Here is a 72089-nt window from a genome sequence, read left to right as displayed (position 1 = left end):
CAATTTAAAAATATCAAGAGGCAAACGAAACATGGCATGCTTGAATAATAACTATTTTGAATATGTCCTTCAAGTACCCCACAAAGGACATCTCCACAAAGTGTTTTAACTATCAGTATTATTTTCAAATTAGCTGTGTTCTTAATACATGTCATGCTTGTACTATAGAATTTAAAACCGTAAGTATGCAAGGTTTATTTATCTTGAAAAATTAAATCATGTGTATTAAGTCTTGATTAGTAGCTTTTTATAATTATATATTCATACAAAATACATACAAATCCAATTTTTTCTAAGAGTTACTTGTGTTGGTGTGTACTATTGCTTCACTTACATATTTAATGCAATCTATACCTCTTGTGAGTGAAGAAGAAAATCTAATACAAACATCCATAGCTGCATGAAACTAGTTTCACCTCATTGCTATATATATATATATATATATATATATTTTTCATGTTTTTCTTTTCTTTTCTTTTTTTTTAAAACTATTTTCTACTCAAGTTTCTACTTTTTAAAGAAATAATCCCTTCAACTTGTAAATAAGCTTATTTCTTTGATGCACAAAATCTCTTCTCAAATTGAATTTTGCATTCTTGGCACTTCATTGGAGGTCACTTCTTAACTTCAACTCTATAATATTAATTTCTAAATGAAACAAGGGAAAAAAAAAATGATTAATCGTAGTAATGTCTTTTTGTTAGTGGAGGAACTCATTCATGTTTGTAAGGAAAGATAATAATTTTTAGGATAAATACAAAGTTAATGGTATTTAGTAATGGTATTATAGCAAAATAAGTGGTAGTAGAATTGTTAATAATAGTTGTGGTGGTAGTAGTGGAAATGGTAAAGGAAGACCAAGAGTCTCATCCCACAACTCTTCTACTACTACTTCTCCACATCAATTAATAGCGGTGACATTGGAGTTAGATGGGTACTTTATTACTTATTTATTAACTCACTTATTTATTTATCTTTGAGGATTGTCATCATAGAAAAACACAAATACATCATCAAAAATGCACATCAATATTATGCAACACATATTACAACAAGTTAAAAATCATTGCAATGTTGTTTGTACTTAACTTGTTAATTATTTTGCAGTAACTTTTGTTTTTTTTTTTTTGGATCCAAATGCATTTTTTTTTCTTTTCATAGAACCGGGAAATCTATTACAAGATTTTTAACAAACTCTAATGTAACTTGAAATTGAATTTTCTTTACAATTTTAATATATCCAATTTTCTAAATCACAATTCTTTTATTTAACTTCTTAATTACTTTCAATCATTATCAAATTCATTTATTTACAACCTTATTTATCTATTCACTAGTTAACGGTCAATTCACAATAATTTGAAAAACAAATTATCACTTCTTGTATGCCACAAAATTGAGTATTCATTAAGAAAATTCAAAATTCAAAAAGGAAAAATGGAGTAAAATAAATGCAGTAACAGGCACCTTACTCTTTAAGGTCCATTACTTTTCAAACATCTTTTAATTATTTTACATCGTGACTTTTAGGCTTTTCATACAAACCTCAGTTAAATAAAAATGTAAATTAATAAAACTTTCTACCAATTACTAATGACTGAATGATATTAAATTTGAAAAATATATGTTTTCCGTCCTTTTATTTCTAATTATTTCTCTCTACCAATGTGCTACAAGGTTTAGATGCCCCTGCTAAATTCACCACATCAGTTAGTTTTTTTTATTTTTTTTATTTTTATTTTTATTTTTAATCCTTCGGTAATTTCGTATCTTTTTACACTTCCTTTAGAAAAGTTGTCTAAATAAAAAGGCTACCAAACATGTTACATGTCTTTATTAATTACTAAAATAGTATCAGCAGCAATAATTAAACAGTTGTATTGTAACGGTACAAAACCTCCATGTCTAAGATAATATCTGATTAATCCTATATATATATATATATATTTATATGTGTGTGTGTGTGTCTGTGTGTGTCTCTCTCTCTATGTGTGTGAATATATATATATATATATATATATATATTTTAAATAAAACTATTCTTAACCTATCAACTTTATAACTTATTAAGATAAATTTTAATCAGACTTTTATGTTAGATTTAACTTCAATATAACATATGTTGATATTGTTATAAAAGCATATATAATTTTAAATTTTAAATTTGATGAATAAAATATAAATATAAAACTATTTTTATTTTTTTTAAAAAATATTTATGATTTTTATAACAAAGATCACGAGTTTAACTTCAAAAAAAAAAAAATCTTAATTTTACTAGTTTTATTATTATATTTCAGTAGTTTCATTAAACCCATGTTTAAAGATTTAGGTCATATAGTCAAATCCATCATGTATAAAATCCTTATTACATATTATTTACATCTTTAGTGTGTACTCTTATTCTGATTCTTTTATTGATTCAGTTTGCATGCCATATCAAAAACCAAACCAAAGAGAAGACAACGTTTTTTAAAATTTGTAAATTTATAATGAAAATAATTAATATGACTATTGTAAAAAACATGTGGAATTTTTTAAACTTAGAATTGAGTATTCAATAAATTTATATTAATATATATATATATATATATATATATATATTAGTATTTATATAAATATTTATATTAATATTATATATCTTAATATTAATTTATTGAATACTCAATTCTAAGTTTAAATATTTCAATAAATTCAATAATATTTTCATTAATCTTAAAATACATAAATAAGTAATTGAAAATGAACTTTAATAAAGATCACATTTTTAAAATTTCAAATAATTTTTAACATACAATATTGATAATCAAACCACTTATTTGTGGTTTATTTATTATAAAATTCAATTAGTGATTTTAGAGATAAAAACTAAAATTTTAAATGCACTTAAATATTAATTAGAAGATCTTTAGTAAATATATTTCCAAACATCTCTTTTACAATTGATAATATTTGTATAAACTTTCAGAAGTTTAGGTGAGAAAATAATTAACACTAAAAAGGTTATACAAAATCAATGCAATTTTAATTCAATGATACTTGCTTTACGGTTTTTATATTTGACTTTATTTTTTATGATTCTTTTAATTTATATGAGGATCTTAAATTGTTTCCAATATATGCTCCTATTTTGCTTTTAATTTATAGGTTCTTCTAATCTTAAAATGAACTCAAGAATTAATTAATTATATGTTTCATATGCATCTAAATATTCTACAGTGAACGAAGAAATCATTTATGTTTATTCAAAACATAAATATATAATTAAGTGATTTGTATTTAATTACTAAAATTCAATTTTGTCAAAGTATCTAAGTCATTGGCGCTTACTTTATAATATATAAAATTTAATAACAAACTATATTTTATTTTTCAAATTTTTATTTTTTATTTTCTTATATATATATATATATATATATATGTGTGTGTGTGTGTGTGTCACCTAAATATTTGGAAGCATTTTATTCTGTTTTATTATAAGTTTTAAAAAGTAAAATTTACAATGATCAAATATACTCATTGCAAATATTTTTAATTATTTTGATTTTTTCCTTTTTTATTTGATATTTGGTTTTGTAGTCTTTAAGATTGTAAAAGCTTTATTTGATATTCTTTTAGTAGCTATATATTATTATTTTATAATTACAGATATATACAATTGATGGCAAAAAATACAAATTTGACTACTAGAGTAATATTTTGTTGGTTGAAATGTTACATATCTTTATGTCAAAAAAATAATATTTTTTTGTTGAATGATAATTGATTTTATGAAAAGGCCAAAAAAATATGTTTTATTTTAAAATTCCTTTCTTTAAATTTAATTTTGTGTGTGTCTAAAATTGTTCGTTTATAATGGAATGGTAAAGATGCAATAGCCCTACATGTTTTTTTAGATCTTTAAATTTTTCTTTTTCCCTTTTGAAAATAGATTTAGAACTATCTTAGAAAATACTAATAAAAAAGGAGTAGTCCTAAAATTTAAAAAAAAATTAAGAGAATTGGCCTGGAATTTTTCGTTTATAAAAGTATAATTCAGAAGTTATGTATTTTTTTTATTTTATTTTATCTTTTAAACCTTTTGGGTTTAATAATAGTAAATATCACAAATATTTATATTACTTAATACGTGTGTGTGTGTGTGTGTATATATATATATATATATATATATATAAACCCAAACCATGTGCCTGTATTATCTTCAGTATTTTTTTTAAAAATAGTAATAAAGCTTTTAAAAATTGTTTCTAGAATCATTGCAAAAATCATTAAAATACAAACACTGATTAGATTCAAATGACCAATTAATTCAATGTAACAGATTAGATGAACCTAAAAGGAATAGAATTTTTTTACAAGCCTTTTCATACAATGAGAACGATTTAATGCAGATAAATGAGAGTATTATAATCTTTAAAGTAATAAAGTTGTGATTGTTGAGAAAGACTACAAATTCCAAGATGTGGAAACACAAATCAATGTCTTATAGGCAATAAGGATTGACCATTATGTACATATACACAATGTATATATATATATATAGACACATCACACATTCAATTTATCTTGTGCAAAAAACAATATATCAAATTCAATGAATACATTAGGAACTATAACTCACACCCAAACCTTAGGATCCATGCATTGTTAAAGATCTGCACAGTGTTGGTGGAAAAGAGAATCGTACTTAATCAGGCAACTTTTAGTTGTATGCATATAAAGTTTGTAGTATTAAAAACAGCTGAATCCTTAGATGTACCAAAATATTCTGAGACAGTATGTGCGAAACTAATATACTGCATTTTAAGACACACTTGAAGTCATCTAAAACGTATAAAATACAACGGGCCATAAGAAAAGCAAGTAGAAAAGCCACCAGAACTACTCTAGCTTTGACGCCCTTCGGTGTCAAAGATGTCTGGACCTGAGCAGTGTGACCCCAACAGTCCACCCGTAAAAACTCGTTTTTAATGATCCCTACATACAATCAGTGAATTGGGCGTATTGTTAAATGTCAGTAAAACAAACAATTGTTTTGTTAAAATATGAAAAAGCTCGGCTTCTGTACAGATGCTAGGATACATGTATGCCGACAGAGTACTGCTTGTCGTGGACAGGAAACTGAAAAATATGTATTGCTGCATCATCAATGCATTCAACATGTTAGTAAAAGTAAAGAAATCCACTTACCTGCGCTGAGGTCCTGAAAGAAGAAGATAGCTGACGCCTTCAGGGACAGTGAAGCATTTTACACTTACTGTGAAGTAGGGACGTATAAAAGACAATTCGAAGTTGTTGAAAGTGGGGACGTCAGAAAGGATGAAGGATATACAATGGAAATTGCTCCAGAGGTGACAAGATGAACCTCAATCATCCTTCCCGGAAGGTGTAGAACCAAGCCAAGGTAACCATTCGGATAAACTCCTATCAAACAACATACACATATACTTCAAATCATAACCTCGAAATTAAGACCAGAAAGTGTTATGTACAGAACACAAAATTGTGAGTATTCCACTCAGCAGTTTACTGTCAGAGGGAGATGCATGTTTAAAACTTGCACTTGCGATTGTCCAATTTTGATGAGTCGTCAAATTATACATGTGACAGGTTGATAGAGGTCATTTTCAGTAATTACAATAACCGGTAGTTTTCCTCAATCCACATTCTTTCGTCTTGTTCTTAACGAAGACGAACATTCAGATAACCTGTAACCTTCACTGTTCCAAAGTTAAACCGAAGAAATTGTCTAGGTAAACGATTACGTCTAGCATGGTGGGGATTTTAATCTTCACTGATGAGCAGACACATCACCAACTTCTCACCGAGAACCTCCAGATCGCAGACGATTTCTCGTGTTATATACTTTTAAGGGCACACCTTCCTCTCCAATCGAAGGATGTGATTGCTGGGACTTTTTCTCCAACTGACTTTCTGGACGACTTTCCGGGCAGTTCTCTGCACTGTGTTCAACAACATCATAATCTGAATCTGAGTTTTCTGAGAGAAGGGCAGCTGACTCTGTTCCTGCTCCACGTCCACGCCGCCGGTGGGCAGAGCCCGTGAAATTGGGTCCAGGAGGAGGAGGGTAAAGGTCTGGACCAGCTTCACCAGCCACAGGAGGATACAGAGTAGTGCCAGCCTGAAGTGCGGCAGGAGGATGAAGTTCTTCAACATTCAACGCAGGATAACCAGCACCTCCTGGGGTATGTCCAGGAAATCTTCCTACTGGAGGTGGATGAACTTGAGTGTCACCCTACATAGACATAGAGCAAAATGCGTTCCGAGGTTTGGACATCACAGAAAACCATGATGGGAATACAGAAAACATTAAAAATATGATCTAAAAGAAATAAAAAAATAACTGAGAGCATTAAGATAGAACCAGAACCAAAAAAAGTACCTGTGGAGGATCACGTGGGGGTCCACGAGGAATTTGGGCGTTCGGACGAAAAATAGAGGCTTGACGGGCAGCTGGAGGAACCTGACGGACAACTGTACCCTGCTGAGTTCTATTTGACTGCGAGGCAACGTAAGCTAAAATCTGATAAACCTGAGCTTGAATGTAAGCTGAACCTCGTTGCCACCAGAAGAAGGCTAGATCTCCAGCTCTGGTAGTCAACTCATTCAGCTGGTGATCAATCTCCGACTCGTGCTTAACCACAAAGGGTCTTAAGAAGGATGAGTAGACATACGTTGTCCCCTGCAAAAGCCATGCCCAAAATGAGTTGTGCGGATAGTTTGCGATAATGCCAAACAAGAAACAATCATCAAACTTTCAGAGGAAGATGAACTCAGAACTAATATCAACGAAGAAATACTCGGAACAAAACCGTATAAATGAGAGGCTCACAACTAAACATCAAAATTACTAGGATTGTGAGCCGTCAAACTGCTCAGTGATAAAGTATCAATTTTTAATGTCTTATCTGATACGCCAATGTTACTCAAGGCGTCGCCACAACTCATAAAAAGAAAGGAAAAGCTGCTGTACAGTACCAGTGTCTTTGGATACCAAAGATAAATGATGAAAGCCAGTTTTGCTTCATTATACATTGGCACCCTGAAACAGCAAAATCCATGAATTTGAAGATACAAATATTATTAAGAATGAATTCAAGCGCTTAACGAAGTGAATCACTAGACTGACATGTGCGGAATAGATTGTAACTATTCACTTCTTCGAGACTCTTATTGCAATTGCATTTCATGAGTATGTACCAATTCCATCGAACGGCAACTTTGAAGTGAATAATCGTACCAAGAAACAAAAATATCTCCCACACGTTCGAACACTGTAAGAGATGCAATTATAATCCTGCGAAGCACGAATATAATTCTGGTCAACTGCAGTCCCCTGGAAGAAAAAGGACCATCGGATGAACATGTATTTATGACAATATCGATCCCATCCAATACCAACAACCTCAATTCAGATCCACGGGATCAAGGACAACATAGACATATGCCGAAGTTGCCAAGATTGTTAGAGCTATACACCTACAGGAACACGATCTCAAACCACACAGTTTCACGAAATGCGTAACTTGACTTGGAAGTTAGATATGCATCTCATCTTAATAGAGTGATTTGATTTCTACTGAGCAGCAATTGTAAGTTAAATTAGATCATTTAGAATTTCTGGCCCACGAACCGCACCTAATTTGCGTCTCATGGGCAGCCAACTGTTAAGAATTCAGAGGATATCAGTTGTTGCGATTGCCGTTGCTTTCAGTGCATAGCCACTGGGAACTTAGACTCTTTCACTTCCCGAGTTTAGCAAGTACGTCTTTCTTAGGATTTAAGTACTATTAATTTGAAAGTATAGCTGCATGATGCGAAACTATCACATACGGGGTGGGTTTAATCTTAGATTCAAAACGTTCACTAGACGCTAATAATCCTGCAAATTAAAGCAACTATGGGTAATAGCCAAACATTGCTATAGTCCAGTTTATTAAACAAGCCCCACACACCAGAAAGGCCCCGCAGAGACAGCACAAGAATAAACGACCAAGCACTTTTCAGTGTGAAGAGTAGTATGAACTTCAGGCCTACTACAGTCCATATACTCTTCACAGGGAAATCCAAACGTGTTCAAGAAGCAAAGGTTTCCCCGGCGAGCGTGGTGATACATGTCTTCTGAGACCTCAGAGTCTGAAAGGAAGGTTCAGTTACCAAAGCAATCACCAGATAATTTATTTGCTGGACGTAGGGAAAGGAAGAACTCCCAAGAATCACCACCTCTATCTACAGTCGAACAGCAACGATCTTTAGACAAGCATCTAACACAAGTATTGACGTTTAGCAATGAGGGAAACCATACCAGTACTGACACCAAAATCTCAGGTGCTCCAAATCGGGTCTATTCCTCTCTACAACTTTGAAGCATTCATACGCCGGATACACGTAGCCAAGTAACATTCTGCCACATCACAAGGAAAAGATGTTATACAAAGCAATAAAAATAACGCGCTGGCACTCAAAATTATTTAACTAACACCTACGTGTAAAAACGACCTGATGACAACAAAATGCTGTTACTCACGCGCAAAGTTATAGTATACAACTGAGCTATCCTTCACACAATTTTCTGGAACATTAATACGCATAATGCATGGTCGAACGACTGAAAAGCCAAAACCTGCACATGCTTGACGGCAATTTCATTGCAGTTACAAAAGGAAAGAGGAAAATGAGTACTTACATAACTCCCCTGGTAATGAAAGATCCCATCATCTTGAAAAGCTGGATGCTTCTTGATCTATTCCTCAGAATTCTCAAAAATCAAGGCACTTCGCCTGCACCCCAAATCACCTTAACGGTATCATCAACAATTTCCGCGACATGGAACACACAACACAAATGTCATTCCCTTTGATCTGGAAAAGACTTAGGCCAATGCCCCCTGTCGATCGGTCGACGGAGTTCAAAGTAACCTTCTCCAGGAAGTTGTTCTTTATGTTGTAATTCGTCACATAATGTTTTTGAACGTCTCTCAAGACATGCTGTGACTGCGATCCACAATAGCACCACCCGTTTTAAGCAGTGGTACTACACGCAGAAACCTCCTTGGCATCCACTTCGTAAGTGATCTTGTCAGCCCTGTCGCGCCTCTCAAAAACCCCGCCGCCCCACACTCCTAGCGCTCCTCCTACACAAATGCTTCTCCAAAAATCCCACAACACAGAAGCCTCCAAACCCCGCAGCCTCGTCAAACCCAACCCCGAGACGAAAACCCTAAAACCCTCATCTCCACCCACACACCTCCACAATTCACCACGACTATCTCACAAACCCAACGCTAAACCCCCTTCACTCCACCCCCTCCCCCTCGAAATTCCTCACTGCGCTACCACACCCCTAATGACACACGCAACAATCCCAATATAGAAGTCGGCAACGCAATGCACGCAACGCCATTCCATTCGATCCACCCAGCCAGACACGACCGCAAACTGCCTCGTGTGACACACACAACCCTACGAAACGCCCCCTCGCAAGCCATAAAAAGGTTTGGGTAAAATCGTCCGCAACCATGTCAGGTCATGGGCGAGGGTGCAGGACTATGCATGATGCAATCAATCAATGTGCGGGGAAAGGAGGGAAGATTTTCCGCTTTCCTTGGTCGGGTGGAGTCAAAGCCATCGTCGGTTGCATTCCAAGTGTAGGCGTTTCATTGGAAACTTGGGGGTAAATCAAATCCGCGAGAGTCGTCGCTTTTTCAAAGGCGATTGCAGCATCTTCACGGAAAAGGAAGGAGTGAGGGATTGAGGGTGATTGAGCCTCCTCTCGCTCTCGTTATTTTTCGGGTGCGCTCGTCCGTCGCTCGTGGGCTGGTGATGCGTCGTCGCCGCGTCGGTGCGGTGCGGTGCTCCTCCGAAGCGTGACCCGTAGCGAGTTTTTCGACCTTAGTGTGATTTTCGACTGTCTTCGTGGTCCAGGGAGGTCGGTGTAGGTTTGGCAGGTAGTGCAATCACAAGAGCTTCGCTATCAGAACCACAAGCTTCTATCGCTTTGGCTTCACAGCATTGCTGTGAAAGTGGAACTGGGTGGGTGGGTCTTTGTTATGGTGTCCTCTCAAGTGTGTGTGTGTGTGTGAGTGTATGTATGTATGTTAGTATATTTTGGTATATAAAATTTTACTTTTATTTTTCAACTTAAATTTAGACTAGTATGTTTTGGATTTTGTTGTTTTTAAAATTAGAATTTGTTTTTGGGGTTTTGAATTCAAGAAAACTTGTGTGAAATTAAAGAGTAAATGGAGGATGTGAAGTGGGTTTTCGAATGTGTGCTATTGTTTCTTGATATGTGTGCATAAGAGTTTCTCAGAACTGTTTTTATTTGAACGGAGATTGAATTAGGTTTTGTTTTTGACTTGATGTTATATGAATGTTGTAAAGGTGGTTGGTTTCACGATTGTTATATGTTGTATAGTTCTGTGTAGTAATACTTTACCTGTTATTCTAAATTTCTTAATATTCCAAATTATTGACAAATGATAATGCATTTGAAGAACGTTGTTCATTTGTTTTTGTAAGATTGAACACATGATTATGATATATATATATATATAAATTGAAAAAAATTAAATAAATGTTATTACAAAACTAGCATTTTGAATTGTTGATAATCTAGATAAAAATGTGTTATGTGTATTAGTCTGCATTATTATTGCCTATCGCATAGGAGAGTTGTAAAAGCTAAGATTGGCTGTTCTTTTAAAGTTACAAAATGTATTGCCAAAAGTTGGAGATACAACACATTATCAACAAATCTCTATTACTTTGAATCTAATACATTTTCAATCAGAAATATCACCTTTGAGTTCTTTAAAGTAAATTTTTGTGCATGAAAGTAATTCAATAAGCATGAGAAAATGATTTGTTTGTCATTACCAATAAAAATTAATGTAAGCAACAACAAGATAATGTTATAAAATTCAAAGATTATGTGTTCATTAAAGCATGTGTGTCATGGTATAATGCATTTTTGTCTCACACCCATACATGTAATTTCATCTTTGATTATTCAATTTTTATTCTAAAATATTACTACATTAATATTTAACATTAATATTTGGCATTGCAAAAGGTGTCTCTCATGCCACCACAATTTGCTCCACCACATGTCACTATGTATATTTTATTCATTCTTGTCAAGTTACCAATTTGGATTTAAAACAGTTAATCCATATTGAAACATATTTAATGATTTAAGTTTTTCAACTTCCAATTACATATTCTCTACAATACATGAATTTATGTGTTTAGATTGTATTTTTTGTGAGAAATATAAAATACTCATATTATTAAGGTAACTGACAAAACCAAACTTTTACATTTTGTGAATTAAAAATGTATTATGTAGATAAAAGTACATGTAATGCCAGCAAAGAAATATTTAAAAATAATACTAATTGAATCTGTTGACAATAGATCGAAGTTTTTCAGTTGTGAATGGTTACATCTTGGATTATCCTGTTACAATCATAAATTATAATTCTTCTCCTTAGTCCAAAATAATAAATTAAAATAGTACATAATAATCAATAGACATGGAGAAAAACACATCTTGCAAACCGATTCTAATCATTTAAAAAAACAAGATTCTATTCACCAAAAAGATTTGATTAGATTTTTTTATTTTTTTATCTTTTTTTGGAGTGGACTGTTAGACAATAACATTACTTCGCATTTTCAAGGAATATTTAGCAGGGCTTATCATGCAAGAATGAGATAATTTTTCCCAAAGGCAACAACTAATTTCGAACATTATACAATCTTGTTCGTTGCCAAACCTGAATTCAGATCGCAAACTTTTTAGATAACGAGAGTACATATTTAATTATTTCAATTATACTGCCCAAGACCTTGAAAAATGCAGCTGAAACTATGAACACAGGCTGAAGAGTCAACTGTTTTCAGTAACTCACAGCCACAAGTTGCTGGGTAATTACCACATTTGGCAGCAGAAACCAGGACAAGTTAAACATGTCAAGCTACCTCAAGTAGCATCACTCAAAACTTCACGCGAACACACCATTGTCCACATCTTAACCGGTCCAAGAGTCAGATCCTTCTGATCAAGACGGCACCATGGCCATCTGTGATTATTTAAGAGTACAAGGCCTTCAAATCGTCCGCGAAAGCCTTCCTTACTGCCTCTCTTTTGAGCTTCATTGCTGCAGTGACCAGACCACTTTCAGGAGTCCAAGGCTCCGAGAGCAGCTTTATCTTCGTTGGAATCTCAAACCTTTCCAGCTTTCCATTTTTGGCCACCTGCCAAAACAGTGATGGAGATGATGAGTCCAATACTATTTTAAAACGTGTTCAAGAGTTTTGCTGCACACCCCAGTAAAGAAACATACACGATTTCTATTCAATAAATAAGTAGCAAGAAAAATTGAGTTGCTTACCTGGTTTAATGAGGAGAGGACTTCTTTGCATGCTTCTGGTTTTGAACACAAGTTGCCAAAATCGGAGTGATCAACACTTGCTTTCTTAGCCCAAGCTTCGAGCGCAGCTTGGTTTGCCACTACTAATGCAACACAGTTGCTATGGAATGGATCGGCATGAATCATAACGTTATCTACGTATTGAGAGCCTGAAAGCACTGACTCCACCTGCAATACGTTTGAAACAAAAGATTAGGCTTCCCTATTGCCAAACAAAATGCTGGAAAAATGATGCGTATCGCATTTGGTAGGAGGGCGGAGTTAAGACAATGGAGATTGTAAAAGATATCTGCAGGCATACCTTGCCAAGTGACACATATTCACCAGCTTGCAATTTTACGATGTCTTTCTTGCGGTCAATGATCTCAACACAACCATCCTCGTGAAACTGTCCAATGTCGCCTGTGTAGAACCATCGCGTGTCCCTTTCATCCACCTTCAACAAGGCCAAGACAAAGAACTGTTATGACATAACTATCCAACATAACTGTAGAGAACAGTAGAAACTTCATCCACGTTCGTCTTAAAATGATTTTATTTGAGAGTAATAAATCGCCGCGTGTCAACGAACTAGAACCTTTAGTGAAATAAACATTTGGAATAAAAAAAACACCTTAAAGTCTTGGTCTGTCTTTTCTTGATTCTTGAAGTACCCCAATGTTACACTAGGTCCACCAATCACGATCTCCCCCCTTGGTGGATCATCTGTGGTCTTGTAGTTGCCCTCCTCCCAGTTTACGAGCTGCAAAGTCAACATTGAACTTAAATCTCAAATGAACAATGCACGAAATTATTAAATTTACAATAGTCGGAAACAAGAAAGCATATCGCACAAGTGTCTACAGTAGAGTATTTTTCACGTTCACTGTAACTGTTCCCCGCATAGTAATAATAATCATAATAGTAATAATAAATTCAAGACTCCTAAGGCTCGAAAGTTAAAATTTTATAAAAATGCACCTTGACATAGCAGTGCGGTACAGGAGGTCCAACACGTCCAACAGAAGTGTCATCCCATTCACTAAACGTCGCACCAGCACAAGTCTCGGTCAAGCCATAACCCTGGCCAATCGGAGCTCTGTTGAAAAATTACTCACTTCGTCAACTTAAGATGAACACATCAACTCGTCAAAAGTCCATATCAACACATGCATAGTAAGGGAAGCTAAGACTGATATCCTTACTATAATGAAAATTGTAAAAAGAAACCATTCACTGTATGAAAAAAAGTCTCGGATAATGTCTTGGTCAAATTCTACTGATAGCACCAACAATGTGACATGAACATATTTGAGTCGACCATTAGCAATACAGACATAGATGTTTATTTTTGATATTTACAGCTTCACATCATAATTATTCCACACTGCTTCTAAATTTGGACCTGAAGATCGCCCAAAATAGAACTCTTAGTGAGCTGCTTACTCGCTCACAAGCCAATTTGAATAATAAAAATCACATTAATAAATTTACCACAATTTAAATGAAGTAATTTAGTGTGAATTTACTTCAATTCTTAGCTAAAAAATACATTTACTCTACAAGTACACACTGACATATACAGACTATACCCACCCATAAAAGCAAAAACAAAAACAAAGCTAAAAAATAGATCAAGACTGCATCAAAAAACCAACGCACAAGCTGTATATTTCAAATAAAACACTTATGTCAAAATATGATCGAGACTTGAGCTGGCCAAGGAGTGAAAACTATTACCCGAAGCAGACATTGATGAAACGCTGAGTATCCGGAGATAGTGGAGCACCTCCAGAGAGCATTCCCCTAACGCTCCCGCCAAAAAGAGCTCTGATCTTCTTAAAAACCAAAGTGTCCCAGAGCACCTTCTCTGCACCCCATGCTCCAAACCAGTTTCCTTCAATAGCCATAACTCTGCGCTTGTAAGCAATATCAAAAAGAGTCTTCACAGCGCCACCTGCACCGTCCACCTTTATCCATATGCCATTATCACGCGTCAATACAAGGACTCTTCGATTCAATTTGCGAATTGCAAGAAATGACATCTTGATACTAGCTCTGAAAACTCGTATTTTAAACAGAACAAATACCTCCGAACCATAATCACGTTAAACAAAACACACGCACGCAAATATAGATATATATATATATATATATACACGCACGCAAATATAGATATATATATATATATATATACACGCACGCAAATATAGATATATATATATATATATATATATATATATTGGTGTGTGTGTGTGTGTGTGATGCTCATACATTAAAGATGTCTTTGCAACATCAAAAAAGAATCTACTCTCAATAAAAATAAAAAAAATAAAAAAATAACGACTTCTGAGTTAAATTTTTTTGGGAGGGTTCTAGTAAATAGTACCAAGATTATAATTTAGGCCATGGCATGTACCTTTTTCAGAACCCCATCCCGTACTTTGTCAAGAATCGCGGGGACAGCAGTCATTAAAGTGGGTCCCAACTCAGGTGCATCTCCTTTGGTACCTTTCTTGATCTTATTTGAAGTATCAATTAGAGTATGGGGTGAACCATAACCGATGGACGCTCCAGTTCCAATCATTGTTAACTGAAAAGAAAACACTGTTTTTTAGAATTGAGAAATCTTGAATAATCAATACATAAACACTAGAAGTATAGACACCATTGGCTCAAAAACTGTACCTCAGCAGCAAGTTCTAGCACATGAGCGAGAGGCAAGTACGCCAAGTAACAATCGTTGCTCGACAAAGCAGGAATCACCGTCGAGACTCCGGCTACAGTCGCAACGAGGTTTCCATGCGACATCATCACTCCCTGTCATTACAACATCATTCAGTACAATAGGACTTTTAGAAAATACGTGATACCGAAGTGAATGAACATAAGAATCATGACAACCAATGTGAATACCAATGTAAGCTACAGATCAGTAAACTTGCTCACATTCAAATCCAACCGCGGAGTTGGAATACATTCTAAAATGGTTACAATTGGCACAAGTCATGTGTAATAAGCTAAACAAATATGTAGTTCAATTTCACTTCAAAGTTATGAACAATAGAAGCGAAAACATCTAGCGCAATAAAGACAGGTCAGGAGTTGAATTTGAACCTATCCACTTTGACAATAACTAGTTACACATTCAAAGTCATGTGGACTTTACCTTCGGCATTCCCGTACTTCCACTAGTGTACATAATTACAGCAACATCCTTAGGTTTTGGCATGTCAGCAGGTATCTTCGATTCCTGCCCTTTCTTTTCCACAGACGAGAAGCTTTCAACTGTCCAGTTGGATACGTCTGATAATGACGGTGGTGAATCGTCCCCAATGGCGTCCATGTACACAACACGCTTAACAGTCTCAAACTGGTCGCTCATGGATATAAGCTTCTTCAATTGCTTGTCGTCACAGATAACGGTGACAGCTTCGGTCTGCAACCATTTATCTTTTCACTTTCGAAGAATGTACAAACCATCCCAGTTCATTCATAAAACTGTTATATAGGCAAAAACTTGAAATTCAAAAACTTCTGAAGGATCCTAACAGTCATGACTTCAGCAGTAAATTTAGACATGAGGGCTTTTAGACAAAATTAAAAAAGAAAACATAATTGATCTTCAAAACTCCACACATACCTCGTTCAAACAGTGCGCAAGAGCATCTAATCCCAATGAAGCATAGACTGTGACAACTTGAAAGTTTTGCCGAAAGCATGCCTGAACAAACGTCCAACCAATGCAATAAGATCAGAACTAGAATCTTAAAAATTGAAGTGTCACTGAACAGATTTTCAATTCTTTTGAACTGTACTTGCTGCAACATAAAAAAAGGAGAGTATTGACGATTATCCATTGCTATGATTCGACAACAGTAAGTACGCAGCCAAATCGCACAACAGCCTTACCTCAGCACCAAGAAGCCATTCAGCTCGAGTTTCAGCAAACATAGCGACCCTTTCCCCTTTCTTATGACCAAGTGCCACAAGACCTGACGCAAAGTTTTCTACTCGAGTTAGAGCCTGTGAGTACGTTATCCAGACATATTTGCCGAGCGTAAGCTTCTCAAATGACCGCCCGTCGCCACTGGATTCAAATTCCTTCTTAATGAGTTGGCGTGTTCCAAGGAATTTTTTGTCTGCATAACGATGACAGCATTGCTCGAATAAAGCAGCCAAAGTGTCGGCACCTTCCCAAGGTGTTTCCACCAACCTAAGAAACCTCTGGTTGCGCTTCGCAAGCCCGGGCTCTCCTCCCACATCACATTCAACAGCTCGCACCTTCGGTTTCCTTTTTGCTTTTGACATCACCAGAGAGAGGATGAAAGGCACAAGGAGTCCAACTGTAAGAGTAGCAGTCAATACATTGTTTCCCAGCGGCAGCATGCTATTTTGCGCAGGAGGGAGAGCAACTATCCCATCTGGGTTAGTCAATTCTTCGAGAGGGGGTAGCTCCGATACCTCCGCGGCTGCCATTCAGAAGAAGCCTTGAAAGCAGTAGAAGAAGCCTTGATATAAGATATACCCGCACCTATCCATTAAAGCAACATTGTGAGTGAATGCAGCCATGAGAAACAGAATTAGAGAAGAATAAAACACATCAGGAGCATGAATTAACTAAGAAATGCGAGATGGTTGTTAGGCATTATGTACTCATATACCTAATACCACCAACAACAGTATAGAAATGAAAACATTTGAAAAAGGACATACACTATTCATCATTCTCCAAATACGCTCCTAACCAAGCCCCTCTTGTTATATGGAAGTGTTGACAAAACAACTAGAACATTAAACTACAATATTCTCCATAATGTGAAATTATAGATTTATTTCAAGTCAACAAACTTGGCAAATGGCAAACTAGACAGGCCCGCTCCATACTGTCGGGAGTCTGCCGCTCATCCTGACTTTCCAGAATCTCTATTTTTTTCTACGAATTCATAGTGCACAAAGCCAGACCCTAAACCCCTTGAGCATTTGATAAAAGCCATAGTCCCTCATTCGAACCTCATTCGCTTGCACTCAATGAAACAATCACAAAATTCCAAGTCACAGTAGAATAAAGTGCGATTAATACATCTGTTTTGCCGATCAGGAAATTTAAATTTTTAATTTAACCAAAACACACACACACACACACACACACACACACATACACACAGGGGCGTCACAAGAGCTATTAGCAATCCTCAAGACAAAGACAAAGAGAATCATGGGAATTTCCACAGGAGACGTTATTTTCCGCAGGACTTCGTATTAGGAATTGGAGTGTGGATATAAGTAAAATCACATAAAATAAGGAGAAGCAATATGAATTCCTTAAGTCATCAATTGCGGAAGCAACAAATCTCCCCGATTGAAGAGCGCACACATGTGAAGCTAGGAAGACCTAGACCATATTGGTCAATTACGTTATCCTGAAAATTGTGTTCCAGGATTTGCGAAAATGCTTGGACCAAAAGTCTACTTATTTCAGAAATAAATACATCTAAGATATAATAAAGTACAATAATGAATCGGAATTTCGGTCATGTACTGACATACCTGAAAAGCACAGCAGGAACGAAAAAGGAATAACGATGTCAACTAAAAAACAAAAATAATAATCAAAGGATTAAATAGTCTTGATTGAGACTGAGGTCTAGTGAACTGACCACAGCTTTCTCGTGAGACAATATACCCTCAAAAAGATCAAACCGTGTATAATTCTACGTCTTCCATCGCACACTGAACTGAGTACGGTGGCGGATAGAAAAAGCAAACACAGCATGCCACGAGAACGGATCACAGGACAACAACCTAACACGCGCCCCCGGAACATTGCTCTCAATTATCCACAAACAGGGTTCAAAATTCATGGCCCGATAGAGGCAGCTAATTATCTTTCAACTTCTTGAAGTGAGTGAAAGACGTACGACCTGCCAACTCAATAAACAAGGTGCTAAAGGTGGTACCCCAACTGACTCCAACGCCCACAACAAGACTGACCACACATTGTCCGACTCAAAGAATCACAATCCCCACCCAAATACAGCTGACAAGCTACCAAAACCCGAAGATCCACACCTCGCTTATCACTTAGTCAACCCCCGAAGAAAGGTAGAAATAAAAACAAACACTCCGACACAAGGAATCCATAGCGAAAACCGAAAAACACAATAACACTTCACACCCCGAAGTCTTCGCATCCGCAATGGTCAACCCCAAAGCAGCAACACAAACTGCACGAAGCAAACAAAGAAAGAAAGAAAGAAAAAAAAAAAAACGCAAATCGCAAATCGCAAATCGCGATCAAACCCACAACCCACACGATCCAAACAAACGGAGCGACCCATCACAAAACCCAATTCCGAGTCCAAGAGCAGAAATTTTACCTCTACAACACACACTCCAACAAGAGCATCAATCGAAGCACAGACAGAGGATCACAGGTGGAACAACAATGTGTAAGCAAAAGGGCCGCAAAACTACTGGGTGGGTACGGCGAGAGGGATACGAACCAGTGAGACTGCGGTGATCAGCTTTATGATAGGAGCAGTATCACCATCATCTGGGGGGTTATTATTGATGCGCTTGCTTGATGGGTTAACAGCAATGCATGCATACGAATCAGAGAAGAACACGATTGCGGTGGACTCGACGGGATTCGCAACATCTGGCGTTCATTCGGCGAGCTCCACTCCGACCCTGCTCTGCAACTCCCCTGCTGCTCTCGCTTTCTGGCCTTGTTCTTCGCTGCGGGGCAGGCCGCGTTCCTCCTTTTCATCCATCCATATATTCGCTTATTCATCTACACGGTGGTAGGGTGGGTGGGTTGGGCCGAGCCGGGCCGGGTCCAGGTGCTTGGTCTCCGGCCCACCATTAAAGCATGGGGTGTGCTTTTGGGCTGCGTGGAGAGTATTTGCGTGGATTTTTTTGTTGATTTTTCATTCGCCTGAATTGGGGGGGAAGAGATGGGGACGTGGGATTTATCTTCACTTTGTGGAGTTAGGTGACGGAAGAAAATAAAATAAATAAAAACCTAACTTCATCCACGTGTATCATCCATTTTTTTTGTAGTTGAATAGGGGATTTTGAAAGGTGGGAAACATGACCAGTGGAAAACGTATGAACATTGTGTGTAAGGTGAGCATAATGTGCCTAAAATAATAATAATAATCATAATAAAAGAGGTCTTTTGGGGGAGTGGGGAACTCAATTCTCTCAAAACTATTTAGATAAACAGTTTTTAAAAAGTTCGTTTTGGGAGCCATTTATTAATTTTATTTGAAGTTGTAATATAGAAATAATAGATTGTCATTGGAAGTGTAAATAGGAGTATCAATAGGGCCTAGTAGTTTTTGGTAGGATGACAACTATTCTTGTATCTTGTAAACTAATGTCACCAAGTACATGTTCATCTCAGAAGGTTAAAGATTGTGGGGAGCACAAAATTCTTGTGTTGAGTATTAGGTTTGGAACCTTAAAACAAAAAATAAGAGTTAGAAACCATTGTGTGTACAGAAGGTTAGAGCCTAAATTTGGTTTTAGTCCTAAGTTTAAACAATAGCTCCAGTTTTTTATGGAGATAAATACATCAAAATCTAATGCAACATGAAGTGAAAATTAGTGCCACAAAGAAAACAAATAAACCCAACCCTACAACAATAGATTTAGTTGTATTTGATACAATAAACTTGCTTAGAGAAAATTTTGGAAAAAATAAAAATTAGTGTTAAGATCAGAACCAAGTTTTTGAATGTTTCTGTTGAGCATGAGTTTTGTGGTGGAATCTGCAATGTGAATCCTTGATTAGTAGTTTTTCGTTTTTGATGAAATCGACAAAGTGTTAAATAGTTAGGCAAATCTTTTTAAGTGTTAAATAGTTAGGCAAATTGTTTCCCCCTGCATTTCATTTGTTTTCACGTTGTCTCTTCATGCACGTCTGACTAAAGTGCACAGCTTGATGCAGTCTGAATTTCAATCGGGAGCATGATTTATCACTCACGGACACTTTTCACTATGACCAAGTGCTCATGTTCAGCAGCTGTGATACTTGGGGTGAGCTGACACAAGGATTCCGTCACCTTGACAGTAATTGTGCACAACGAAGCTCGAGGTCAAGAGATTCAGCAATAAAATGGAGAATGGGTTTGGAGCTCAGCCTCACCATGACGTATTCGTCATCAGTGTTGGTGGAGCGTTTCAGGTTAAGGACACTGATGAATAGATCAGAGCACCTTTTCAGAGAACTCTTCCTGATCTTAAGGTCTCAGCTTGATTAAGCTCAGGGGTAAAAGTCACGCATGTCAGTCAATCTGATCAACAAAATATCGCAGCCTTGAACGCCAGGCAGAGGTTAGTGAGGACGAGGAGCACTTCTAGTTTCCGGACGCAGCCGTAACACAAGTAAGAGGTTGTAGGCAGAAACCTACTGCCGTGTGGTACATATGATTTTGTATGATTTCTGGGGGGGGGGGAGGGACAACACGCGATTCGAGATCGACCGCGACTGAGGCACGGTCCTAACGAGCCCGACACCGCACGTTCATTATATGCGAATTGTAATGATTTATCTACAAAGAACTAAAATTCTAAGTCTGTAAATGGGAAGCAAAAAGATGAAAATGTTAATATAAAGATGAGAACATAGAATGGAAGTTAAAAATCTTTGAACGCTCTGTGCATTAATTTTGTGGAACGTTATTACCAGTAATCACCGCAAGAGCACTCACCATTCTTGAAGTGATGGAACCGATGAGCATCTCTAGCAATGATCTCACGCTTGGTAATTTTCGAGATAAACTTCGTAGCAGTGTGACAGTCGGTACACACTCGAAGATTCTTGGAGATGCGAATTGGAGTTCCAGGAGGCGTACTGATGAGTCCATACGCAATCGCAAGTTTCTCACTGTGATGACAAACAGCTCGTTCCTTGCCTTCGTCATCTAAATCGTGCATGACAAACCGAGTGTCAGGCACATATCCCAAGCTTTTCATCTGCTTCTTCAAGGTCTCCAGCTCTGCATATATCTCTTGAGTTCTTGGATGTGATTGATCTCTCGCCACAAAAGAATGTACTTCACCTGCAATCTCAATCCAGCTGCGACCAGGCTCCTTCTTCACGCCTCTCTCTTTCATGAATTTCCTAAGTTTGGCCACATCACGCCACATGCCAGCAGCGGCATAGATGGCTGAGAGAGACACGTATAACCCGGCGTTTTGGGGCTCAAGCTTCAGACAGTGCTCTGCAGCTCGCTCCCCAATCTCAACATTACAATGGATTCGGCAAGCTGCAAGCAAAGCTCCCCACATTGCAGCACTTGGTTTAAGAGGTATGGTCAGAATTACGTCCTCTGCTTCCCTCAGATGCCCTGCACGGGCGAGAATGTCCACCATGCACGCGTAGTGCTTCTCAGTTGGGACGATTCCATAATCCTTGCTCATGAACGCGAATTGACGACGACCTTCCTCCACTAGATTGCAAACACGGCAGGCAGACAGGACATTCACAAACGTAGCTGCGTTTGGTCTCATCCCTTCCGACTTCATCACCTCATATCTTTGTAAGGCCTCTAGGCCTCTACCATTTTGTCCAAGACCTCCAATCAATGTATTCCACGTAACAACATCTCTCATACTCATGCCCTCAAAAACCCTGATTGCATCCTCTACGCTACCGCACTTAAAATACATGCTCATCAAGGCATTTGTCACTGCTAAGTCGGCTAGTAATCCAGCTTTTACAACTTCCGCGTGAATCTCCTTGCCCCATTTCAAAGCCACTGGATTCGAACATGCCTTAAGAACACACATGTACGTGATTTTGTTTGCCTTCACACCTTGTTGCAGCATTTGCTTGAAGGTCGTAAAGGACTCCACCACTTGGTCACAGTCAGCGTATCGTCCAAGCAATGTGGTCCAACTCACAACATCTCGCTTCGGCATTCTGTCAAAAACTTGGCGGGCGTCCTTCATACTTCCCGCTTTAGAGTACATGTTAATAAGAGCATTCCCAAATCTCACATCTGACACAAGCCCGTCTTTCGCAGCACGCGCGTGAATCTCCTTACCCCGTGCCAACCCCCCAGGCCGCGCACAAGCACTGAGAACGGTCGTGTATGTTGCCCTATCAGGCGCTACACCTTCTTCCAGCATCCTATGGAACGTGCCGTGCGCCTCTTCCAATTGACCACTGTCAACAAAACCCCTGATCATTGTGTTCCACGCAATCACATCTCGATACGAAAGGCACTCGAATACTTCACGAGCATCCTTGAAAGCACCACATTTCATATACATCTTCGTAAGAGCAGTGCTAACTCGCACATCGGAATGGTACTCAGACTCGACGATGTGAGCGTGGATCTGTTTGCCTTTTTCTAAAGCTGCAAGGCTGCCACACGCACTCAAGACATTCATATAAGTGATCCTACTAGGCCGCACTCTTTCTTGCAGCATTGCGTGATATGTTTTCAGGGATTCTTCACCATATCCGCTCTCTGCATATGCACCGGTCAATGTAGTCCAGGATACCTCATCTCGACTCGCCATGGCGTCAAAGACACGGCGGGCGTCTCGTACGCTCCCACATTTCGCATACATACTAATGAGGGCGTTTCCAACCGTAGTATCATTTGCCAATCCAGCCTCCATGACACGAACGTGGATCTCTCTGCCCCAGTTCAAAACCGCAGGACTGGAACAAGCAGAGAGAATGCTTACAAAGGTGAACTTGTCTGGCTCCAAGCGTTCTTGCTGCATGAGAGTAAAGAGGTTGAAGGCTTCTTGGGCAAGGCCACGATGCGCATAACCTGAAATCATTACGTTCCACGAAACAACAGACTTGTTGGAAAATTTGTCGAAGAGTTGCCGTGCTTCATTGACGCTACCACAATGTGCGTACAGCTTCAGAAGAGTGTTGGTGATGTAAACGTTGGGCTTCACGCCACAACGGAGGATGTGTTCATGTACCTGCTTTCCTACTGCCAGGTCTTTGGCCTTCACGCAGCTCTGCAACAATTTCACGTAATCATAGGAATCCACTTGAGGACCTTTCCGATGGAGGTATTGCAGTACATCTGCTGGAGCATACCAGCCATCCTTGCCGGTGGGGATCATCGAAGTCTTGTCCAGTCGACTCCATCTCGAAATTAGAAGCAACGCAGCGGTGGTGATCGACCTCCTACTGACATTGCCTTCTTTGATAAACCACCTGTTCCAAAATTTACATAATACTCATCAAATCCCTAATCAGGTCATCCTTTGTCAACTAAAAGCTGAGGTTTCTGCAAAACCCCGCCTAAAGTTTGAAGCCCGTAAAGAATGCTTCTACGAAACAAGTACTGAGCGCTCGGCCATTACAAGATTCCTCGTTCTAGTTAATATGCCATCTACTTCGAAAAGGACTCGTGTATGAGGGCTCAAGTAGTTCCTCAGTGGAGTTTCTGAAACAATCATGAGTTGGCTGCGAATCAGTTTCATCTGCAGAAGGTATATCATGCACGAAACAAGCAACCTTTCAGTTCTTTTTACCCACCTCCTCAACATCATCGTGCAGCCACTTAATTGCAAGAAGGGCGATTACTTCTCCACATCGATCTCTCCTCCATTAGTTAACCTTGAAAGTCTTGAAAGTCTAATGCCAGGAATTGCACGATCCAAAGCACCCCATATGAGAAAACTCTCTCGGTGAATTGCAACTGCAATCCGCAGATGACCCTCGCCAGAAATACAGTGTGATTCTTGTCATTAGGTCAAGCGACTAAAAATCCAAAGTCACCTCCGCCAACGAAGCCGATTCGAGAATCCTAAGTTCGTTTCAGGTCCTGATAGAAATCACAGAAAATATCCTGAATGAAGTAAAGAAGGTGATGCACACATTTCCTTACACGAAAAGCAAAATCCTTGACTTCCAGTGTAGAAATTGCTCATTAGCTGCGACACACTGTCTTTCAGAAAGAGTCAAATGAAGTGCAAAAAACCCTAAATTCCTGCAACAAAAATAAATAAATAAATAAATAAAAATACACCTACAGCATCCATTAAGCCAATGGATTGGCAAACCGCAGTCTGTTTTCACGAACACATCTCTGCGATCGCTCTGATTGTTCAATAGTTTCTAGAATTTCTTCAAGTACAGGAAGTCTCTCTCATTTTCGAGAGACCAAACAGAGAGCAATTGCACGCCATTCTGCAACATCTAGAATGACAGCAGATTGACCTAATAAAGTGAAAAAAAACGAGCGTCTCAGGCCCCTTGCGGATGAGACTGAAGTTATTCATTCGGAACTGGCACTCACAAGATTGGCATTCACGAAGACAAGCTTGTGAGGTGTAAAATGAATGGAAGTGAATGTTATTGAGTTTGTAAGGTATGAAATTTACGATAAGACAATAAAAAGTTGCGTTTTCGGTGAAGAAGAGTTTCGTTAAAGAAGTCCATTAGTATGTATTTCGTTGAACAATATTTAAGAATAATTATAGTGGATTTTTTTTTGTTTCAATAGAGAATGATGAAAAATTTTAATTTAATAGGTTGTGATTAGAATTTAGATTTTGTGACAGTCCAGTTGTTGATTAAAAGTTACAATAGATAGTAACATAATATAATATTAAGGATATGAATTTAAAAAGATTTGTGAAAATACGATTTATACATAAATATAAATCAAGAGAATGTAGATTACAAAAAAAATAAAAATAGAATAGCTATGCTATACATATACATATAAATGGGTATTGAAGACTCTTGAACTAAGATTAGAATACAAAAAACATATTGACAAGATTGAGGATGGCCTCACTAGTGCCTTCATAGAGACTTGCTAAAAAGAAAAAGAAAATCTTAGAAAAGTTATCATAACCACAATGGATATTTATGGATTAAATCTGTCTTTAGAAATCTTCTTTGATATATTTTTTAAAAATTATTATGTAATTGATCCATTTCTATTTACTTTTGTATACTTCTACTTGTTCAGATAATATAAGTATTTGTGAATTATAATTTTTTTTGTAGAATTTGTTTCTAAAAAGGTTTTTAAGAAGATACACGTCTTTCTTGAAGATTTTAATTTTAATTCCAAAGCTATAAAAGTTGCAAGATTTTAAGTTTGCAGAAATTAAACTTGAGATGCTTTAAATATTTTTTCTCTATCTTGTTAAAACACAATCTACTATATATATATATATATATATATAATGATTAAATTAATTTTATATATTTTGTACCACCATATTATTGCTATCAAAGTTTGCTATTTGATTTGTTTCCAAATTTATTATTATAAAAAATCAAATCAAATCAAAAATAAAAATTTGATTTCCATTATTAAAATCCATGGAGAATATTGTCAAAAAATTGATACTATATGGGATTTTTATAATGTTAAAAGTTAATATAATATAAATTAAAAGTCTATAATATTGATAAATATCATCAAAAAAGAAAGTTGTTTCTTCACCTACAATTATTGTAAAATGTATAAAATGTGCTCTTTTGATTATGCAATCTCTTGTCATAAGAATAGAGTTGTAAGAATTGGAAATTAGTAGATTTGTTATAAAATCCAATAAAATGTATGACTATGGTTGATTTGTAATAGGCTATAGTTTTAAAAAATCCATAAAATTGATATTGTAGATAATTTGTTTGAAATCAGGTATCACAAGATCACACAAAATCTTCAATAAATATCTATATTTGAGGTTATTTAAAATAAATATAATTAACATCCAAATTGTATTTTATCTAAAATATCTTAAGGTTGAAAAGTCACAGTATACTTAGAAGGCACAAATTCCAACTTGACCTTCTAAAACATTTAAACATCTTTTAAAATACAGGAAGTAGTCCTTAAAATCAAATTTACTTAAAATATAGTAAAATTTCTTTTTAATTGTAAGAACAAAACAATTTATTGATATGATTTAACATATGCCATAAAAGACATGGTAGCAATTGGAATTGTCAACTTTATAGCTCATAGATATAATTGCTCCTATTTCAAAAGTGTAGCTTATTTCTAATCATAACAATAATAAATTGGTGTTAGATAAAAATGTCAACCTAAAGCATTGGATAAGTTTTATTGATTAGTGTGAAGCATACACTACAAGCACCCTTCAGATAATGACAAAGTTAAATCTTTTCTGAGAATATATATATATATATATATATATATATATATATATTCTCAAAACAATTAATCTTTGATATTGTCTCAAAAGCCCTATGTATAAAGATAATTTAGTGTGATTAATATTGTGCTAATAAACAAATCTAAAACTTATTTAAAAAGCCTTACACAATATTTACATGTAAAAACTACTTGTAATATTCATTAAGTATTTCAGGTATATAGTAATAACAAATAACAAAACTAATTAACAAAAACATATCAACTCATATTAATAATTGAAAACATGGAAGGCACTGTATGAACAAAATAGTTTTCTATGCAATCAAAGTAGTCGAGTCATTTAATAGAGACTAATATTCAACAGCAATAGCAATTTTTACAGCATCAAAACTTTACTGAGAAGAGAGTTGCAGAACCATTTTGGAATAATAAATACATTAGTAACAACAAGAATTGTTAAAATTTTCACAAGAAAAATGATGAAACTTAACACCTCTATTGATCATGATCATGACTACACCCCTGAGTCATTCTTACATGAATGCGATCATCTCTAATTAAAAGTCTCACAACCACATTAATGGTCATAATCCGGTTGATCCAACTTTCATCACATGCACCGCTAGAGACATTCCAGACCATAGAACATAATTTAATGCTGTGATCCAGTGCCACCAAAGACATATCAAAGCGCACAAGTGGATGTGGAGATCAATCGAATAAGACGAGTTCCCACTTTGAGTAGAAGAAAAGTGTGATTGATTTACAGCAACTACATTAAAGAGAGACAGACCATTACTTTTAAGCCTCAAGAGATATACTAAATCAGAACACAACAAAGGCAACGTACACCTTTGTATCCTTTGCCATGACTGTCCAACTATGCAGGAAGCTGTAAAATATCTGCAATTCGTTAAAATATTGTACAAGAGGCTTACAGTAGACTTCCAAAAGCGTAGGTAATATTCCAGTGATGATCTTCAACTTTCAAATTGATTTCAGTCTTTATCCATCACTTCAGCTTCTATATCAACAATAACTCCAGCTGGATCTATATCTGCACCAGTAATCAGAAGAATTAGGCAGATTTTAAAATGATTTTTTTTTTTTTTTTTTTCATTTGCATGGAAGGAATGAGCTAAAAAGCCATGAGGAATACCCGAGGAAGGATCGGAAGCAGATGTTTTACGTTGACCAGAACCTCCAAAGGCCCCTCCAAAGCCTGGCTGTCCTGAGGGTTCTCGGAAACCCTTAGCCTTTCCATAGAAGCGAGGCCCATCTCGTACAAATTGCTTGCCTTCCACTGTCTTATGGGAAGTGTATGATTAGTATTCTGCCAGACTTTGTTTCGGACATGATTAAAAAATAACTCACGAGTCTGTGTAAGGACACTATCCCCTAAACAATCAAATGCGCCTCGAAGTTTTGTATGTGAAGTTCTAATGCATTTCAATAATATATGAAAAGGTATTCTCCCAAACTAAAATAAAAGGTAAAGGTTTTAGTCTATACATTTAAAGGGTTGGCTACAATAGGGGCAAAACTGTTCTTCTTCTTCTTTCATCGTAAATCTGCACCCCAATGAGCCACCACTTCATAAGAAAAAAACCTAATGAAGACTTTATATATAACACACCATCCCAAATTTGATCTCTCTTCAAAACCTCAAAGAGACTCTCCATTACCAATCGAAATTATCTGAAAAGAAGAGCATGGAGCAAAAATCGGACATGTAATATTCCGCGCAGCTATAACAGATGAAAATATAAAATTCTAATTACTCGAGTCGAGTTCAAAGTATGTGATTTTGAGGGCCTAATTTATGCTTCCAACCCAGCTTCCTCGTAAGTCAAAGACATACAGAAAAAGCAGGTGATGTGCAAGAGTTACTTACTCCAAAACTTGGAAAGGATTTCCGCAATTTGGGCACTGCACGTACAACCAGTAAGGACTTGTCAGACAAGATAAGTGATCACGAATTTTGAGGGATGTTTAGAGAAAGATATTTAGAGAAAATGTTTCAGGAGAGCATTCAGAGGCATGCAATATACGTCGTAAAAGGCCTCTTATACAACACGCTTCTCACATTTCTAACAACACACTCCATTGCAGAATAAAGTATCACATCTTCAATCCCAATTCAGGTTTTACATAAAGATAGAAGCTCACACTGCTGCTGACAATTTCCCTGTCAGCAAACCATAAGAAGGCTACAAAGCCCACGATTGGCACCAACACAACGAAAAGCTGCTCCGCAAACAACCAACACAAAGCCTGATCAGAACCTTACAACGGTAAAACTACAACCATGTGTACTCCAATTAGCGTTTCTGTAGCTCATAAAATCACCCCCAATGAATTTACTATTAAGTGTGAATGTATTACAAGATGCACCCTCCTAGCTATTAACATGTAAGCAGCGTATGAAGGTGCATTGAGATCAATGAAGGATGATCTACTATGCTTCCGCTCTCGTAAACACCCCCTAATTCTCAAGCTGCATTTTAGTACATTGGAAATATTGTATACACTGTTTCAAATATTAGAAAATGTGAACTTACCCAGAGAGAAACAAAGGCATCAAACAACCAACCAAGCTTTCCAGTGATGGTCAAATACGTCAGACCACCAGCAATCGCCAAGTTGACGACCACACGGCCTATCCCATTCTCTCCGTCAGGTTTTCCCCCACCGGGATCCAGCCTCATAGAAGCTCTCGCAATGCCTCCATTTCTATTGTGCTTCCTTCCCCTAGGTTGCGATTTCCATTTGCTTGATATCCTCACTCCATCATACATGCAACTTTTTATACCTAATCCTTGAATTTCTTCCCGTGCCGTATGTAGATTACAACTCCTGCTCCGGATTGAGGTGGTTCTTTCTCCAGAAACATAGTTAGTGGAGGGACCAGCGTCTGCATAGACTCGCATCCAGCTAGAACTGCTTGCAATCCTCTGGACAAACCTCGACGCATGCGTTGGTAATAATATGCATCGGAATTGCTGAATAGCGACCATCTGAGAGGCCATGACTTTATGAGAGTAACAGCGCCCCTGATCCCTAGAATTCAACGGACTTACAGTCGTAACCCTAAACAGCAAATCCATGACCTGCCTGCATATGAAGGCTCGGCAAAATATTGATCGAAGGGATATTAATCCTACAGGCGGGCATTCATCTACATAACAATATTCAAACCGTAAAGCTGTGACTAAACACACTCCTGCGCTTGGCTGTCCACACAACGTCCGTTCGCCAACCCTATTTCATGTAAAAAAGAATTCCCATCCTTGACGAACGCTTCCAGGTTTACAAAATATTCGATATTGATGACGATGTGCGTTTAAGAGAAAATGAACAGAGTCCAAATCCTTCCTTCAGCTCAATTGAAAACTAACAATAGCGCTTCGAAACCACTTGAACTCCTCACAATTTCGAGCAGATGAAGAAGACGACACTCGGAATCGAAATGTAACCCGCGCAAGATCCTTCACATGCCACAGGTACATCACAAATGAAGAACTGCCCGCAGGTCACCGCATGCAAATTCTCCGAATCCCAAAAACCCAACTCCAGTAAACGGTACCCTCCAATAAAAACAATAAAAACACAACCTACAGCAACTAAAGAAGCAGACACAACACCAAACAAGGACACTTCAGTAGCTTTCGCTGACGGAATACACCCAGTGAACAATTCCGCTACCACACTGACACTGCACCTTTTCCCAGCCGAGTGGCCTAGTTCCAATGCCCTCAACACCTGATCATGCTACAGCATCAATGCAACGATATCCAAAATCCTGACACTTACAGGAAAGGCCGGACCCAGCTGAATGACAGTCCGAGCCTTGGAGATTTTCCGGACATCGAGTGCACATTCAGCGATGGTCTAATGGGAGGAGCTGATGAGGCGATTGCGAGAACGGTGCTCGCACATTATACTGGATAAGGCTATACGAGTGGAGTAATTTGTATTCGCCCCCACTTTCCCTACAATCCGCGACATGTGTAGGCTTAAGGGATATCACTCGCGACGCCTTTTTCCAGCGGGGCACTATGCATCCGCCGGGTCTTGGACATGGACAAGTGATAAAGTGCTCACCGGGTGGCCGCAGTAGAGCTTCACGCGGAGGATCCACCAGTGCATCAGCAGCAACATCGGATTGTTGGCTGCGAGGAGCCCACATTGCAAATTGCGCATCCGCTGCGAGAAGGAGGAGCAAGAGGAGGAGCTCAAGGGGGGCGAGAATTCCAATGTTGGATGAGCGTTTTCAAAGATGCGTTTATCCCCCCACCCTCAGCTTTCAAACTTGGGGTCCTGCCTTGAAGAGGATGCCCATCCTGGTGGAAGTTCTTTCCTCTTCATTCTAATTAGTTCAGATGAGACGACGATGGATCTAAGAAATTATTCTTAAGAATGATATAATGCTACCAAGCCTTTCTACTTGAGCTTTTACCAAAAAATAATATTTGTTGCAAGGGTGAGAGTTTGAAGGATAGTTGGTTGTATGAAACACAAGGAAGGAAAGTGTTTAGTAATTGTTTGTTTTAAATAGAAGTCTTGGGTTTTTTTTTTTTTTTTTTTTTTTTTTTTTTTTTGATTGAAACTTCAGGGCAGTTCAGAAAAAGGCTGAGAATATTTTTCTAATCTCTATTATACCATTTCATTTATTAACAATTTAATATGTATATTTAAAAATAATAAAAACATTATTGACCTTTTATTTATCATATTAATCTTTTAATATATATATATGTATATATAAAAGAATGCTATGTATATATATATATATATATATATTAAAAGATTAATATATTATGTATATAGCATTCTTTTTTACTTAAGGAATGTGTTAGTAGAGTGTCATTATTGTTTTAATGAAACATCACCTCCTAATATTCACATAAAAGTAAATAAAGACTTTCTTTTCTTATCAAATGCAAATATTAATTGTTAAATCCATCACCTCTCTTATTGCAATCTATTGAATTTTATACAATTATTAAAAAAGTTTTAGGAACATGGCATATACAAACATTATATATAGCAACATGGTTATAATTCTCACACTTTTTATACTTTGGATTGATGCCCTTATCTACCAATTTGAATCCAAAAGGGTCTCTATATATTGAATTCCCAAAGAATTGTTACTACTTAGCTTCTTAGTTGGATTGGTTTCAAGATTTTATGAAATCGTGAAAAAATCCTAAACAAATCTAAGAAAATTCCAAGTAAATCCAAACCAATTCTTATAATTGTTTTAAAATCTCACAAACTGTTAATTAAACTATTGATCTCAATTAAAATTTCACTCACATTTCAATCCACAAGTAAATGATAGGCATACAAAATTTGATGAAAATCTAATTTATGAATTGAGAGAAAAAACTCCTAAAACTCTTAGATGTTGGCTGCCCTCTTTCTCCAACCTAGATGTTGATATTTCAGCAAAAACATTTCCTTGTTAAACCATTCAATTGCTTTGAAGATTGACAAAGATACCTAAGTCAAAAGTATTCTCACCAAATTTTGCTTCAATAAAACCAGCAATTTTTTTAGAATTGAAAAAACCTTTATTAATCCTAAATTTTAAATGTCAAAGATCTCAATCCAATAAAAATTTCATATGCTTCAATCTAACTATTTAATTAATGTCAAATTTTTCAAACACATTTAAGACAAGTACAATGACAAATTCACAAAATTTAGTTTATAAATTTATTACAATACTCACATAATCCTTAAAGTTATAAATTTCTTTTTATTTCTTAAAATCCAAAACTACTAAGTATAACTTTTACTTTGAAAAGACCTAAAAAACTCAATATATATTCAAATCACTTGAAACTAATGCCTAAACAATCTTTCCAAAGATTTCTTATTAATTATATTTTTTAATTAGCAATAGAATTCCAAAATTATAGTAGGTATATAGTTTTGTGACTCAAGATTTGATTTTGATTCAAATCCATAACTAATCCTTTTTGAATATTAATTTTTAGTTTTTTATAATAATTTTTACTAAAAAATATTTGTAACTCTTTCATAGATATTTCTATATTATTTATTTATTTATTTATTTATTTTTTATGCACTTTGATTTTTTTCATTTATAGTCTTTCATAATTAATAGAAGATTTTTATACAAAAAAATAACATTGATACTTATTAAGTTTTACTACCTACTTGTCTATTATCTATATTTTTAAGGTAATTTGCTATAATATTTTTTTATTGAAGCTCATCTATAATATAATTTTTTTTTAAATATTTCATCTCATAGCAGTATTATAATATAACACTAAAGTCTATGATGATCTATCTTGTATTTTATAAATGTCTATCAAATCATACAAGATAATAGATATACCAAAAAGAAGTAAAATGTCACTTCTTCTTATAAAAATAGACAATAATCCTTTGACAATGTTTCAAATATTTTTTTAAAAAAGAATTATAAAGGCTTCAACAATGATTTAATATTAAGGGGGTCTTTTTACCTTGGTATGAGATACTATCGATGACTAATAAGACCTATCAAATACCTTCAAAGAGAACAATAATTAGAGTATACAATAAATATAATTTTTCATATTTTAGAATTTTTCATCATATAATTATTTCTCTTTGTAAAATATATTCCTAAAAAAATAAATGATATCACAAATATATTTTTATTTAAATAAGAAATATTAAATAAAATATAAATATAATTATATTTAATAATATCTTATAAAAAAACTTTTTTAAAGTTTCACAAGCTTAGATTTGACTTTAAATGTATAACATGGCATGGATAGGATATTTATATTATTTGTACATAAGGATATGTAGTTGGAATCATTTTTGGGAAGTTTCTAGAATTGAGATTAAAATAGTAGTTTATATAGAATCCACCATAGAACCTTCTAAAAAAACTTAAGATAGTTATCTTCATAAGGCCTATTATTAAAAATATTCTAAAAGGTTCTAGGATAGTTGAAAAAAGTATAAACATGACTGACTGAGGCTATTTGGACATTTAGTCAAATATGGCTTCAAACTCTTTCTTTCAATAAAGTTTGGTTTTCTTATTCTATTCTATTTGATTCTATTTGATTCTATTCTCTTTTACTTAGTCTTGTCTTTCAAGTTCCATTCTGTTTAGTTACTTTCAATTTTATTTTCATATTCTTGGTCTTACGTTGAGTCCAGATCTTTATTATTATGGATTTGGTAAGATTTTAGATCTTAGAAAATTCGGTCTTATTCTATTGGTATCATAGCAAATATTAGTCTGTTCTTTGATAGTATATTGATAGCCACCATTTAGTTGAAAGTAAATTGTGAAAATCACATTGGATACTATTTGCAGCTATAATGAATTACTTTAAGAAATTAGCTTAAAAGAAAGAAGGCATTATAATAGCAAAGTTCAAGAAAAAAATTACAACATGGGAGACATAGCAAAGTAATCCTAAATAGAGACTCAAATACAATACGTCTTACAATAGATGGCTACTTTGCAAGGACAAATAAAAGCTTCCAAGACAAGGGAGTTGATATCTGCTAGGCTAAAATTGAACAAATTCGATATATATTCAAGGACCTCAAGGCAAGAAGATGTATATTAATAACTATTCAACATATGACAATACCTCTAATTATTTGAGGCAAATACCAGCAAAGGAATTATATATGCCTCTAGTTATTTGAGAGATATAACAGCCATTTGGTGGTAATATTGAGCTCAAAGCTATGAAGCTTAAGATAGATTATGTGGCTTGGAGGAGTTTGAGACTGAGCTTAAGAGTCAATTTTGACCCACCAATGGAAGAAAGTTAGCACACGATAAGTTGGCTAATCTTACATAATATAGATCAATGGAAGATTATATCTCTCGGTTCAAGTCCCTATGTCTTAAATTTGACAACATTTTAGAGACAGAGATAATAGATTGGCTTGTATAAGGATTAAAACTTGTGGTCTATCTAAAAGTGAAATTAAGGGATCTACAAATATTTAAAGAGGCAATTAGGATTGTAAAGATGGTCGATACTATAGATTTCAAAAATCATGGAGTACAATCTATAACATGGAGTTTTATGCCACTAGCTAATAGTATAGTGCAACAATCAATGTCAATAGAGATTGATGCTTTACAAGGATCATTGATACCATAGAGACAACAAATATTAGCGCAAAAGGAATTGTACTTTTATTATTAAGAATTAGACCATCAGATCAAAGATTGTCTAAAACATCAAAGTTCAAGCATCAACAAATGATGGCATGTTCATAATCTTGATGGCCATCAAATTAATGAAGAAATAGAGTAGAAAAATGGAACTCCTCAATAAAGGCATCAAATACCAATGTTGGAGATATTTGTTATTTTCTTGAGACAAATGGCATGGCCTTGGACAATTATCAAAGAAGTCGACTAATGTGTCTAATGGGTCATTTAAATAGACAGCCATGTCGAGTACTTGTAGATTATGGCTCTACAAAAAATTACAACTTGATCGTAATTGCCAACCGACTTGGGATTAAAACAAAGGTGATCAAAAGAGGGAGTATATATCTAGTAGATGACTAAAAAAATATATTTACCTAAATACATTGTCAAGATAGAAAGAGTTTGCCTCAAGAAAGCACTGGGCTCTTAGATGCCATTAATTACTCAATCAAGTCTTGATATAAGAAAGACCAAGTTTGTATATATATAGGAGCAATTACACCAAATATATAAGTCTTAAGTTCCCAAAAACACCCAAAATATGATTAAAAACTCTAAATCCTTATATATCCTTATGGGGTATTATTCTTGAACTTCAACAACTTATATCTTATAATTGGATTGTTCAAATATACTCAAATTTTATATAAAGTACTGATGTATTTTTAAAAACTACCACAATAAATTTCAACTATAAATTCATCACACATCTTAAGATATGACTAAAATCCTAACACTAGCTTCAAACCCTAGTTTTATATACATTCGTGTAATTTTCTTCATAAATCACAAATAACGTACATAAATACCATAAATGTTGTATATATAGCTTTTTAATACAATAATCTACCTTTTTCAAAAGATTTGAGCCAAAAATTTGTCCAAAAATCTAAGATATGGCTCTAATCATTACTATGAACAAAATCACTTACTTACTACCTTTGATTTTCATGTGTTGAATTCAACTCTCTATAACTTCTTTGTTTGAACTCCAAATTCATTATATAATATATAGAAAGTATAGCCAAAAAAGTGCTCTCTTTAATCCTTATTGCCGATCCTTTGTTGCTCTTTGGAAACATATTTTATGCTCCAAAGAGTGATAGTAGGTATGAAATTAACAACTTAACTTTGAGTGCCAATTACTCCTTCATAAAAACTCCAAATCACACAAATTTTGTATCTAATTTGTATTCGAAAACCTAAACTTGCTGATCCTAGATTCTAAAACTCGAATGACCTTGAAAGAAAAATCCTTAATCCTAATATGGCCTCAGGCAGCCTCCTTGAAGCCTATTGGGTATGGCCTTTGACTAATAGGAGTGAAGATTTCTATTCCTTGCCTTCATCCGACCATGTCTTACTTTCATTCCTTCCAATAAGCCTTCTTTTAGTTTAGATTTTTATCTTTAGGTTCTAATCTTTTTTTAATCTTTATACTAAATATCTAAAACTTACATAATATAAACATTATAATCAAAATAAATAAACCTCCAAATAATTTTCTTTTCATATCAAATCTCTTTAAAATTTACCTACTAACTACTCTAATCTATATCAAGACTTACAAATATAATATACATTTTAATTAATTTTTTACATATTGTAAGAATTTATAATACAACAACGTAAAATAAAAGGTGGATTATCATAGATTCTAGTAGATATAATTGATAAGCTACAAGATTATTTTGTTCACAAATAAAAAAAGATCCCAGTCTATAATAGTCCAACTTATAACAAAGTTGATTACTCTTGATATTGTGACAAAGTAACTATATCTTATCATATATATTGAATTGTGATTGCTCATTGCAATAGGCATCCACATTTGTCTTTGGCCATCTTTGAGCTTCTTATAATTCTATCTTCATTGTTACATGTAGCTCTAACAAATGATATATTAAATCTTTCGCCACAAGTTTATCAACTTTTGAAAAGTCAAAAATATCACGTTGTAGATGATAATTATAATTGGCAAAGAAAGGTATTTTTTGAGTAGAGGAATATATGTCATAGATATAAGCATGTAAGCCAATAATTACATATATAAATAGATAGAAGTAAGTAAAAGTAAGTAAAACTAAATTAATTCTATAATATTTGCTATGAAAGCTTTCTAAAAGCTTTATAGATACTGCTTTGACTTTATAAGTGTCTTTAATTGACTTTTTAGATTAGAAACGTGGTCAACAAGTTGGCCATGTGCCACACATGTTGTTAGCTTGAAGGCCAAGCTAATTATATAGCCCACAGGTAGAAAAACTTACCTTGTAAGTCAAGGCATGTATCCTACAAAGTCAACACATATTGGAGGTCCTATAGAACATTGCCACGTAGCCCCTAGTTAGATAGTATATATAGAAACAAGAGTGAAGCCTTCTTCACTCTTATCAACTCCTTTTTTGCTTCGAATCTAGTTTCAAGGATCTCTAGTCTTCTTGGCTTTTGGCAATAGCCATTCCATTTTCTTTCTTGATATATATATATATATATATATATATATATATATATATCAAATTATTTCTATTTTGTCATCTTTTTTTGAGAGAAGTCTCACTTGTTTATTTGTCTTTATCATGTTCTTATCCTTGACAGATTGAGAAAAGTGTTCTTACAATATGAGAGCTTTATCTAATCTTGATTAAGAATGGATTATGCCTTTCTTTTGATAAGACATAAGCATATTAGAAGTTACGGATTATCCTCTTTTAAACTGATATTGTCTTTAGTATTTTCTTTATTCTCAAGTTCTTCCTTCTATTTCTTTTGAGCGATATTAGATATCTTCTCTTTTCTAAGTATTATGATGACAGAACTTGCTGAAATAAAGAGTGCAATGGCACAAATGTAAGAGCAATTGAGGGAGTTAATGCTTGCAATGTATCAACTCAATTTATCACTACAAGGAGCAACAAGATTAGTAAGAAGTGAAGATATAGAAATGATTGGAGCTGCTTCAACATCTGCACCAAATCATGTTCCTTCTCCTATTGTGGAACATCCTTCTAATGGTAGAGAACCAAGAATTTTCCTACCCGAGAAGTTTGATGGCACCAGTTCAAAGTTTAGAGGATTTATCAATCAAGTATAACTTATGAATGAACTTCAATCCCAAAGCTATCCAACTCCAATATCACAAGTTAGATTCATTGATATGCTTCTTTCAGGTTCAACATTATCATAGTTTTTATCTCTTCTTGAATGATGAAATCTAATATTGGATTATTTAAAGGTTTTTTTGGTAGAATTTTGATCCATATATAGAGAACATGATGCAATTCGTGTTGCAACCAATAAGATCTGTACTTTGCAACAAGGCAATGGATTAGTAATGTTGTATGCTTCACAATTTTGACAACTTGCAACTGATATTAAGTAGGATGATATTACACTTATTAGCTAATTTTCCTACGGATTACAATATGAGGTAAAAAAAATTAATGCCCAACTTATCTGATCTTCAAACATTGAGTCAAATAATTGACTTTGCTATGAAGTGCGACAATCATCTTTTTGAATTCTGATCTCAGAACCGTACAAGTGGACCTCAATATTACTATAATTCAATGGCAATACCTACATCTTTTCAACACATACATTTGGAAGTAGAAGATATGCAAATTGATGTGGTATATTTTAAACCTCTTACTGAGCAAGAAAAGACTCGTTGTCGTCAAGAAGGTTTGTGTTTATATTGTGGAGAACCTAAGCACACTACTCAACATTACCCAAAGAAACAACACAACCATGAAATGATGAATACAGCGATCAAAGAAGATAGCATGTCAAAAAATAAACTTGTCCAGTTACAATAGGGATTGTGCAGTTGGAACCTTGTACAACGCCTAGTGAAGGTCCTATCCTTTCCTCAGAACACTCTCCATATTTTACGATAAATATTATTTTAGGACGTAAACATTACGAAGCCTCTACCTTGCTAAATTCACGAGCCTCAACATGTTTCTTAGATGAAAAATTTGCTAAAAGATATAGCATATTTTTAGTGAAGAAAACTAAACCTGTTCATGTAGAAGTCATAGATAGTCGTCTATTATCTTCACGAGATGTTACTCATAAAATCCTTCCTATAGAAATAGCAACTAATGGTCATAGTAGTTTTATGATATTTAATATCATTAGATCTCTTTCTAATCTAGTCATTTTAGGTTTATCATGGCTAAAAAAATATAATCCTAAAATAGATTGGACTTCTCGTAGTCTTAACTTTTCTGAAAGTATAACTAAGAGCATTGTTGATCAAGTAGAAAGTTATAAGTCTAGTATATTTAAACCTATATTTGTAGGTGCAAGAGCTTTCTTGCATGCTGTAAAAGAAGGATCACCTTGTGTCATTTATGCAACACATGTTTCTACTAGTGGAAAGACTTTAAGTGGCATTCCAAGCCAATATCAAGATTTTTAAGATGTATTTGAGAAAAAGAATGTAGATACACTCTTGGAACATCATCTCTGTGACTGCTCAATTAACATTCAAGAAGGAGTATAACTGCCATTTGGACCAATTTACAATTTATTTCAAAATGAGTTGGCTGAATTCAAGGAGTATATTGAAGAAAATTTGGCCAAGAACTTTATACACTATTTCAAATCTCCAATAGGAGCTCCAATTTTATTTGTGAAGAAAAAAGACGTATAATTGCAGATGTGTGTTGATTATTGAGGAGTCAACAAAATTACTATAAAAAATAAGTACCTATTGTCGGGGTAGAGAGAATTTGCCTCAAGAAAATGCTGGACTTCTGGTTGTCACTAATTATTCAATCAAGCTTGAAAATAAGGGAAGCCCTAAGTTTATATATATATTTTTTCTTTTTGAGTAATTACTCCAAATACACAATCCTCAAATAACCCACAACTTCTAAAATATGATAAAATCTTTTAAAATTTTGTTTATTCTAATGTAGAGATTTTTTCGAACTTCAATACGTCATATCTCTTAATCCGACCGTTCAAACAAATTCAAATTTTATATGAGGTAGTGATGTATTCTTATTAACTTTTACAATAATTTTCAATTGCAAATTTGTTGCGGATCTTGAGATATCTTGAAAATCCTAACAATCGCTTCAAAGCCTTGTCTTTATATACCCACGTGTAATTTTCTTCATATCTCACAAAATATAAGCTTTAATGCCACGAAATTTATATGTATAGCCTCTAAACATAAAAATTTACATTCTCCAAAAAGTTTGAGCCAAAATTTCATCCGAATACTCAAGTTATGGCTCCAACCATTACTGCAAACAAAACCACTTACTTACTGCCTTTGATTTGGAAGTGCTGCCTTCAATTCCTTATAACTCCTTCATATAAACTCCAAAAGTAATAATTCTTTCATAAAAGATATAGGCCTTGAAATCGCCATTCCAGTTGCACCTTTTGATCTTCAAAAGCTACTGTAAAACTCCTTGTATCCTCAAAAGAGTAACAAAATATCTTAAATTAATACCTTAACTTCAAACGGCTATAATTTCTTCACCCTAATCCCAAATCCTCTAATTTTTGCACACAAATTGTACCCCAAACTCTAAACTTTATAAACCTAGATTGTAATCTCCAAATACCTTCAAAAGAGGAACCTTAATCCCTAATAAGGCCTCAGGCAGCCTCCATGAAGCCTATTGGACATAGCCTTTGACTAATAGGAATGAAGTTTTCTATTCCTTGCCTTCATCCAACCATGTCTTGCTTTCATTCGTTCCATTAAGCCTCCTATTAGTTAAGATTTTCTTCTTTAGGCCCCAACCTTCTCTTAAGCTTTATACTAAATATTTAGGTCCTATATATATATATATATTTAATGTCAAAATTAAAATAAGTAATGAAACAAAGTAAAGTTTCTTATACCAACTCTTTTTAATTTAATCTATTAGCTATTCTAACAGACATCTAGATTTATTAACATATAATATTTTCTAACTAATTTTTACATACTACAAGCATTTACAGTACGACACTCCTATCTTTGATATCTGGATTCTTTGATCAGTTGAATCAAGCTAATATCTATACAAAAATAGATCTACAAGGAGCATACAATCTGGTATGCATCAAAGAAGGAGATGAATGGTAGATTGTGTTTCGAACAAGGTAAGGATATTTCGAATACAACGTCATGCCTTTTGGACTTACAAATGCACCAACATCATTCCAATATCTAATGAATGATGTCTTTCGGGAGTTTTGAGATGATTTTGTTGTCTGTTATCTAGACAACATCTTAATCTATTCTAAAAACATAGAAGAACATGAACTTTATATTTGTCATATATTACAAAAATTAAGAGATGCAAGAGTCTATGCTAAGATAGAAAAGTATGTATTTCACACTACTCAAGTCGACTTCTTAGGATACATTATTTCAAATGATAGACTTATGATGGATCCTACGAAAGTTCAAATTATTATGGATTGGAAGATATCAAAAATGGTAAAAGATGTCCAATGCTTTTTGAGATTTGCTAACTGCTATCAGATCTTCATCAAAGACTTCTCTCAAGTTACAACTCCACTTATATGTTTGACTTGCAAAGACAAACTTCAATGGAATTAAGAAGCAGAAGTAGCATTTGAAGCTTTGAAGACAAGCTTTGTTTTCACACCAATCTTGTATAACGTCGATTTTTTTAAGCCATTTTTTATGGAATCAGACGCATCTGACTTTGTTTTGGGTGCTGTATTGTCACAAATGGGAATAGATGATAAACTTCATCCAATAGCTTTTAATTCCAAAAACTTTTCAGCAGCCGAGATCAACTACGAGATCCACGATAAAGAACTTCTTGCAATAATGGATTCATTCCAAGAATGGCACCATTATCTAGAAGATACTTTAAGTCCAGTCACAGTATATACAAATCACAAGAACCTTGAATATTTTCTATCAACAAGTGTATTGAATCATCGCCAAGCCTATTGGAGTATGTCTTTGTCAAGATTCCAATTCAAGATCACTTATCAACCATGAAAACAACAAGGTTTGTTAGATGCACTCTCTAGACGATCTTATCTTGCATCAAAGGAAGGAGATGCTATTTTGGATCAACAATAGATAATTCTCTTGAAGTCAATGCATCTTCATCTTTGAGCAATGAAATCAACACTAATTGTTGATTTAACTTTCATTAAGCAAGTTCAATCAAGTATGTCTTCCGATCCTCTTATACATGATATTAAGGAAAATCCTTCAAAGTCTCATAATACTTTCAAAATTGAATTCAAGAAGAATCTACTATATTTTGAGGGATGCCTATATGTTCTAGAAGGTGAAGCTCGATTACGTGTTCTTTAAGCTCTTCATGACTTTCTAATAGCAGGATATTTAAGGTATAATAAAACTTTGGAATTAATATCTAAGAACTTTTGGTGGCCCCAAATGTAGAAAGCAGTCAAAGATTTTGTACAATCTTGTGATGTTTGTTTGAGATCAAAAATTCGTTGCCATCGATCTTACAGACTTCTTTAGCCATTATCCATTCCATATCAACCATGGTCTTCTGTTTCTATGGATTTCATCATGGATCTTCCAATCTCAGGTTCTTATGATTCTATATTCGTGATAGTAGATCATTTTACCAAGAAGGCACATTTTGTACCATGTACAAAATCTATCACATGTGAAGAAATAGCTAAGCTCTTTCTTGACAATATCTATCACTATCATGGATTACTTAAGGATATTATATAATATAGGAGGACTCAATTTGTATCAAGATTTTGGCAGATTCTTTTTAAGTTTCTAAAAGTGGATATAAAACTATCTTCGACATTCCATCTTCAAATTGATGGACAAACGGAGCATGTTAATTAAGTTTTGAAGCAGTATTTAAGATGTATCATTAAATACCAACAAGATGATTGGACAACTCTTTTGCCATTGGCACAGTTTGCTTACAATAACATGCTATATTTTTCTACAAAACAAATATCTTTCTTTGTCAATTATGGTTATCATCCATGACTTGATACTTTTGACTTTTCAAAAGATGATAATTCTGTTGCAAAAGATTTGGTAATTCATTTGTTAGAGCTATATGCAATGATGAAGGTGCAGCTAAAAGAAGCTCAAGAACAACAAAAGGTCAATGCGGATGTCTATTGAAAAGAACAACCACCATTCTACATAGGTGATAAGGTATGGTTACTTTGTCGCAATATCAAGACCACTCGTCTTTGTGACAAGATGGACTATCGAAGGCTTGGACCATTTTCTATTTTTGTACAAATCAATCTAGTTACATATCATTTACACCTATCCGAGTCAATGAAAAACCATCCAGTATTCCACATGTCTCTTTTTGAATCATACAAGATAGTGGATATACCAAGAAGAAGACAAGTTCCACTTGTCACGGACACAGAAATACAAACTCGAGATCTAAGAAGAAGTTCAAGAAGAACTAATAAGAATTAGATTAATCAAATGAATACAAGAACAACACCAGAGAAGTGAACTAGGGCTCCAAGAGATGTATTGTGGAGACTGAAGAACTCTTCAGCCTCGATTCCAATATATACTCCTATTTAGGAAGCTTCTCAAGCAACTTCTACCAACTAGGAAGCTTCTAGAAGGTTCCAAAGACTTGTTTCTAGAAGTTTCTAGAAACTTGTCTCTAGAAGGTTCTAAGGACTATATCTCTAATATCACTCCTTCTTTTAGCTTCGAGGTCTCTGAGAAGCAATGTTGTTTGATAATCAATACCAACGTAAGAAAATGAAGATCTGTCGCATAATGTCTACTATGAACTCCAACTGTTGTTCACGAGATAAGTGGTTCATCGGCCCTTGAAGCCAACGGTAGTGGCCCACTCCTTCAACTTCTGATCAAGCATGAACTTCCGTGTCCTCATTGTAAAATTGTCCTACAAATACGCCTTCTGGCTGACCATCATAAGTAGGCTCGAACTCGAATATAATTACCAATGATCGGTTACTCGGTATCCTCCATTGTCGTCGAGGTGTAGGCAGTTCTTCATCTCGGGGTCGCCTTCGTGAGCTAATCGGTTGAGATAATCTGACTGGCATAGTATCTATCTCTTGGCTATCCATATCAGAAGACCAAATTATGGCTATTGAAAAAATTTTACTTTATCTTGGAGAAAATAACTATATCAACTACGAATTTTGGTGGTGCTCTCTCCCTTTCTTATATTCTTGAGTGAGCAAGCTTTAGAAGGAAGCTATCGTCAAATCGGCTTAGGTTTATGAGGATGTTGTTGATGAAACTCCTGTACCTTTTGTGGCGCATTGGCAAGATTTTCAGCTGGCTCTCACATTCGCTCATTAATGTCGTAGCCGCACTAATGAACAAGATACTCCAACTTGCCCCACCTTTGTCATGAATCCAGCACCTTTTTGACCTCGTATTCTTTATGGTTCTTGATCCTAATATTAGGTGGCAGACATTGCACTCTTCTAGAAACAGACGACTCTCGATAAGGCTCCAACAGAGAAATATGAAAGACTGGATGTAATATGTCTATGATATTACCCCCCCCCCTCCTCCTTCTTTCTAGAGACGAGTTCTATGAGGAGCAATCATAATACGTTGAGAAAATCTATGATGCGACGAATTGTATTCGCCATATATTTTGATCTTTGTTCTCTTTGAAGATGATTGATAGGGCCTCTCAACCATCGATAGTATCCCATACCAAGGCGAGAAGACTACCCAGTTATTTGATCATTATTGATGCCTTTATAACTTCTATCATGGACATAGAAATACATGCTCAAGATCTACTAAGAAGTTCAAGAAGAATTGGCAAGAACTAGATTAATCAGATGAATACAAGAACAAAACTAGAGAAGTGAGCTAGAGCTCCAAGAGATGTGTTGTCGAGATTGAAGAACTCTTCAACCTCGATTCCAATATATACTCCTATTTAGGAAACTTTTCAAGTAACTTTTACCAACTAGGAAGCTTCTAGAAGGTTCCAAAGACTTGCTTCTAGAAGGTTCTAGAAACTTGTCTCTAGAAGGTTCTAAGGACTATGTTCCTAACATCACTCCCTCTTTTAGCTTCGAGGTCTTTGAGAAGCAATGTTGTTGTTGATCAGTACCAACGCAAAAAAATGAAGAACTGTCGCATAATGTTTGCTATGAATTCCAATTTTTGTTCATGAGATAAGTGATTCATCGGCCCTTGAAGCCAACGATAGTGGCCCACGCCTTCAACTTCTGATCAAGCATGAACTTTCGTGTCCTCATTGTAAAATTATACTGCAAACATGCCTTTTGGCTGACCATCGTAAGCAAGCTAAAACTCAAATACAATTACTAGTGATCGGTTACTCGATATCCTCCATCATCGTTGTCGTGTAGGTGGTTCTTCATCTCGGGGTCGCCTTCGTGAGCTAGTCGGTTGACATAATCTCATTGGCATAGTATCTATTTCTTGGCTATCCATATCAGAAGACCAAATTATGGCTATTGAAAAAATTCTACTTTATCTTGGAGAAAATAACTATATCAACTACGAATTTTGGTGGTGCTCTCTCCCTTTCTTATATTCTTGGGTGAGCAAGCTTTAGAAGGAAGCTATCGTCGAATCGGCTTAGGTTTATGAGGATGTTGTTGATGAAACTCCTGTCCTTTTTGTGGCGCATTGGCAAGATTTTCAGCTGGCTCTCACATTCGCTCATTAATGTCGTAGCCGCACTAATGAACAAGATACTCCAACTTGTCCCACCTTTGTCATGAATCCAACACCTTTTTGACCTCGTATTCTTTATGGTTCTCGATCTTAATATTAGGTGGTAGACATTGCACTCTTTTAGAAACAGATGACTCTCGATAAGGCTCCAACAGAGAAACATGAAAGACTGGATGTACCTTCATAGAAGTTGGTAATTCTAGACGGTATGCCAATGGATTGACTTGCTTCTAGATGATAAATGGTCCCAATCTTCGATAGTCCAACTTATCACATGGTCGCTTGGTCTTGATATTCTGTCGAAGAAGCCATGCTTTATCTCCAATTTTGAAAGTAGATGCTTGATTTCAAAATCTATCTACAGACGCCTTGTAGGATTCTTGAGCGGATTGTTATTGAAGCTTCAACGTATTTTGAAGCTCTGATAGTTGCTTCACAAATCCTTCAGTTGTTGGATTGTTATTTGTTGATGGACTCAATAAATCAAGCTTTGGATGATATCCATAGTTGAAAAAGAATGGTGTATATTGAGTCGACGCATGGAGGGTGTTATTATATGCAAACTCGGCTAGTGGTAGATATACGGTCCAATCATCTTACTGATAGTTGATGCTGCTTTGCAAGTATTGTTCCAAGACTTGGTTCACCCGTTCTGTTTGGCCATCAATTTGAGGATGAAAAGTCGAAGAAAGCTTGATATCCACCTTCAGTATCTCTAAGAGAGATTTCCAAAACTTTGACACGAACTGGGTTCCTCGATCTAATACGATATCATCTGGTAGTCCATGATATCGATACACATTATCGAGAAAGAGCCTTGCTGTGACTTCATTGGACGATGTCTTCTTGCAAGGGACAAAGTGTGCCATCTTTCTAAGCCGATCTACTACGACAAAGATGTTGTCAAATGAGTTCGATGATGGCAGGTCCGTGATGAAGTGCATGGAAATTGAAGACCATGGTCGACGTGGAATCAACAATGGCTCTAGAAGTCCATAAGGGCGATGTCGAGGATTCTTGGATCTTGAATAGATGTCATAGGAGATGACAAAATCTTTCACATCCTTCCACATTTGGGGCAACCAAAAATCTCGAGAAATAAGCTCCAAGGTCTTATTGAATCTAAAATATCTCGCGGTTGGAAAATCGTGATAAGATTGAAGAACTCGGAGTCCTGCTGGTCCTTTTGGGATATATAATCACTCCTTAAAGTATAAAAGATCTCCCTCCACCTTGAATTTTTCGTCATTGGCACGTTGCTTAATATCAATGGCTACTGAATCTTCAATGGTCGTGACACGTACTTGATTCAAGAAGTCAGCATCAATTAGCACAATAGTAGCGCAAAGCCGAAATTACTCTGGTTTCAACAACGCCATACATTCTTGATCAAACGCTGCTTCTCCTGCCTTTGGTACAAGATACGATCTCCTCAATAAGGCATCGAATAGTCCTTGTTGCTTTCTAAGTCGATAAGTGATAACAAAATCGAACCTAGATAGCGACATACTCCACCGAGCTTGACGTCAATTTAGAACTCGAACCGACATGAAATACTCCAAATTCTTGTAATCCGTGTATACGGTCACTAGGTGTGCAATTTCTTCAAGAAAGTGATGCCATTCTTGGAAAGAATTCACTATAGCAAGAAGTTCCTTATCGTGGATCTCATAATTGATTTCAGCAGTAGAGAACTTTTGAGAATAGAATGCAACAGGATGGAGCTTCTTATCTTTTCTCATTTGTGAAAGTACAGCTCCCAAAGTAAAATCCGAAGCATCAGTTTGTAAATAGAAGGCCTTTGTAAAGTCTGGATGTACCAAGATTGGGACTGTAGTAAATGCGGTCTTCAGGTCTTGAAACGCCTTCTCTGCTAGAGGTCCCCATTCTAGCTTATCCTTGCATGTCAACACCTTCTTGGGGTCCATCTTCAAGCCTTCCATAGTCGCAACGAATCCCAGAAACTCCATCTCTATTTAGTGAAATAAACAGTTCTCCAACTTGGCATATAATCCTCGCTTGCATAGTTTCCCCAAGACCAAACGAACATGCTTTTCATGCTCTTACTCATTTTTGGAGAATATCAAAATATCATCCAAATAGATGATAACAAAATCATCAAGGTACTCTCAAAAATTATCATTCATCATATGTTGAAAGACCGCTGGAGCATTGGTAAGACCAAAAGGCATGACATTATACTCAAAATGGCCATACCTTGTACGGAACGCTGTCTTCTACTCATCTCCTTCCTTGATTAGTACGAGGTTGTAAGTTCTACTTAGATCAATTTTTGTAAAGATGCTTGTACATTCATGTTGTTCTAAGAGACTAGAAATCAAGGATAACAGGTAATGATTCCTCTTTGTTACCTTGTTGAGGCCTCGATAGTCCACGCACATCCGTAATGAGCCATCTTTCTTCTTCACAAATAAGATGGGTGCTCCAATTGACGATTTTGAATGACGGATGAAGTTCTTGGCTAGATTCTTGTCGATGTACTTTTGTAACTCCACCAACTCCATCTGCAATAGATTGTAGATTGGGCCAAAAGGCGGTTGTGCTCTTTTCTGCAAGTCTATGGCGCAATCATATGGTCGGTGTTCTGGTAGTATGTCGACATTCTTCTTTTGAAACACGTCTTTAAAATCCTTATATTGCTTCGGTATACTTGCTGTTGAGATCTTTTCTTTGGTAATTGGAGCCGCATAAATGACAAACAGTGTGCCTTCCTTGGATGATCTTACAAATGTTCTTGCTCCAATGAATAAGGATTTTTTTATTCGGGATTTTCTACTAGGCTTGTTCTTGGATGGTTTTGTGAGAAAGGTCATCTTCTGCAACCTCCAATCTATGGATGGATTATGCTTTTCTAACCAAGGAAGACCAAGAATAATAGGATTTGATGGGATTTTAATAATATTGAAAATAATATGACTACTATGGCCCTTAAACGTCACTTCTATAGGTTTTGATTCATAGATGACACCACCAGTCAATAAATGTCACCCATCTATGACCTCGACGTGAACAAGTTTGGATTTTTGTACTAAAGGGATGTTATGATGCTTCGCAAATTCTTTGTCTAAGAAACAAGCAGATGCTCATGAATCTAATAATGCTAAGGTTCTCAATTTTTGAGGGCCAATAAATAAAGGGATTATAAAACAGAGGGCAAGTTGAGCGGAAAGAAAAGAACCTGGTTGTTGTTGTGATATTTCATTGTCCAACAACACAGTTCCTATTGTGGCTGGGCATCTTCGTTTTCTTAAAGAAATATGCCCTTGGTCTTGGCAGTGCATCGATTTTTCTTCTTAGGATAGTTTCCAACTTTGTGGCCTTCTTCACCACAATATAAGCATAGACCTTCTTCCATACGCCACTTTTTTTCTTCTAGAGTAAAGAATTTGACACGTACTATATTAATTTGTATGTCTTCTACCTCTGAATGTGAATTCACGCTGCTTGCCGACATAATTGGGGCGTGGCGAATCATATGTTATCTTGAGCGTTGATCTTAGCGACGTTGAAATATGTAATTATCGCACTTCACAGCTTAGCTAATAGCTTCGTTGAGCATTCATGGATCAGGAAGAGTTAACTGTAAATCCTTCACATTGTCCCTTACATCCCAATAGAATTGACTTATCAATGCTTCTTCGTCCCAATTGATGTTGCATGCTAATTGCCTGAAATCCAATGCATAGACTGATGTAGAGCGCATCCCTTGTCGTAGTGACCGGATCTTTGTTGTAGCCCATTGAACCTTGTCGTGTTCACCAAATGCTTCCACAAACGCTTCCAAAAAGGTTTCAAAGTTGTTTAGTATGGACGACCATTTCTAAAACAAAGGAGCAAACCATGATAGAGCTTGTCCTATAAGTAAGGTTCCAATAAGTGCAATATGTGACTCCTCCGTTGGATAGCGTTTGGGCTGTAAAACTGTTATCAACTTGATATGATTGACAAATCCTCGAAACTTAGAACGCGTACCATCGAACTTGTCCGGAAAGCTAACTCAGGGCTCCTTATGTTGTAGAACCAGCGGCGCTTGTCGAACTTGACGTAAAATTGCTTCTCCAAGTGCAAAAGTTTGAGGCTGGTGCAACCTAGATTGTGCCATCTCAGATGCTCCATCATTATGAAGCCTTGCCATGACTCTTTCAATCTCTGTAGTTCTTTGCGATAACGTAGCGAGGACATTCATGATAGCATCTAACTTGGACTCCGAGCTTTCCGTCATACTAATGTCTTGGCCTTCGGCCATTCTAAGAAAAGGACAGAAATGACTCTACAAGAAGACAATATTGGTTTAGAGGAGGGTACTCCACAACCTCTAAAATGCCTTAAGAGCTTCAAGAAAAAGAATAATTCACTCTCTCTAAGGAGAATAAGATTCCAATATTATAACAAAAGAAGTATCAATTTAGAGGAGGGTAATCCGCAACCTCTAAAATGCTAATACACCTTCAAGCAAAGGGATAATCCACACTCTAACGAGGAAGAAATTAGATCTGATATCTGAGGTGAGTTCAGTCTCGACAAACTGTCACGGACACAAAAATATAGGCTCGAGATCTAACAAAAACTTCAAGAAGAACTGGGAAGAACTAGATTAATCAGATGAATACAAGAACAACACCAGAGAAGTGAACTAGAGCTCCAAGAGATGTGTTGTCGAGACTGAAGAACTCTTCAGCCTCGATTCCAATATATATTCCTATTTAGGAAACTTCTTAAGTAACTTCTACCAACTAAGAAGCTTTTAGAAGGTTCTAGAGACTTGCTTCTAGAAGATTCTAGAAACTTGTCTATAGAAGGTTCTAAGGACTATGTTCCTAACAACTTCTTTCAAATAAAATATTTATAACACTGTTAGGAGTTTTTTCTACTTCTAATAAAATCACCAAATATTGGAAGTTCCTTCCAAAGTCGTGATATCAAACGCATTGTATCTCGCCATCTATTTAAAGAAGATAATATTGTTTTTAAAGATCTTCATCTTGATTACGTCGTCTTGGAGGTTATAACAACCATAATGTCTCATCTGATACATTTGCAAATAAAGGTTCTTGAGTCAAATCCACTCGTTGTTGGTTTTTTATCTCCTCAGCATCACAACTACAAAGAAACAACAAACAATGATTGAAAGTAGAATGTTATCTTGCTTAGATCTTGTTTCTTTTGTAAATTTTTCATCTTGATTTTGATAGATGTCGTCGATGAAAAGTCTCCAGCACCTTTGCTGCATTTGTAAGATTTTTTATTGGCTCTCATGTGCGTTAATTAATATCATATTCATACCAATGGACAAGATATTCTAATTTATTCTGGTGCCGCCTTGAATCTAAGACTTCTTCAACTTCAAACTCTTCATTATTGTCCACTTTTATAAGAAGAGGTGGAATTTGTCTTCTTCTTGGTATGTCTATTATCTTGTATGGTTCAAGAAGAGACACGTGGAATACTGAATTGATTTTCATTTACTCTGGTAGATATAAATGATATGCAACTAGATTAATTTGTACAAAAATATAAAATGGTTCAAGCCTTCGATAGTCCATCTTATCATAAGGATGAGTGGTCTTGATATTGCGACAAAGTAACCATACCTTATCACCTATGTGGAATGGTGGTTGTTCTTTTCGATAGACATCTGCATTGACCTTTTGTTGTTCTTGAGCTTCTTTTAGCTGTGCCTTCATTGTTGCATGTAGCTATAACAAATGAATTGCCAAATCTTTTGCAACAGAATTATCAACTTTTAAAAAGTCAAAAGTATCAAGTGATGGATGATAACCATAATTGGCAAAGAAAGATATTTGTTTTGTAGAAAAATGTAGCATGTTATTGTAAGCAAACTATGCCAATGACAAAAGAGTTGTCCAATCATCTTGTTGGTATTTAATGATACATCTTAAATATTGCTTCAAAACTTGATTAATACGCTCCGTTTGTCCATCAATTTGAAGATGGAATACCGAAGATAGTTTTATATCCACTTTTAGAAACTTAAAAAGAATCTGCCAAAATCTTGATACAAATTGAGTCCCCCTATATGATATAATATCCTTAAGTAATCCACGATAGTGATAGATATTATCAAGAAAGAGCTTAGCTATTTCTTCACATGTGATAGGTTTTGTACATGGTACAAAATATGCCATCTTGGTAAAATGATCTACTATCACGAATATAGAATCATAAGAACCAGAGATTGGAAGATCTCTAATGAAATCCATAGAAACAGAAGACCATGGTTGTTATAGAATTGATAATGGCCGAAGAAGTCAATAAGGTCGATGACAAGGAGTTTTTGATCTCGAACAAACCTCATAAGATTGTACAAAATCTTTGACTACTTTTCACATTTGAAGCCACCAAAAGTCTCGAGATATTAATTCCAAAGTTTTATTGTATCCAAAATGTCATACTGCTCGAAAGTTATGACGAGCTTGAAGAACACGTACTCAAGCTTCACCTTCTGGAATATATGGAGAGTGTTCTGAAGAGAAGATCAGACCTTCACTAGGCATTGTACAAGGTTCCTGCCGCATGGTCTCTTGAGTAGCTAGATAAATTCATTTTTTGATATTGTAGAATAGAGAAATAATTTTTGTATTAATTTACTGATTTTTTATTGATAAGCTTGAGAATTAGACTGATGATTAGGCAGTTTAGTTGATAATAGTAGGTTGTTAGTGGAAAAAATGGTTTAGAATTCTAAGGCTCATAACCTTTGGAATCTGCTGGCTAACGGTCCATCTTTTTGGTAGGATAAAGAGGTTGAAGAAAGAGAGATTGGAGCCTGAGTGGGATGGTCATAAGCCGGGGTAAGGTTGGTGCTACCTCCTTTTGTTTCTTTGTTGTTGACGAGTAATGGATAGTTTTTGAATACTGAAAAGTTAATAAGGAGTGCCAGATTATGGAAGTCGTAAGCCAAGATATTGAATTCTGTGTGATGAATTGAGAAACTGAATACAATAGATAAGCTGAAGATCAGTAATTGAATACATATAAACCACAAAGAGAGTAAGTGGGAGATGAATGGATAAGAATATGGAAGTATTGTTGAATTGATAGTCGTAGAATAGATTATGGATTGAATTAAGACGGAAGTAGTAAGCTTTTGTATTTTGTAGTTTGATAATTGATTTCAGATATCTAGAGTACAATCAATTGTGATACTAATAGATCCAATTCATATAATCAGTCTTTCATCGTGATCGAATCGACCTCTATTAGTTCAATTGCTTTGGTATATTGAAGCTTAAACACAACGAGAACAATATTTTGGCGTCGCTGCCGGAGAAATGATAACAATATGAAATGTTAGAAATTGATTGTATAAGAAGAATGAAAGATTATGATTGATAATCATAAAGGAAAGGATTATCAAAGAATTAATTGATAAGCAAAAGAAAGACAAGAGTGATTACGCATAAGAAATCTTCTATGGGAACAACAAAAAGGAATTGTAGGTCGAAGTAAAACCAAAGGAAGAAAAATTCAAATTCAAATAGCAAAGAGATCAGTGATAACACCAATGGCCGTGGAAGTACCAAAAGTACCAATTGCTATACAAATAGGAGTAGTAAGAGATCGAACCACAAGTGTGGCACCATTACCTACTTTTAGTAGTTGACCGGGCTCTGATCTCGATCACCATAAATTTCAATTCTTGACAACCTACGTGGCTAAAAATGGTAGAACTGAAGACATTTGGTTGAGATGGTTGCCAGCAACTTTAAAAGATATAGCTTTTGAATGGTATATTTGGCAACCTGTGGGTAGATTTCTCAAATGGAAGGCCTTGAGGAATGCCTTCCTAACCCATTTTAGACCAATTGGATTTGAAGATCGACTTCGAGAAAGTTTTATAAATAGCAAGATATTTGCGAGGAAATCAGTAGAGTCTTATTATGGTTGAATTGTGGATATACTTTGTAAATGGTCAAATAATCAAATGTTAGATGCATTTATATTGTCGATATTAATCAATGATTTGCATCCACCAGAATTGAAAATGTTTGTAAAAGAGGCTCGACCAGCTATGGTAGAGGCATGGTTGGCACGAGCAAAGGTATGGGAAGAATGTCATTATGACCAATTATTAATAGTAGAGGCCACGATGATTCCAAGTTCAAGAAGCCAACAAATACAATCGGAAAATGTGTAAATGGGTAATTATACACAAAAGCCTGCCTCCAATGTGAAGAATGTTATGTTCCAACAACCAATTAATGCTATACCACTCCAAGCAATAGGATCAATAACAATGATACTTTATTTTATATCGCTAGAATTATTCACAAATGCGACTGTTAAAGATCCCAATGAAGCCTTGTTATTAAATCTAACAAAGAAAATTGAAGAATTGGCCATGAATTTGACTAAAGATAAGGAGAAACGACATAAGCCTTCTAGTACGAGACCTAATGTATGGTGTAATAATTGTAAGGCACAAGGTCATTTTTATATAGAATGTCCATCATCCAAACAAACGGGTGTTCAATGTATATTTTATGGAAGAAAGTACCGTACCCAAAACTGCTGGCATTTACAAAGGCAACAACAATTCAATAACCAAATGATTCAGCTAACTTAATGGGATGTTAATCAAGTATAGACTGGAAATATGGATAGTTGGAATAGTAATCACTCAAATCGACCTAATCATGGCTTTGGAAATTTTGAAAATATTAATTATAATCCAGTTTATGAAACAAAGATGCAGAAATGTGGAAATAATCAAGGGGGTAATTTCCAAACTATACCAATTTAGCAATCTAATTCTCGACTAGTAGCAATTGATCAGCCAAGATCATTTACTATGGCTACCTAGAATTGGCCTAGTAGATATATTTCTTGTGGAGACTCCAAGTGTACCTGACGGTATGGGTCGAAAACCACTATATTACCACAGGTATTGGCAAATTGGTCATTATGCTAGTGAATGTCCTAATCCTAGGTTTATAGACGAATATTCTCCAGTATGTAGAAATTACAAGTAATTGGGTCATTTTCATTATCAATGTAATGTTCCATTTAACCCTAATAATCATGATCAGAAAATACAATCGATTATACAAATTATAGAGGAAAAAAATAACGAGACACAGAAATCACTAGTTCACTAGGTAGAAGTAATCCAAGCTGTCCATACAAGAAGTTAACAAAAGAGAAAAAGACCAATTCAATATTTGGGTGATCTTGAAGTGAAGGGCCAATTGGATCCAATCATGGGGCCATCCAATCCAGGTCCTGACATGGGCCTCTTACTCAGTATAAGACCTAAATCGATTGAGCATCCCAATGAGGTATCAATTATGGAGGCTTTGGTTCCGTCTCGAGCTGTTCCGTTCTCTACAGAGTTTGAAGAAACGTCCTTTTGATTGAAAGATCCTCTAAGAGGTGTGAATTCGAAGGAACCAATATCAGTACAATTGAGAGAACAATCTTACCTGTTGAAAGAACCGATTTTATAGGCTCCGTCAAATTTAGTTCCAGTAGCTTTACCAATTTCTAATATAGAGAAAACCAATTTACTTGCGTCGGTGACTAGGACTAGGAAGAAGAAACAGACATTGGAAATTACCACTAATATAAAACCATATGATATTCTAAAAGATTTGGACATCATACAGCCAAATATCTCTATAAAGCAACTATTGGCAGTAGCACCTGAGTGTCGAACTATCTTGAATTCCTCATTAATTCATCGCAGATCTCAAAATAAAAAAATCCAAGAAGTAAGTTTGAATCTCGATCTAGGTGCACCAAAGATTGATGTCTCAATTAATGGAGTATTATTATTGGGAGTCTAAGTAGACGGAGGATCTAGTGTAAATCTTATAAATGCCGCTACATTGGAAGAGTTAGATTTGGATCACTTATTGCCTACAACAGTAGTTTTGAGAATGGGTGACTCTAGTTGAGTTAAATCTATGGGTATTTTACGAAGTATTGATACAGTAATTGTGGGGATTACCTACAAAATTGATTATATTATTTTTTGACTACGAAGATCTATATTATCATATCTAATTTTATTGGAGTGACTGTGGTTGTATCAAGCTAAAGCTCGAAATAACTGGGGCCATGGTACATTGACAATTAGAAAAGGTAATAAAAAAATTGTGCTTCAAATGTACCATGTCCAATATCATAGAGAAACTCAATTGGCCAGTTCAGAATTCACGTTGGATTGTAAAGGTGAGTCTATAGAAGAAGAAATTGATGCACCTGACCCAATATATGCTGATACAGGGCAAATTATCAAGCATACTAGAATGAAATACCAGTGCAAGGGACCGGGAGAGTACTTAGTTCTTCTAGATGTTATTGAAAATTTTGATCATATGGTTGCATATTAGATGAATAGACAAGATGTTAATCATGTTAGTGCTATAGAACTGGAGTTGGAAGGTTCTAATTTGTTGGATTTTATGAAAGTTTTTGGAATTGAGTAGAACATTATTCTACAAACTCTTGAAATTCCACGATGTCAATCAATTAATTTAGGTACAGGAGAGGCTTCTCAAATCATTTAAATTTACGATGGTATAAAAGGCAAAGAGAAAGAAATTTGAGTGAATTACTTTTTAATGAATAAAACTACTTTCGCATGGTCGTATGGAAATTTGAAAGAAATTCCAGCTGAAGTTTGTGAGCATCGAATTATATTGGAAGAGAACGCTATACCAGTACATCAAAGACAACATCGACTTAATCTAAAATACTCACTTATGGTAAAAGAAGAACTGGATAAACTCTTTGAGGTTGGATTTATCTATCCAATTCCTTTCAGTGAATGGATTTCACCAATTGTTATGGTACCAAAAAAGAATGGAAAAGTTTATATCTGTTAAGATTTTTGAAAATTAAATGCAGTTACTAAGAAGGATTATTTTTTTTTACCATTCACGGATAATATATTAGATGCTGTCGCTGGACATGAATGTTATTTATTTCTTGATGGATTCTCCGGTTATAATAAAGTTAAAATTATAAAAGAAGACCAATTAAAAACTACTTTTACTACAGATTGGGGGACCTTTGCCTATAAGCTTATGCCGTTTTGGGCTTTGTAATGCACCAGCTATATTTCAAAGGCTAATAATGCCAGCATTCCAAGATTATCTATGAATTTTAATGTAAATATTTATAGATGATTTTTGTACATTTTGTACGAGAGCCAAGTATTTAGAATGTCTAGGTCAATGTTTGAATCAATGTGCCATATATGAAATTTCTTTTAAATCAAAAAAGTACCAATTTGGTGTGTCTTCTCGTAAACTGTTGGGTCATATAGTTTCGATGGCAGGCATTGCTATAGATCCGGATAAAATAAAGATTATAGTAGAATTAAAGCAACCAGATACTATTATGGCTTTTCGAGCATTTGTCAGCCATGTCAGTTATTATCAGTGATTTATCTATGTATTCGCATTTATATATCTTTCCTTAATAAATCTCTTGAAAAAACCACCAATCGATGGGACCAGTCCATTTTGGACAAAAGAATGTATAATTACATTTGAAACATTGAAATAGAAATTAGTTTTAGCACCAATATTGGTAGCACCTTATTAGACAAAACCATTCCAAGTTTATGTAGATGCATCTAATGTCGTGATTGGTTCTGTGCTAAGCCAAAAAGATGATCGAGGTTTTGATCACCCTATTTATTATGCAAGTCATCAATTGGTAGAAGCTGAAAGAAATTATACAACAACTGAAAGAGAAGCATTGGAGATGATTTATTCTATACAAAAGTTTTGACATTATCTTCTTAGTTATAAATTTGTTTTCCATGTCGACCATGATGCTTTAAAGTATATGATTAATAAGTCTCAATTGAGTGGTCTTATTGCATGATGGATTTTACTATTGCAAGAATTTAACTTTACTATTCAGATAAAATTAGGAAAATCACATTCTAATGTAAACCATTTATCTCGTTTATCCAATATATTGGGTAATGAATCCATTAACGATGCACTACCCGATGTGAAACTGTTTGCGGTAGATGTAATTACTTTGGAGTATAGTGAAATAATTCAATACTTGACATTTCAAAGCTTCCCACCTAATTTTAATGAAAAGCTTAAACGACGCTTAATATTAAAATATGCATCTTATATGATGATTGGTGAAGCTTTATATAAATAAGACAAGCATGGAGTTTTACAACGCTGTATTTATCAGACTGAAGTGAGTACTATATTGGAAGGTTGCCACTTGGACAGTTATAGTGGACATTTTGTGGGAGACAACAAAGCTTTACAAGTTGGTTAATAGTGGCCAACAATGTTTGCAGATGCCCACCAATTCGTCCATCATTGTGACCCATGTCAAAGAACGGGTCGACATACTGAAACTTCAGCAATGTCATTGGTATCAATTTTGGTTCAAGCGCCTTTTGAAAAATGGAGAATTGATTTTATGGGACCAATTGCATCAGCCTTGAGAAATGGACAAAAATGGTATATACAAATAACAACGGATTATGTAACAAAATGGATTGAAGTCGTAGCTACAAAAATCGATAGTACAAGTACAGTAGCAATCTTTTTGTATGAAAATATTATTATATTATTCGGTTGTCCACAAGAATTGGTTAGTAATCGAAGAACTCATTTTATAAAAAATATAATTGAAGCACTTATGGCTGAATACGAGATAATACATTGTAAGACTATACCGTATCACTCTAGAACCAATGGACAAACAGAAAAGACTTAACAAAAATAGTTTCAAGAGCAAGAACAGATTGAAAAGTTGTTCGCAGCTTTATGGACATACTGTACTGCATATAAAGTTACTACCAAGGCTACTCTTTTTCAATTGATTTATGGCCAAGAAGCAATATTACCTATTGAATTAGAAGTCCAAAATTTATAAATTGCTATAGATAATAGATTGAGAGATTAGAATTCATTACAACACTATTTAGAAGAATTGAAAAAATTAGATGAAACTAGAGCCAATGCATTAATGATCATAGAAACTATGGAAAAATAAAAGAAGAATTATTATAATAGTAAGCTTAGACCAAAGGCTTTTATGCCAAATGATTTGGTACTTCTTTATGATAGTCGATTTAAAGATTTTCTAAGAAAATTTCAAGTTCAATGGCATGGGTCATATCGAGTTATTGACAAATTTCCAAATGGTTCCATTCAATTGGAAGATTTTATGGGTACTAAATTTATGACATGGATTAATGGCAATTGGCTTAAAATTTACTATACATAAATCTGGGACGGGTTTTTTGTTCCAAAAAAGGAGAGAGGGTAAATAATGATAATGATAGGGTATTTCATTTTGATGAATAGTGGAAAATAAGGGAGAGTCGATCCAATTGATTGGACCATAGTAAGAAGTAGGAGAGAGAGCTCTTGACAAGCATCATATTTTTTTTTGTGGTTAAGGAGAAGATGGCGAATATGGTGTTTGAGAGAGCAAGGTTGGGGACCGTTTGGAAGAAATGGCAAGAATGGCTGCAAGTAGAGGTTACAAGGTTACAGACTAAAGTAGCTGCATTAGTAAAGGAAGCCAATAATTTAGTACGGAATAATATGCCAATTTCAGCGACAATAACTTTGGAGATATCTTTGAAACTGACAGAAGAAGAGTAGAAGTTGTTAGAGGAGCATGACAACCAAATTGTCCAACGTGAATCTCAGGTACAGGAATTGGGTTTGTTGAATGAAGATCTAACGGCGCATTTGGATGGAGAACCCTCAAACATTGAGGTAGATGACAAAGATATAAAGTGGAGAAGGTCACCAATTCAAAGGGTGGTAAGCCAACGCTATTGACTGAAAAAGCCAACGCTGCTACGTCTTTCTAAATTGAGGCTAAATAATATTTGCAAAGACGCTGCACAGATAAGAGTGGGACTATATAGAATAGGCAAATAAACTTTGTACTAAGTTACTGGTTGGTTATTGATAATCTTAAGAATTAGACTGATGGTTAGGCAGTTTAGTTTGTTATAGTAGGCTGTTAGTGGAATAAATGGTTTAGAATTCTAAGGCTCATAACCTTTGGAATCTGCTGGCCAACGGTCTATCTTTTTGGTAGGATAAAGATGTTGAGGAAAGAGAGATCAAAGCCAGACTGTGATAGTCATTAGCCGGAGTAAGCTTGGTGCTACCTCTTTTTGTTTCCTTGTTGTTGACAAGTAATGGATAGTTTTTGAATACTGAGAAGTTAGTCTGGAGTGCTAGACTGTGAGAGTCGTAAGCCGAGATATTGAATTCTGTGTGATGAATTGAGAAACTGAATACAATAGATAAGCTAAAGATCAGTAATTCAATACATATAAACCACAAAGAAAGTAAGTGGGAGATGAACGGATAAGAATATGGAAGTATTGTTGAATTGATAGTCGTCGAATAGATTATGGATTGAATTAAGACAGAAGTAGTCAGCCTTCATATTTTATAGTTTGATAATTGATTTCAGATAGCTAGAGTATAGTCAATTGTGACACTAAAAAATCCAATTCATATAACAAGTCTTTATTCGTGTTCGAACCCACCTCTATTAGTTCAATTGCTTTGGTATATTGAAGCTTGAATACAACAAGAACTACAGACATGCTATCTTCTTTGATCGCCGTACTTTATATTTTATGGTTGCGTTGTTTATTATGGTAATATTGAGCAGTGTGCTTAGGTTCTCCACAATATAAGTTTAATCCTTCTAGATGACAATGAGTCTTTTCTTGCTCAGTAAGAAGTTTGAAACATACCACATTAATTTACATATCTTCTACTTCTGAATGTATGTGTTGAAGAGATGTAGGTATTGCCATTAAATTATAGTAATGTTGAGGTCCACTTGTACGGTTTTGAGATTAGAATTCAAAAAGATGATTGACGTACTTTATAGCAAAGTCAATTATTTGACTCAATGTTTGAGGATTAGATAAGTTGACCATTAATTTTTTTTATCTCATATTCTAATCGGTAGAAAAATTGGCTAATAAGTGCAGTATTATCTCACTTGATATCAGTTGTAAGTTGTTAAAATTGTAAAGCATATAATGTTACTGATCGATTGTCTTGTCGCAAAGTATAGATCTTATTGGTTGCAGCATGAATTGCATCATGTTCTCTATACATGGATAAAAAATCTACCAAAAAAGCCTTTAAATTATCCAATATTGGATCTCGTCATTTTAGAAGAGATAAAAATCATGATAATGCTGAACCTGAAAGAAGCATACCAATGAATCTAACTTGTGATACTGGAGTTGGATAGCTTTGGAATTGAAGTTCAATCACAAATTGTACTTGATTGATAAATCCTCTAAACTTTGAACTGGTGCCATCAAACTTCTCGGATATGGCATTTATTGGTTCTCTAACATTTGAAGGACGTTCCACAATAGGAGAAGGGACATGATTTGGTGCAGATATTGAAGCAGCTCCAATCATTTCTATATCTTCACTTCCTACCAATCTTATTGCACCTTGTAGTGATAAATTGAGTTGATGCATCGCAAGCATTAAATCCCTCAATTGCTCTTGCATTTGTGCCATTGTATTCTTCATTTCAGTAAGTTCTATCATGATAATACTTAGAAAAGAGAAGATGTCTAATATCGCTCAAGACAAATAGAAGAGAGGATTTGAAAGCAAAGAAAATTCTAAAGACAATATTAGTTTAGAAGAGGGTAATCCGCAACTTCTAATATGCTTATGTCTTATCAAGAAAAAGGGTTAATCCACTCTTAATCAAGATTAGACAAAGCTCTGATATTGTAAGTATACTCTTGTCAATTTGTCAAGGACAAGAATATGATATAAACAAATAAACAAGTGAGACTTCTCTCAAAGAAAGATGAAAAAATAAAAATAACTTGATATATATATTAAGAAAGAAAATGGAATGGCTATTGCCAAAAGCCAAGAAAACTAGAGATCCTTGAAACTAGATTGGAAGTAAAAAAAGAGTTGACAAGAGTGAAGAAGGCTTCATTCTTGTTTCTATATGTACTATCTAACTAGGGGCTACGTGGCGATGTTCTATATGACGTCCAATATATATTGATTTTGTAGGATACATGCCTTGACTTATATAGCAAGTTTTTCTATGTGTGGGCCACATAGTTAATTTGGTCTTCAAGCTAACTATGTAGTCTACTATAGAATAAGTAGTTATTTTTAGAATATAGATATCTTATGTATAGTATAAATAAAGGTAGATAACTACTGAAAAGGTGGTTCAGCAGGTAGAATAGATCAATAGTCAGGAAAAGTAGTTATCATCTGTAGTATAGGAGTTGGTATCTTGGGGTAGTATAAGGAGGATGGGAGAAGGGAAGAAAATGCCAGACTGTGAGAGTACTAAGCTAGGGATAAGCTTGATGCTATCTCTTCTTTGTAGTTTTTTTGTTTCTTTTGTGTTAGTGTTGATTCTAGTGAAGAAAATCGATTTAATGAATTAATGTTTGATTTACAAAGTTATTTATGGATCAAAGTTTATCAATTGTTGTGAAAGATTGAGGACGTATGGAAGTTTCCAGTCACTGTTTATCGTAAGGTTGTAAGTTTAGTGAAGAAGAATTGTAATCAAAGGAATTGTCTTGATTAGATTCTATGGATTGGAAGTTGTTCGTTCCAGGGTTTGGGATATGCTTGTGTGTTCGTGAATTATACAGGGTATTGAAATCGTTGTCATGGATGTTATTGTATTGATATGAGAGAGTGGACAGTAGGAGAAAAAGTTAAGTATTCTTCGATATGGTAAGCATTCAGCAATAGCGGTTAATTGCGTGACCCTAACAATTGGAGCTCATATACATGGTCATTCCCAGTGTTTGAATCTCCCTATACGGGTTTAATTTGGGAGGTTTCTTCCGGAATAAGTAAAACGAGCAATCACATTTTGGCGCTGCTTTCGGGGAGTGATAATAGCTTTGAGTGTTAGGAATTAATTACCAAACATGTGAGAAAATTGGCAATAGAAGACGATTTCAGTAGTGTTTGAAGAAAGAGTATGGTTATTAAGAATCGCAAGCAAGAAATTTTTTGCGTAATGAGCGAGATTGCAAATTAAAAAAGAAGCATCGATAAAGTTGGATTAAGGCATGGTTGCATACTTGTCAACATATTCGATCGTACCCAGAAGACAATCGACCTCTAATATTTCAAAAGTACATACCATTAAAGAAATTACCAAGAGTACTCGCGGAGAGTGCTGCTAATAGTCTAGCAAACCTCTCAAAGCCGTTAACGGAAAATGAAGAAGGCACAGAGGAATTAGGTACCCCATTGGGTATCTTCTCAATTGGAAATACGTCAGATCCTAACAAGATTGGTTCTGAAGATGGACAGAAATCACTTGCGAATAAAGACCAATTCAGAGTATATCAAAACCTGTCATTTTTACCTCATATTCAACTAGTAAAATTATTTGGAGATAATAATAGTCAATCGAGAAGGCCTGGAAGTCCGAAAAAGACTTTTGCAGGAGACAATTTTTATTTTAATAAGAAATTGAGTGGAACACCGGCATCTTTAATGATGTTTGGAGGACCAGCAGTCCCAATTGTAGTTCAAATGGGTGCAGTGGGCGATCGAACGACTAGCGTCGCGCCATTACCTACTTTTCGGGGTTTGCCAAGTGCGGATCCAAATCAGCATTTGTCTCAATTCTTGATGGCGTGTATAGCCAATAATGGAAGAATAGAAGACATTTGGTTGAGATGGCTGCCAGCGACATTGAAAGACATAGCGTTTGAGTGGTATAACCGCCAACCTGTGGGATAATTTATCAATTGGGAGGCATTGGAAAATACAATTTTAGCCCATTTTTGACCAATTGGTTTTGAAGAACGTCTTAGAGAAAAATTAATGAACAGCAGAATGGTACCAAGGGAAGCGATACAGTCATATTATGGTCGTGTAGCAGATATACTTCGAAAATGGCCAAATAACCAAATGCCAAAATCATTTGTGTTGTCCATATTGGTTAATAGACTACACCCACCAGAATTGAAAATATTTGTAAAGGAGGCCCAATCAGCCACCATTGCATCATCTCTTGAGCGAGCAAAAGCATGGGAGGAATGTCACTATGACCAAAACTTAACAGTTGGAGCCACAATGATTCTATCTCAAGGAGGTTATCAAATGACAAATTGGAATGACGCATCGGAAAATTATTTGAGAAGGAATGATTATGGTACAATTCCACAGGGAATAGTGGATGTCATTCCATTGCAAACTATACCACCATTATCATCACACCCGTATGCACCTTATTCTGTGTATCAGAAACCAATACCTACAAAGGAATTGCCAAATGCATTGGTATTAAAGGATCCCATTGAGTCATTGCTGTTTATATTGACGAAAAAAATGGATGAATTGGCTGTGAATCTGGCCAAAGATAAAGAAAAAAGGTATAAAATAACCAATATGCATCCCAATGTCTAGTGCGGCAATTGTAAGGGGCAAGGTCATTTAGTAACAGAATATCCTTCACCACCCCAAATGATTGTACAATGTACCTTTTGCGGGGGCAAGCATATTACCACCAACTCTTGGAATTTATGGAAGCAACAACAACTCAGTAACCAAATAATGACTCAACCAACTTCGTGGGATGTCAATCAAGTACAGACGAATAATAGGTTTGGCTGGAATGGAAATTAAGCGAATAAACAAAACAAGAATTATTCTAATTTTCTCAACTCTGAATTTTACCAAGAAGGTGTATCCAATACTAACGGATTGGCGATGAACCAACCAGGATACCATCAATATCCACCCATGACGAAGCCAATGCCAGACTCTACAGTAACAATGGGTCAACCAGGATCCTTTACTCATCCAACATGGAACAGACCTAGCCGTTATATACCAATAGAGACACCCATTATCCCTGAAGGAGTTGGCAGGAGACCACTTCGTTGCTATCGTTGTAGACAAATCGGATATTATGCGAGTGAATGTCCTGATCCAAGGGCCAGTGATGATTATGCTCTAATATATAGAAATTGTAAGCAGTCTGGTCACACTTATCAACAATGCAATGCGTCCTTTAATTATAATAATCGAGACCAGCAAATACAAATAAGCCAATCGATGGAGGACAAAGGCCTTGTTTAATGAGACGCATGAGTTCATCGTGTCGAGGTGGTAAACGCAGTGCTTACTAGAGGCCAACAAAAAGATAAGAATTCAATTTAGGATATGGATGAACCAATCGCAGGAGAGCAAGTAGCGCCATCTACGGAGCTAAACGAACCAATATCAATATTAGGACGTATCCCAATATTGAGACCTCAACAGACTGAAGAATCCAATCCCGTTCTACATGCCAATTTATCAGGACCATCCAATCCAAGTCCTGTTACGGGCTCGATACCCAGTATGAAACCTAAATCGGTGGCACAATCCAATGAGGTCCCAATTACGGAGGCTTTGGTTTCATTCCAAGCAGTTTCGATCTCTACGCAGTTCTGAGAAACGTCCTATCTATTGAAAGATCCTCTTGGCAACGGGAATTCCAAGGAAGCCTTGGCTACTGTTCCAATTCAGAGTCTAGGGCAGAAGAATATCTTACTTCACGGAGTAAAATCGAAACTAATGAAATGCAAAAGAGCATTGGGAATTACTCTCAATATGGAACCCTATGACATTCTAAGGGATTTGGATGTTATTCAGCCTTCAATTACAATGAAGAAACTTTTGGCTATAGCACCGGAATGTCGATCTACATTGAATTCAGTATTAATACGATGAAGATCCCACACTAAAGAAATTCATGAAATTAGCTTAAATCCAGATCCGAGAGCACCAACAATTGATGTATCAATCGATGGTGTTTTAATTCCAGGGGTACAAGTCGATGGTGGCTCCAGTGTGAATTTAATGAACATGGATACAATAGAGGACTTAGATCTAAAGAAATTGCTACCTACAACATTTGTCTTGTGAATGGCAGATCATAGTCGGGTAAAGCCAATGGAAATCTTACAAAATATTACCATTGTAATTGCGGGATTGACATACAAAATCGATTATATTATATTTTGATAATAGAATTCGACTTTATCATATCCATTTTTATTGGGATGACCCTGGCTTTATCAAGCAAAGGCCAAGAACGATTGGGGTTGGGATACTTTGACAATTGACAAGGGCAGAGACAAAATGGTGTTACTAATGTACTCAGTACACTATCACGGGGAGTCTCAATTGCCAGCATCTGAATTAACGTCGGACGATGAGCTTAGCTCCGATGATGATGCAGTAGCACCAATTACGGAGGCGCCCGTGGAAGCAGCACTACATCGTAGAGTGGTGTATCAATGTGGAGATTCGAGGGAGTACTTGATATACCCGACGGACTCAAAAAACTCGGATTATGTTAGTATTGATTGGATGACCAAGTATGATGTGCACCATATTAGTACCCTGAACAGAGGATTCAGTACTTCATACATGTCGAACTTATCTACTGACTTTAAACCAGCGCGGGGGTTGAAACAAAATATCGCTGTTGCACCTTTATGTCAAATTATCAACTTGGCGACCATAACAAAACCTCAAAAAATTAAGGTCTACGAAGGTATTAAAGAATAAGAGTTGACCTACTGGACCGAATTTTTCTTGCATCATAAATCCGCTTTTGCTTGGACTTATGATGATTTAAAAGGTATTCCCGCTGAAGTCTAGGAATATCGTATCATTTTAGAGGAGAACGCTAAATCAGTACGGTAGAGGCAACATCGCCTTAATTCTAAATATTCCTTCATGGTGAAGGAAGAATTAGACAAGCTTCTTGCAGTGGATTTTATTTACCCGATGTCGTATTACGTGCTTTCCTGCACGAGAACGCGCTGGGCGTCTGGCTGTAGAAGGTAGTATGGAGATTCGTCGATAGTCAAGCAGTCTATCAGTTTTTGACTGCTGGAATATAAACGACTGCAACAATGTACCGTAAATCTATACGGGTGCTCTTCGACTGCTTGTCGAAGTCCTTTTTGCCCCAGCCGGTAGGTCTCTAGACGTTACAGAGAACCCCGTACAACCCAAACTGTTAACCTTCAATACTGCTTTGTACCTTCAATCTTGTATCCACTGACTGTCTTGTTAGATTAATCCAATAAATTTCATTCACTCCGCATACTCAATCCTATAGACACCCTTTTAATCCTTCAATCACAGACGTAACTCGATTTCACAAAACAGTCAAGAGTATTCAAACCCACTTCATTTAAAAATCCCGATTCACCATTACAACACTGACTTCAGCAGCGATTGCCTCAGTCTTCCCCAAAACTCTAAGAAGAAGAAAAATCCAAATTCTATGTCTTTCCTTCCCCGACCCGAAGCATGAAGCTCCTCTCTCTAATTCCCTTGATCTTCAAAAACCTCCAAAAAAAAAACCCGAATTGGTAACCTTGCAGAAGCTTGAAAAACTCGCTCCCCCTTCCCGATTTCCCCTTCAAAAAAAAAACCACACCACTCCAAAACTATATCCCCCCTAACCTTATCCTCTGAATTTCTTCAATCTTCCGTCTTAGATCCGGAATTGGCTCCCACCTCAAGCTTGGATCCGAAATTGGCTCTCACCTCAACTTGGATTCGAAATTGGCTCTCGCTGCCAAGCTTTTTCCTCCGTTTTTACCTTTAAGAAATCCATTTACCGAAAACAACGTTCCCTGAGACGGCACAGGACAGCCTGAAACAGAATCGAACCCCGTAATCGGGACCACATTGAGTCGCCCGACGAATTCAGGTCCTATATTGGTAAAGATACCCATAGTAACCTGGATGTTCCCGTAATTGGGTCAAATTGGTCCTTGCGTCAGATTGGCTAAGACCCGTAGTAAGACCTGGATTTTCCATAACTAGACTGCATTGGGTTGCTCCACCAATACAGGTCTCATATTGGGTAAGAGGACCCGGATTGGATTATCGAAATTGGATCTAATTGGCTCCTCGAACCCGTCGTGTGAATTGGTCCTTCTCTTCCTGCTGACTCCTGTTATTGGAATCGAACGGGGTATTTCAGTATGCCCCGGCTGACTGTAACGGAGTCACTGAATCTGACCACTTAGTATTTGTACTGGAGTTGGTCGATGTTCCCAATATTCGAGGTAACTGAATATTAATAAAATTCTCCTTTCTTTTTATTTTCACTGTATACTCGTGTCACAACACGACACCGGTTTTGTATAGTGCGTGGGTTTCTCCAATCGTGATGGTACCGAAGAAGAATGGGAATTGTCAGGATTTTCGGAAACTTAATGCAGTCACTAAGAAAGATTACTTCTCATTACCTTTTACGGACAGTATGGGTAACATATTGGTATTATCACTAGATAGTAAAAGAATAGGAGTGGGGCACCAGTTGAAGTCATTCTGTGGAGTTGTTTTGGGTTGGATGGAGTGCCATTTTCTTATATTTCTTGTGTTTTTGAGAGTAGTAGTTCCAGTTAAGAGTTAAAAGTAAGGAGCCAGTCACAAGAAAGAGAGCACATGGTGGACACCCACAGGCAAGAACTATTCCGGGCTCGCAGTCATTCAATTTTGGAACTGGAAAAAGTGAAGGGTCAGTTGGTAATGGAACGAGAAAAGACCGAGTTATTGGTGCAAGAAAAATTGGTATTGAGTGATCAATATAGATGTGAAACGGAGCGGTTAAGGGCTGAAATTGAGGCCTTGAATACCGAGATGACAAGATTGGCACAGGATTTAATCAATATTGGTCAAGCACAAGTATCGACATTGTTAGTTCCCGAAGTTCCAGAAGAGAGGAGTCACTTTAAGCGCCAGTTAGAATTGAGAGATGTCCAGATCCTGAAATTGGAAGCTCAAATTTGTGAACTAGGGGAGTACAATGAAGACCTTTCAGCTCAGTTGAGGCAAGAGTCGATGGAAGGATTAGAGGAGGACAAAGATTTGCAGTTGGAATCGAAATCGATGGAACCAATAAAAGAATATTGTGGCAATTGATTAATTAGATAGGCTAGAGGGATCGCAATTTTTGTAGAATTTTATTAGATAATTTTTTGATAGGTATCAATTGAGTGTTTGCGAGGACGCTGCACACTTAGGAGTAGGGCTATGTAGAATAATTAGTTATTTTCAGAATGTAGATACCTAATATATAGTGTAAACAGAGATAGATAACTGCTGAAAAGGTGGTTCAGCAGGTAGAATGGATGAATAGTCAGGAAAAGTAGTTATCATCTGTAGTATAGGAGTTGGTATCTCGGGGTAGTATAAGGAGGATGGGAGAAGGGAAGAAAATGCCAGACTGTGAGAGTACTGAGCTGGGGATAAGCTTGATGCTATCTCTTCTTTGTAGTTTTTTCGTTTCTTTTGTATTAGTGTTGATTCTAGTGAAGAGAATCGATTTAATGAATTAATGTTTGATTTACAAAGTTATTTATGGATCAAAGTTTATCAATTGTTGTAAAAGATTGAGGACATATGGAAGTTTCTAGTCACTATTTATCACAAGGTTGTAAGTTTAGTGAAGAGGAATTGTAATCAAAGGAATTATCTTGATTAGATTCTGTGGATTGGAAGTTATTCGTTCTAGGATTTGGAATATGCTTGTGTGTTCGTGAATTATACAGGATATTGAAATCGTTGTCGTGGATGTTATTGTATTGATATGAGAGAGGGGATAGTAGGAGAAAAAGTTAAGTGTTCTTCGGTATGGTAAGCATTCAGCAGTAGCGGTTAATTGCGTGACCCTAACAATTGGAGTTCATATATATGGTCATTCTCCGTGTTCAAATCCCCCTATATGGGTTTATTCTGGGAGGTTTCTTTCGGATTAAGTAAAACGAGCAATCACATCTAAATGTAAAAAAAATTTCTTGTAAGGTAAGGTATGTGTTTCACAAACTCAACAAATATTACAAGTCTTATAGAACATTGCTTTATAGCTTTTAGTTAGATAATATATATAGAGGTAAGAGTGAAGCCTTCTTTATTCTTGTAAATTCTTTTCTTGCTTTTAGTCTAGATTTAAGAGTCTCTAGTTTCCTTGTCTTTTGGCAATAGTTATTTTAATTTCCTTTTAATATACATATTACTTTATTGTTATTTTATCTTTTTTCTTTTAATACAAATTTTCCAAGTTTTTACATCTTCTTTCAATTCATGTCCTTGTCAAATCCTAAGCCTCATGGAAACTTTCCAAGAAGCTTCATATGATCTATTATATATAAGAATGGAGGTTGAAAGAATTCCCAATCTTAACAACTCCCTCCTTCTAGTCTAGCTAGGATCTTTTTGCCTTGTAGTCAATTATTGTTCTTATGTCAAGCTAATGCCATTTTTTTGTCTTGAATTCTTGTCTTATATATGGTTAATAATAATTTGTTAAGACTACATAAAACAAGATTAGAAGCTTTATCTTTCTTGAGAGAGAATGGATTACCACTCGTTTTGGAAGCATTATAGTATTTTAGAGATTGCAGATTATCCTCCCCTAGACTCATTTTGTTCTTTTCATAATATTCTTTTGGTTTTTTTCTTTATACCCTAGTTCAAGTTTTTTTTTTTTTTTTTTTTTTTTTTTTTTTTTTTTTTCTTCTTTCTTTGAATGTGTATGTTTCTCTCATTTTTTATTACAAAAGGTAAAAAAGTCAATATGAAAGATTCTTAAGAGATGAAATTAGATTCTATTATTAATATTCTTGAAGCATTGAAGATCAGGACAAAGACTTTGTTGAAGAAGAATGAAGAATTATATATTATCATATATAATGATTAAAGAACCAGAATACTTCAACTATTACATCAAATGACAATAGAGTTTTCAAATTCTCAAACGACTATGTCTGCTTCAATAAACATGAGAAGTCCTTCCATTCAAGGCAATGATGTGACAAGAATAATAACAAAAGAATTATGGATCAGGCTTTTGAAAAAATTTAATGGCACCTACTTAAAATTTTATGGCTTTATAAACTATGTACAACTAATCACCTTGCTTCAACCTCAACAATATTCTATTGAAATATCTGGTGTTGGTTTGGTTGAAACCTTGCTCTCAGATCAAGCTTTATCTTAGTTTACTCTATTATTTAAAAATAATTTTCCTATATTGCACAACTTTGAAGCATTTTTGGCAACATTTGTAGATATCACCGACATACTCATGTAAACAAGTTATTACATATATAAATATGTAGAAGTAAGTAAAAGTAGATAAAAGTAAGTTAATTCTATAGAATTTAGAATACGAGCTTCTTAGAAGCTTCATAGATGCTCCTTTGACTTTATAGGTGTCTTTCATTGACTTTTTGGATTAGAAACGTCGTCAACAAGTTGGCCATGTATCACACATGTTGTTAGCTCGAAGACCAAGCTAACTATGTGGCCCACAAGTAGAATAACTTGCCTTATAAGTCAAAGCATGTGTCCTATAAAGTCAATACATAGTAGAGGTCCTGTAGAACATTGCCACGTAGCCCCTAGTTAGATAGTATACATAGAGACAAGAGTGAAGCCTTCTTCACTCTTGTCAACTCCTTTCTTGCTTCCAATCTAGTTTCAAGGATCTCTAGTTTTCTTGACTTTTTGGCAATAGCCATTCCAGTTTCTTTTTTAATATATATATATATATATATATATATATATATATATATCAAGTTATTTCTATTTTGTCATCTTTCTTTGAGAGAAGTCTCACTTGTTTATTTGTCTTTATCGTATTCTTGTCCTTGACAAATTGACAAGAGTAAACTTACAATATCAGAGCTTTGTTTAATCTTGATTAAGAGTGAATTATCCCTTTCTCTTGATAAGACATAAGCATATTAGAAGTTGCGGATTACCCTCTCTAAACTAATATTGTCCTTAGTATTTTCTTTGTTCTCAAGTCCTCCCTTCTATTTATATTGAGCGATATTAGACATCTTCTCTTTTTTAAGTATTATCATGATAGAACTTGCTGAAATGAAGAGTGCAATGGCACAAATATAAGAACAATTGAAGGAGTTAATGCTTGCGATGTATCATCTCAATTTATCACTACAAGGAGCAATAAGATTAGTAGGAAGTGAAGATATAGAAATGATTGGAACTGCTTCAACATCTGCACCAAATCATGTTCCTTCTCATATAGCGGAACGTCCTTTTAGTAGTAGAAAACCAAGAATTTTCCTACCCGAGAAGTTTGATGGCACTAGTTCAAAGTTTAGAGGATTTATCAATCAAGTACAACTTATGATTGAACTTCAATTCCAAAGCTATCTAATTTCATTATCACAAGTTAGATGTATTTCAACATTTCTTTCAAGTTCAACATTATCATAGTTTTCATCTTTTCTTGAATGATAAGATCCAATATTGTATAATCTAGAGGCTTTTCTCATGGAGTTTTGATTCATGTATAGAGAACATGATGCAATTCGTGTTGCAATCAATAAGATCCATATTTTATGAAAAAAAAATCGATCAGTAAGACTGTATGCTTCACAATTTCGACAACTTGAAACTAATATCAAGTAGGATGATGCTGCACTCATTAGCCAATTTTTCTACGGATTATAATATGAGGTTAAAAAAATTAATGCTTAACTTATCTCATCCTCAAACATTGAGTCAAGCAATTGACTTTGCT

The 72089-nt window shown here is 35.5% G+C and overlaps 4 protein-coding genes across 9 annotated transcripts; all 4 read right to left on the bottom strand.

Moving 5' to 3' along the window:
- Window positions 1-4665: 4665 nt before the first annotated feature.
- LOC112282783 (HVA22-like protein j) lies at window positions 4666-9425 on the bottom strand. The gene is made up of 8 exons (XM_024520853.3): window positions 8708-9425; window positions 8327-8425; window positions 7262-7318; window positions 7000-7063; window positions 6404-6703; window positions 5826-6256; window positions 5191-5424; window positions 4666-4977 (listed from the first exon to the last, which is right to left on the bottom strand). The coding sequence occupies exons 1-7, from the start codon at window positions 8737-8739 to the stop codon at window positions 5367-5369; spliced, it is 1041 nt and encodes a 346-aa protein (XP_024376621.1). The 5' UTR covers window positions 8740-9425; the 3' UTR covers window positions 4666-4977; window positions 5191-5366.
- Window positions 9426-11784: 2359 nt separating this feature from the next.
- LOC112282782 (long chain acyl-CoA synthetase 9, chloroplastic) lies at window positions 11785-19146 on the bottom strand. 2 transcript variants are annotated; one of them, XM_024520851.3, is made up of 12 exons: window positions 18943-19146; window positions 16349-16970; window positions 16080-16160; window positions 15606-15875; window positions 15125-15256; window positions 14856-15029; window positions 14177-14406; window positions 13418-13535; window positions 13071-13199; window positions 12759-12893; window positions 12419-12625; window positions 11785-12281 (listed from the first exon to the last, which is right to left on the bottom strand). In XM_024520851.3, exons 2-12 carry the CDS (start codon window positions 16913-16915, stop codon window positions 12117-12119), a joined length of 2208 nt encoding a protein of 735 aa, XP_024376619.1. In that variant the 5' UTR covers window positions 16916-16970; window positions 18943-19146; the 3' UTR covers window positions 11785-12116. The 2 variants fall into 2 exon arrangements, with proteins under 2 accessions (XP_024376619.1, XP_024376620.1); XM_024520852.3 differs by lacking the exon at window positions 18943-19146 and adding an exon at window positions 18817-18925.
- Window positions 19147-20838: 1692 nt separating this feature from the next.
- On the bottom strand, window positions 20839-24765 carry LOC112282955 (pentatricopeptide repeat-containing protein At1g11290, chloroplastic). Of its 4 annotated transcripts, XM_090250331.1 has the most exons (4): window positions 24458-24761; window positions 23961-24249; window positions 23396-23636; window positions 20839-23235 (listed from the first exon to the last, which is right to left on the bottom strand). In XM_090250331.1, the coding sequence occupies exon 4, from the start codon at window positions 23183-23185 to the stop codon at window positions 21128-21130; it is 2058 nt and encodes a 685-aa protein (XP_090106457.1). In that variant the 5' UTR covers window positions 23186-23235; window positions 23396-23636; window positions 23961-24249; window positions 24458-24761; the 3' UTR covers window positions 20839-21127. The 4 variants fall into 4 exon arrangements, with proteins under 4 accessions (XP_090106457.1, XP_090106456.1, XP_090106455.1 ...); XM_090250330.1 differs by having other exon boundaries at window positions 20839-23636; window positions 24454-24765; XM_090250329.1 differs by having other exon boundaries at window positions 20839-23636; window positions 24458-24765.
- A 2511-nt stretch (window positions 24766-27276) lies between these two features.
- LOC112282864 (uncharacterized) lies at window positions 27277-30498 on the bottom strand. Of its 2 annotated transcripts, none has more exons than XM_090250328.1 (7): window positions 30287-30498; window positions 29127-30053; window positions 28735-28812; window positions 28460-28494; window positions 28078-28136; window positions 27725-27868; window positions 27277-27622 (listed from the first exon to the last, which is right to left on the bottom strand). In XM_090250328.1, the coding sequence occupies exons 2-7, from the start codon at window positions 29670-29672 to the stop codon at window positions 27564-27566; spliced, it is 921 nt and encodes a 306-aa protein (XP_090106454.1). In that variant the 5' UTR covers window positions 29673-30053; window positions 30287-30498; the 3' UTR covers window positions 27277-27563. The 2 variants fall into 2 exon arrangements, with proteins under 2 accessions (XP_090106454.1, XP_024376749.1); XM_024520981.3 differs by having other exon boundaries at window positions 30379-30498.
- Window positions 30499-72089: the final 41591 nt, after the last annotated feature.

The sequence above is a fragment of the Physcomitrium patens genome, chromosome 5 (genome assembly GCF_059467195.1).
Source record: "Physcomitrium patens ecotype Gransden chromosome 5, ASM5946719v1, whole genome shotgun sequence".
NCBI classification, from domain to species: Eukaryota; Viridiplantae; Streptophyta; class Bryopsida; order Funariales; family Funariaceae; genus Physcomitrium; species Physcomitrium patens.
This window is presented reverse-complemented; position numbering and strand designations above follow the sequence as displayed.

Bases quoted from the DNA above. Each gene is read 5' to 3' on its own strand.
- LOC112282783 (XM_024520853.3), bottom strand. From the start codon at position 8,739: ATGATGGGATCTTTCATTACCAGGGGAGTTAT. The intron at 7,319-8,326 runs GTATGGTTTCCC...CGTGCTTCGCAG, and splicing joins AGATTTTGGTGTCAGTACTG to GATTATAATTGCATCTCTTA. The intron at 5,425-5,825 runs GTGAGAAGTTGG...GTTGTTTGATAG, and splicing joins CTGCGATCTGGAGGTTCTCG to GAGTTTATCCGAATGGTTAC.
- LOC112282782 (XM_024520851.3), bottom strand. From the start codon at position 16,915: ATGGCAGCCGCGGAGGTATCGGAGCTACCCCCTCTCGAAGAATTGACT. The intron at 13,200-13,417 runs GTGCATTTTTAT...TTGACTTTGCAG, and splicing joins TACCGCACTGCTATGTCAAG to CTCGTAAACTGGGAGGAGGG. The intron at 12,626-12,758 runs GTATGCCTGCAG...AACGTATTGCAG, and splicing joins AATATGTGTCACTTGGCAAG to GTGGAGTCAGTGCTTTCAGG.
- LOC112282864 (XM_090250328.1), bottom strand. From the start codon at position 29,672: ATGGATTTGCTGTTTAGGGTTACGACTGTAAGTCCGTTGAATTCTAGG. The intron at 28,813-29,126 runs GTAAGTTCACAT...TTTGCGGAGCAG, and splicing joins ATGCCTTTGTTTCTCTCTGG to CTTTTCGTTGTGTTGGTGCC. The intron at 28,495-28,734 runs GTGAGCTTCTAT...TTGTACGTGCAG, and splicing joins GGGAAATTGTCAGCAGCAGT to TGCCCAAATTGCGGAAATCC.